The sequence below is a fragment of the Anser anser genome (genome assembly GCF_964211835.1).
Source record: "Anser anser genome assembly, chromosome: 13".
NCBI classification, from domain to species: Eukaryota; Metazoa; Chordata; class Aves; order Anseriformes; family Anatidae; genus Anser; species Anser anser.
Window position 1 is genome coordinate 645669 of NC_139734.1, and position 70613 is coordinate 716281.

The window sequence follows — 70613 nt, forward strand, 5'->3', positions numbered from 1 at the left end:
AGCAGAATCTGCCTTGATGGAGAAAAGTATGTAGGCTTCTGGCTTATAATTTGTCATTCAGCATGCGTGCTACAAATGTGAAGAGCAGCTTTCAGATTTGGTTTTGTGTGTGCATTCGATTGGAGTTCCTGTGGCTTGAGAATCTGAAAAACCTCTCTTGTTCATAGCAGATTGGGTTTACATTTAGTGTTCCCGTTGTAAAATCGGCAGAACTTTCTGGACCCAGTGGTACTCCAGTGACGCCCTTTCTTACCCTAGGTAACTGAAACTTTAGCACTTCAGATCTGAAGTGCTGATTTTCCTTTTTTTCTTTATTAAATCTTCAATCTGTCCTGTCTGCGCATGCTAGCAATTCCAGGCAGTGTTGGACTTCTGCAGTATTTTTCCAGTGACAGATCTGCTTTTATAATTTTTGTTTTGTTTTGTTGCTTTTTGTTTTGCTTGTAATCATAAAGCATTGCAAAGTAAGTAGAATTTGTGAAGATTCTTATGTGAGAAGCATGAAAGCTGGAAATTCTTGTTTCTAACAAAAGTGAGTATAATCTGCTCTAACTAGGTCACATTGTGAAAGCTGTTTTTGTTTTCTTTTGTTTCAAAAGACACCACCACCTCAACCAACATCAACACACAGAAAGAGGAGGTCAAAGATTTTGCTGGTGGTCCCTTCACCACTGCCCACGTATTAAAGGAAGGAAGCGTCTTAGACGTTCTAAAAAATCCTGGTGAGATAATGAACTCCTTTTAAAAAGATGCTGCAAAAAATACGCTAGCATTTTTTATTAAAAAAAAACCAACACACGACTTATGGTTAATAGAGTATCTGCTATAAATATGAATGTAGGAGAGCATTACATTAAGTGCTGCGTTTGTTAGGGTGCATCTGCCCCCTTCTATTCTAAGTGGTGTTTATTGCTGGAAGTAAAACTGCAAGATGAAAAGCAGATGGGTTGCATCTCCTTTACGTGTTAGGATGTAATTGTAAATGAGGTACTAAGAGAATTAGCCAGATAATCGGTGTTTCATTTTAAGTAAATACAATTTGTGGAATTGAAAAGGAAATGTTTGTAAAGCTCAACACTCCTGTCCCACCTTCAGCCCAGGTGAAGAAAGAATAGGAAAGAGCTTCAGTTCCAAATACATGGCGAAAGCTGCGAATCTTTGGGCCTTAGCTTACAATGGCTCCTGTGGATTAAAATTTAAACTGCAAACAGAAGTGGAGTGTTTTACGTTAAAAACCCTTTTCTGAATTTTGTTTTTAAGCAATTGCAATTGTTTTCAACAGTTTCATAAAGTGTGTCTGTGGAAAAGATATCTTTTAAGAAAAAGGGCTTTATTGAATTTGATCTTTTCCCAAAAGTCTTCTTCTAACTTACATACTTGTTAAGAAGGCAGCACATTTCTCTGTTGGAAAGAGCTAAGTGAGAGAAAATACATTGTGCATTTTGTTTAAGGAAAGACCTCTGAGTGAAGTGACATTCACTTTCTTTATCGGTTTAAAAGAAGCAGAATCTAAATCCACATTGTTCAAAGACTTCATTTTTGATTAAAAAAAACCAACAAACAAACCACAAAACAACTATGTTCAAGGTAGATTTACAAGCAACTTGAGCTGCTGTTTAAGATGCATTTCCTTTAGTCTTTCTGTATTAGTAGCTTGTCTTTTCTGTTAAAATTGCCACCTTTTAAATAAGGAGTTGTCCTAATTATAGAAAATTAGACAGTTGTTCAATTGTCTTGAGTTTTTATTATTTAATTAATATTCAGCATCTGTGGGAAAATACCGTATGGATTGCTGCTCCGAGTACAAACTTCTGTACAGTTACTGGAGTAGATTTGAGTCATCTGCTACGGAAGGAGGAGCTTTAGAAATCTGATTCGATTGGGCATCGCGTCTTAATCAAATTGTATTATTTCCATTCCACGTTGGACTGTCAGATTTCAGTCAGCTACTGTCTGTTTGTACTTGTATCGACCAGTGAAAATGTTGATTTAAAGCTTGCTTGGAAACAAAGAGTTAAATGAAGCTTTAACGAAATGTTCTGTTGTGACCCAGTGCAGCAGATGAAATTTCATCCGTTTAGATAAGATTTCTGGGGACTTCCTGTTGCGCTCGGTCTGAATGTCTAGTTGTAACCATTGGCACCTGGGTTGAAATTTTTGCCCTCTAGTAAAGTCACTTAGTTACATGTAGTGAGGTGCTGCGCTAACAGGAAGACTTTTTTTTCTTGCTTCCTAGACTTTGGATTGTTGAAAACACGCTCTTCTACGTCTGCGCAACCTACAACAAGCACAGTGGTTTATACTAGGCCTGCAATAACAACTTTTTCTGCAGGTAAAGAGACTTCTAAACAAGCATCGTACTGGCAATCTGATACATGTGACCCTTTTCTGCAAAACAAAGACATGAAGGACAAATGTGTAACTTGTCAAGCTACTAAAGCGTCAACAGTTGAGAGTATGAAACAGACAGTAAGTTCAAGTCAATGCGACACCTCAAAGCCAGCAGCGCCCCCAGCAGGGATGCTGGGCTTTGGAGACAAATTCAAAACAGTACCTGGAACGTGGGATTGTGATACATGTCTTGTCCAAAACAAACCGGAAGCTACAAAATGTATAGCATGTGAGACACCAAAACCTGGAACGGGAGTAATGCCTGCTCTGACATGACCAGTGGTCACAGACAGCTCGGTGACAGTGACATCCTCCTCGAGCAGCACTGACACAACAGCCACTCTGGGCTTTGGAGACAAATTTAAGAAGGACAAAGGCTCTTGGGACTGTGGAATATGCCTTGTACCAAATAAGACGGAAGATAACAAATGTGTAGCCTGTCAGTCTGAGAAACCAGGTATGGTCCTTTTTTTCCTGTTGTTTCCATCCTAGCCTCTGTGAATCTTGTACAGAATAAAAGTACGTTGCATATATGGAATATTTTAAGCAACACGATTCCCAGGTACGGTTGATGGGTTAGCGGCTGTCTGCAGGATTGGTTTACAGGCACTTCAGAGGTCTCAGCCCAGGTTCCAGCCTGTCGCATAAATTGAACTGATTGTGAAATGTATTAGTACGGAGCTGGATCAATGCAGATACCCCCGGCTTTGCAGCTGGTGAGGGAAGATGGCTGAAGTGGGTGACTTAATTTAAAAACAACATAGTGATTTTTCACTGGCGAAAATGAGAACTCCATAGAAAGAGTTAAAAATTAGTGTTTTTCTCTTTCAAAAAATAAGTAAAAAAAATTACAGAATGTGTCCAAAATGCCTCTACTCACCGTTTGTATGTAATTGAGGGGAGATGTGAAGCCAGATTTCAAGACAGTGTAGTCTTAACTAGTCTTAAGCTAAAGCAGAGAGATGCCTATGAAGGTCAGTGGTAGGCTTCAAGAAAGCGAGTGACCCGCTGGGTAACTTCTTCAGGGCAGTACTGGGTTGTTTCCCATTGTGTGTGACCGTAATTGATTTTGAGCGTGGTTGTATTGTTTTTAAAATACGATTCTAATTCTAACTTTGACTCTAAATGTCATTTAACATGCCATTACATCGAAAAACACCTGTGCAAATATATCGTGGAAGAAACAAATTAAGATGGACTAGACCGGGCTTTTGTAATCATCCTGTGCGGTAAGACTGAAATTTCATGAGGTAAGATAATGGATTTCAGACAGAGTTGATTCTCTTGGACTTCCAACCTCTGAGCGGTCAGTCGGCATCTTTGTCTGAGGCTCTTGCCATTGCAAGGAGGAATTTTGGAAATGAGGGGTTTACTGTGACCATGGTGCAGTGAATTGCACGGTTACGTTGCACTTGTCAAGAGGAAGAGCGATGCAAGTAATACTAGGATAAAAGTTTTCTGCGTGTGCTGTGGAAGGGAAGAGCCATTCTTGTCTTTCCGGTTTTGAATTTGAAGCGTTATCTTCTGCTTCTCTCTTAAAAGGCACCTTTTTTTTAAAAGGCACCTGTCAGGCCTCTTTATGGAGGTTACACTGTGGTCAACAGCAGCAGAAGCTTGTGTGCTGAACAGAGTTGTGTGTTGTTTGGAAGCTTTGAGTTCCACTCTGGTTTTTTTGTTTGTTTGTTTGTTTCTTTGTGGGTTTTTGGTGGCTTTTATTTTTTTCAGGGGCGGGGGGGGGGGGGGAGTTGCGGAGTAGTTTTGAACATTTCTGTGGGATTTGACAAATCAAATTTAAAAGTTAATGTTCATTTTATAGTTCATGTTCAAACAGGATGGTTAACTGTCTTGTTTGTCTCACAGAGGGTCCAACACCTGTGACCAGTAGCAGTGCATCTGCATTTTCTGCTCCTTCTGGAGAATTTCTGGATTTAGACAAATTCAAGAAGCCTGAAGGAAGCTGGGATTGGGAGACCTGCTTGGTTCAAAACAAAGCAGAGGCCACGAAGTGTGTAGCCTGTGAAAGTGCAAAGCCAAGCACCAAAGCAGAGCTCAAAGGTAATCCTTAATGATTAAAACGAGGATGCATATTCTGTGATTTATTTTTTGGTTTGCTCTGATTTTTTTTATTTTCTTACCTGTTAAGCACAATTATTTTTTCCTTTGAGGTGTGGCAAAATTATTCGTTTTTCCTGTAGGAATATTGCCTAGATAACATCTGTTTCCACACTTTTCCCCAAGAATAAGTTTATCCTTTTTAGAGAAAAGCTTTCATTAATGACGTGCTTGTTCTTTACATGCCCTACACGTTGTTCATTTGGAGTTCAGACTAAAAACATGATCTTTCAAAGAAGTTCGTATACTTTTTAAAGCCAGGTGGTGGGCAGAAAACACAATTGTGAAAAGTTTTATGTAGAGAGGAAGCATGGGGTTTTCTTGTTTGTTTTACTGTTTGGTGGGTTGTTTTTTAAACAGTTTTGACTGGAAAGATCAGGACTAGAATGTAGTTCAAACCTTCATGTACTTCAGGTAAACAGAATATCTTTTGTCTTCACTTGTGCGCTTATGTCCATCAAGTAAGACCTCTGAAACCATACTAGAAAAAATCTGCGGGATTTGATATGTTCATGTACTAGAGCTTTAGAAAAAGTTTAATTCCTATATGCAGCATGTCTTCTGTCCTGGTTATTGATACGTACGCAATTAGTAGCAATCCCTTTTTTGATCTCAACACTAGGTTTAGACAAAAAATTGCGACACCTTAAGGAACCTGTCCTGCATCTCATACAAGCACAGAAGTTGCAGTGTCTCAATGCTAGCAGTACAGTTGGTGGTAAAATCTTTAGTAGGGTGAAATAGAGGCCTCACACTTTTCAGAGAAAAAAAGAGATGAGAGAGAGTATCTTATTCCCACGTACTTGCAACTATGCTGCAGAGTGTACTGCTGTTACTCTAGTGCTACAAAGGTCCAAAAATCACTGAACAGTTATTAGCCAGTTTTGTATTCCTTTAATTTGTTGAAAGACTGCAGTAGAGGATTGAAGTTTTTATTGAGGATCACTGTGTGGAAAAATTCTGATTGTTAAATGTCATTTGTATGACTTAAGAACCGCGTTTTGGAGTACAGAATTCAGTATTAATTCCAGAAGGGGTAAGGGGAAGGACATTAGCTAGTAATCCCGAACAAAAGCAGTGTATAGAGCTATACTGATTTTAATCGCAGTATTCTTACAGTTGGTCTGTTACTGAACAGATATGTTTTGGGGAGATATGGTGGCCAGGGAGGCGTGTGTGTTTGTGTGCTTCCTCTTCTAGTTAAGGTTCTGGGGTTTGGTTTTGTCAGGAAAATTCGATGAGGCACCTTGTGTAAAAGGAAATGTTAACCAGCATTTTTCAACACGGTGTAGTCCCTTAAAAGTGTCATAGATGAAAAGAGGCCATAAACGCTGGGGGAAAAAGTTAGTGGGAAACTGAGAGCAGGATCACATTCAGTAGTGAGAGAGCAGCAGCCTAGGGAAAGCTGATGAATGACTGTAACAGATAGTTCTATTTTAAGTGTAAAACAACACTCAGTACTTTATAATGGTGGTCTTACCAGAGGGTTCTTCTCCATGGCTCCTAAAAGCACGTCTTGAAGGCATTCGAGTGCAGTGAACTTAAGCTGTAAGAGTTGGGCTGGTAAGCTTGGCCTGATTTGAAGCTGTAGGCACGGGGCTATAATTTCTGAACAGGCTACAAAAGAAACTGTACCACTGTGCTTTTCAGTGCTCCGTTTAGCAAAGCCATCAAATTGTTGCAGGCAATTGATGTTGTTCTTCTAAGAGCACCTGAAAGATATTTTTGTTTGAAGAGTTCAGAGGTACCGGTTAATACTGGTTCAGATAATTACAGCCAGCTCTTGGTGTTTGTGACCAATAAAGTTTGTGGCTCCAAAAGGAGTGGGTTAGTGCTAACTGATTAACTGCTGTATATGCAGAAATATGGAATCTGATTACTTACGCAGAGAGCACTTAAAATGTATTGTTTTGCTGGCTCTCAGTGAGTTGCATCTTAATGCTACCAAGGAATAAGCTTTTTGCTCCTGGCCCAAGTTTTTTAATTTGGTGAAAGCCTTTTCTGTGCACGTGCACATGCCAGAGAGGTTGCTTAAGTAATAGAAGCTATAGTAGCTGCTATCTTCTGTTTTTTGTAGAAGACAGAAACTGAATTCGTTAGCTTTGTAACTGTTATGCATACCAGAATTGGTTTTCTCCCTTTTGAAAATAGTAGAGGGTATGCCTATGTCAGATTTGGTGAGCAAGGTGATCAGATGAGGGCACTGCAAGACTGCCAGAACGCACCAGGTCTGGGGGGAAAAGGAATCCGGCTGAGCATAGGAATTTCTAAAAGGTAGCCAAGGAGTTGTGCATTGATACAGTTATTCTAAATAATCAGATTCTTGTAGCTCTGCCTTTGGAAAGTCTGTGGCCCTTGCTGTAGTGGCTGCACACACGATGCAGTCTACAAAACCAGAAATGCAGAAGTCCTATGTTTTGACTCCCTGGATTCATCAACCTGCTTCAGGATGGCTGGGGGAATCCAACTGTTAAGTCTAGCCAGACAGCGCAACTTGGGCTTAGCTGCCATTGTAACCAGCCTTGTTTCTCAACAGTAGCAAAGCTGAATGCATTGGTAAATATTTTCAGGTTTGGGCCTGCATAAGGTAGAAGGGACAACAAGTGGTTTTATATGCTAGGGAGTTCTTGTTCTTAGAGCTTTCCCTCTAGTTTGAGAGAAGCACATAACTAGTTTTACAGTGGGTTGACAGGAAAGAAGTGGGGGGGAAAAATGGGAACGCAGGGAGAAAGCCAAAGGCGTTATTACTAGAACAGGTTTAGAATGCTATTCTTTGCTTTTCATGAGCTTAGGGCAATGGGGAGTTTAAAGCTTAGCACTTCCTGAGAGGGTTTCTTACTCTACCGGCTCAGTTCTATCACTTATTTAAGGCAATTCAGGTCTCTGAACGGTTAAAGAATTGATACCAAATTTGATGAACTTTGATCCAGGATACTGACAAAACAGGACTTCATATAAACAATTTCAGTATGTTCATGAGGTTAGCTTGTGCGTTCTGTTAAATAGTAAAAAATGACACTTCTGTTTCTGTTTACCTAGCATAATTCTGCAAATGTTGCCTCCTTCTGCTTTAGAATGGAAATGCTCTTCTCCAAGAGAGCACTGTCCAAACTTCTTTGCCAAAATTTTTTGATTAAATTAATATTGTTTTATTTTGAAAACAAGAATAAGCCACAAACATGTTTTCTTGCTTCGGCTATCCAGAAGAACGTCAACAGTATTTTCAGATTTTCCTTCCCTACACAACTGTATGTAGGAAGAGTGCAGTTGGAAGCAGAAGACCTAAGGTGATGTATCTTCTGTTTGTTTACTACAGTAACAAGACAATGGATTACCTCTTTATTAGAACTTGTGTAGCTTTGCAGTATTGAAACAAATGTAGGTATTAAAATACACATCAGTAATACGTTTCTGAATGGCTGAGTACCGTGCTCTCTTAGCATTGAAATACCCAGCCATTGGATTAGTTTGTCCCTCATGTTTGCTTAGTTTGGAAGCTATTTCAGAATGCCTTCAGCTTGTATTCTTCCCCAAAAGCATAGAACTCACTTCTCTGCATCCCCAATTCAAGTCAGAGAAACTGGACACTGCAAACACAGGAGGTCTGCCTGTACAGAATCAGTGAAGACAAGTCTAAACAGCGGATTTTTTTGAATATGCAGCTGGGTTATCTGAATGTTCTTTATGCAGTGTACCTCAGTTTTAGTACAGATAGCACTTGTCTTGGTTCTTGTCATTAGTCTGAAGCTGCCCCTGAGAAAATCTTGAAAGGGAAAGTAGTGAAAGCTAATCAGCTGGCCCTTTCTTCTTAAGAACCAGCGTATTTTGTAATTCTCCCACTAATAATAAGGCGTCATGCTGGAGAATCGCGATTGTGTTGTTAAGCAAGACTGACTTCACCTGAGTGGTATAGTTGGCAGCTGTTGAATGTTTAATGGACTTTAAACAAACAAAAAAACAGAGCAGGTGGAGGTAGACATGGCAAACTGACAGGCAGTGTCAGATGCTTCTTTGAAATGGATAATCTGACTCCATTCACTTCTTTCTGGAAATAAGATCTAGTAATTAAACAAATAAAAGATAGAAGGGTTAAGACTGCATCTTTAAAGCAGCTGTGCTTGATAAATGTCTCTGGTCTTAAATCAATCTTTAGCAAAGCACAGAGACTTAGCAGCAGCTTGCTTATGCCAACGCTAAAAATACTTGATGTGTACAGGTAACCATGTCAAGGCTCTGGAGTTAATCCATGAGAACAATTCCTTCTGGTATTGGCAAAGGTGAGGATGCTTGCTTCTATAGAAATGAGGTTTTGAGCTGTGACTTAAGCTGTCACTTAGGTGACTGTTTAGGAAAGCTTCCTTTTAAGCTTTGAAGTATGTAAGCTAACAAATTGTTTAAGTTCAGAACTGGGTTTACAGTTTCTTGTTCTCTGACTGTATGCAACTCCTCATGTTTCAGACTGAAAGCAGAATTGCAGCGGTACCAGTCATACAACTATAATGATTATTACCAAGATTACCAGAACTACTACTCGCAGAGGAGTTACGATGCTTACGCTGACTACAACTACAGCTCCTATGCTCCCTATGACAGCATGCAAGCTGTTGGAGACTGCTCTTTAGGAGATTCTTTAATGGCTCCAGCTGTTTTTGAGGTAAAGATAGTGCACGCTTGCTGTAAAGAAAATATTTCACAGATAATATGTTGTACAGATTTGTGTGAATCAGCAAAAAGAATCCGAAGTTGAAAACATGCTTTCTGCTTAGTGTGAAGTTAAAAGAGCAGATTCCATTCAGAGGTGTTTGTATTTAAGTGCTTAAATAGTAAATCCATAGAATTAGTGATTTATACACCATTATTTGTTCACGCATACCAAAGAATGGTTTTGACAGCATAATTGCGTACGCTTCTTCTGTTCCTGTTCTTCTGATTTGCTTTGCTTAAAGCAAATTAAACAGTTGTTGTAAGTGGTCTTATCGTGGTCAATGTATTAGTTGTGACCTCCGGAGGTCCCTTCCAACCTGTACTGTAATATTGGCTTTCTTCTAAAAATAAGTAGATAAAATGCCATCTATCCTTGTAGTTGTAGGAAGAAGGAATGGGTTGAGACTGCAGCACTTTGAATCTGTGATGCTTTCTGAAATGAGTTATGACTAAACTTAGCCTTTTCTGTCTTTCAGGAATCTTCAGTTATGACTGCAATCGGTGATGACCTAATTACTGACGGTAATAAGGGTTCTATCATTGTCACTTGAGTTTAGCCATCCTTGTGCCTTTTAACAATACAAGCCAACCTCTACTGGATGAAGAACATCTTGAAAATTCAGCTGAGGTCAAACCTCTGTGGGGTTGATCTGCAATCAGCTGGGGTTTTAAAGCTGATACAGCATACACTGACCGCATCAAGTAAAACGGGACACTGTCAATGCTTCGCAGCAGGTTTCTTGTACCTGTGCCTTCATTCCCATTTGAAAATGGTCTAAGACAGAATTTTGTTCTTTGTATTGGTTCCGCTAAACAGATTTTATATTAGAAACTCAGTAATATGCAAAAGCTTTGTTCTCCACCCTGAGGTAAAAGCTTATGTTGCAGATTCCAAAAGGAGGATTCAGCTTGCACTTACAAATACGGTACAAAACATATTTGTGTCCTGGAAGGTTTGCAAAGTTCCTCACGTGGAGGCATTTTGTGTTAGTGTTTAGAAACTATCCTATGTAACGTGTATTGCCGTAGAAGTGAATTAAATGACTCTTGGGAGGGTTTCATGGCTGATTATCCTTAACCGTTATCTTTACTATCTTAAACCTTGTCTTTGTCTTTATCTTGAAAGACAATTCTAGTCCCAGCCTTCTAATATACAAATTCCCAAAAGTTGGAGTTGTGAGGCTCAAAATTTTAGAGGACTAAATACCTCACTAAAATTAGTAGATCTAATAGCTTATTACACTTAGCTTAAAATACATTTTGTTAGCCATTTCACATGAAGTTTTTTTGTGCGCATGCCTCAGATTTGATACTTGGACTTACCAGGCTTTTATTTTCAGATCCACAGCTCTACTTGGATGTTGATGAAATGAACAGACAATTCACGGAGACAAGCGAAGAACTCTACGATTCACTCATGAATTGTCACTGGCAACCTCTGGATACGGTCACTTCTGAAATCCCCTCTGCTATTTAAGCGTCTTCTAGAGCATGACCGTTAGGACCAAAGTGCTAAAACTACATTTCTTCTACATTATTCTAGCTCATAAGTTTTAAAGCACAATGATAGGTTGGGTTTTTTTTGCTACGCTTTTGACAGTTTCTGTAATCTTTTTGTTCATCACTCCCTTCTTGGAGCATCATGAAGTCATGTAAATATTCGAGAAATGTAAAGAGGTAAATGGGGTCTTATCTTAAAGATAAGACTTGCCTGTGTAAATAAAAAATTTGTATCTGCAAACCTGCCAGCAAGGGATTTTACTTGTACCTGTGTGCAGCACGTTCTCTTCCGGCTTATGGAATGTAACAAGGTAGTAAGGGTATTTCATCTGTCTTTATTTTTATATGGGCATTAGGACACAAGCGAAATCTAGCTTTCCCTTGTTTTCCTGGTTCCTTAGGTAAGCGACAAGCCAAGCCTTTCATGTGCTTGCTTAGACTGGAAGTATGTATGGGAGACACTCACAGGCCTTGCTATGGAAACACCTGTGCCCACTTTTTCCTGCAGGCTGCTGGCTCTAACTGTACTACTGATACATGCTAGGTCAGCTAAAATTGGCTTATAAATAGGGTATGTTAAGCATATGGAAGTGTAGACTTCAACTGCCATAGCTACAAACATCCCGTGGAATGAGGATGATGTCTGCTGGCACTCTCTGCATCAGCATTCAGTTTTCCCTTGCCCTTCTTACTGTTAGACTTCTCAGCTGACGCTTTACAGCGAAGAAATTGCTACAACATAATCCGTGTTCTTAAACCTAAAAAAAAAAAATCTTGGAGAAAACAACTTGCTGGTTTTCCCTCCTTGCTGGCAAGGAGAAAAATAGTCCACCAGGAACAACAAAAAAATCCTAGTAACAGCTCCTTAAGTTATACCCTCTGCTACCCTCTCTGATTGCTCTGGTCTTCCTTCATTCGTGGTAATGAAGTTTTTAAAGCTCTGGTAGAAGGATGACAGTACTCAAGTCAAAGGAGATGAGAGCCATGAGGAAAGCTTTGCTTTAAGCTAGAGCAGTCTTGCGAGTTGCTGCCTTTATGCTGTTCTTATCTTGAAGGGTACAGAGTCTTTTCCAGTCATAGGGACTCCATAACCCTATGAGTATGGAGAAATAGTTGCTAATTAACAGTGTGTATAATAAGTAAGTGAGGCTGGAAACAAAAGAATATTCCTCCAAGAAAAAAAAGGAAGCAGAAATTACTGTACTTAATAGCTGGGGAAGCTGTTAAAGCTAGTTGACACAGTTCTGGTACTGCCGTGTGTGTTTTGGGGGCAACATAAACCATAATTGCTGTGATGGCAGGTAAGAATCCAATTCTTTTTTATGGCTTAGTGTAGTCAGTGAAAGCAGTGGTCCTAAGCTGCATGCTGTTCTTAAATGTAATGCAAATTCTCTTTTGTGACTCCTCAGTACTTCCAGGTTACTTGTAGCTGATCACCAGCAACTGCTTCTGTTAGCTATTAGCTGTTGGGTTTTTGCTAGGAATACTTTCAGTCCTGAATTGAAATGATGACATCCTGAAACAGAAGAGGCTCTTGGAGTATTGTAGGAAGCACATTCTTCCTGGTTCTAGTGCAGGTGTACACGTAGGAGGAGACAGAAGGCAAAGAACCTCACATAGGTGGAGGGGGTGAGGTGGCATCACAGTTAGAGCTGTTGCAGTTAACTCTTCCCAAAGCATGAAAGCAACGTGGCTGGGAACAGGGATTTGTTGGGTTGCTTCTTTGTGTGAGCCAGGGAGTCTTTTGAGGGGCAGATTAATAAGAATATGACACAAGGTAGAGGTGGAATAGATGAAGCAAAGAATCTGGGTGTGAAAAGGGTTGCTTGTACGTGTCTATGGAATTGTTTCAGGGGACTGAGCTGGGGCAAATTCAAGATAATAGATGCAGCCTCCTTGAATTTGGATGGCAGTGCTGAAGCTTCAGAACCTTACAAGGTTTGATGCCACTGCAATTGTAGTGCATAGCTGTGGTACTTGAGCTCAGAAGTGCAAACTGCACAGGATTTTTTTATCTATTTTCTTCAACGTGAGCAGCAAAACATCTTCCAGGAATGTGCCTGGGTGCTACGCTGCTTTGACACGGCTTGCTTTGCATCACCAAACACAGTAGTTAGGTTGCATCGAGTACTTTGTGGAAACATTCATTGTGTTGTCACCCAGAAATGGGATGCTACAGATATGTGTTGGCCCGGCAGTATCAGTGCTGGTTTTTGGCCTTTGAGAGGTTGGTCCATAACATGTGACCTGTGTAACGAGAGGCCCACATAGATTGGTGACTTCATTAAGTCTGATGCTGTGGTGGTGTGTGACCCAAGGCCCTGAACGTCAGAAAATCAGGCTGTGGCCACCTATTTTATGCAGACTTTGCCTATTAACAAGGTCTCTACACTGTACGTTAGAGACGTGCGCCTCCTTTTCCGGACTAGATAGCGAAAATACCAGTTTTGTAGTTCAGTGAATGAGATTGGTTGGGCTGTTTGTTCTCCAGAGCTGAAAAATGTTGGGAGTGTATTCTCTTGGAGTCCACAGAAATGAAAATGATGAGAGGAAGAGAACGTTGGTTGCAGCCCGCGTGCTGCTGTTATAAAGTAGTTCTCTGATGTCTTTTTCCCTCTGCTGAGACTTATCAGCCTATCGTCCTTTCCTGTTAGGAGCGCATACCTGGCTTGGGATGGTGTGCGCAGGGCAGATTCTTTACCGTAAGAGCACAGTGAATGCCAGACTTCTTCCTGTACTGCCGTGTTAACCGTGAGTCACAAATTCAGGAAGCAGTGATTGCATCGGAACTGCTAGAATGCTTTGCGGAGTCTTTTTACTGGGTAAACTTCACAGCTGCAGTTACAACTTCCAGCCTGTGTTAGCTGAACACATCGTACTGGTGCCCGCCATCAGTTTGACAAAGATGGGATTGCAGTAGGAACTTGCTTTCTTCCTTCTTTTTAATTAAACAAGTCTTTGAAGCAACTTTTCCAACACCGCCATACTTCACTTCTTCCAGTTATTTTCTGTTTTACTTAGCTGAAATGTTTTTTTTTCTTCCAAGCTTGAGGAAGTTTTCTACAAGAATGTCCCGTAATGATTTCATAAACTCTTTTCGTTGTACCTAGCTGCAACAGAGAGTGGGGGGAAGATTGATCAAATGGTGATGATCGCTGTCATTCTGCTGGACACGCAGATACTTGCCTTTTGTTTTGGCTCATTTTTAATACCAATTAACTTCAGTGCCTAGCGTTAATAGACACCGTTTGACTGCATCGGCAAATGTTTCTGAGTCGTGAGTGTCATTAAAGGCCTGTCACCCTATGGAAATCCTTCTAAATAAGAAAAATGGCATTCAAATAAATAAATAAAGCAGCGTTTGAACTTATGAGCAAACCTAGCGTAGCTGCCTTTGACGCTGATCTGGAGGAGAAAAATCACGTTATCACACTACTATGGTTGCCTTAATAGGTTTGGTGTACATGAGGGAGGGAAGTATTATGTGATGTTTGCCTAGCTATTACATGGCCGATGCAGGAGGGGTTTTAGTCAGTTCCCTGAGCACGTATTGTTGCAGAAGTCGGTGATTTCACTGCCCAATGTCTGTTATTAAGGGCACGATTCATGTCCCGTTATCGTTTTTATTCTTTATTTATGTGTTTATTTTCTGGGGCGGCGATCTGTCACGATGCCCATCGTTCCCCTGCCGTGGGGTAGAATTTAGCGTGACGACTGCCTCCCGGACCAACGGGGCCACGAATCCGGCCTAAAACACTGCTTGTGCGTTGGTTGTCGGCGTGGGGGCTGTTGGTTGTCGGTGCGGGGGTATCGGTTGTCGGTGCGGGGCTTTTCTGACGAGCACTGTGGGCTCGGGGCGCCGTCCCACGCCCGGCGCGGTGCTGCGGCACACCAGCGGTCGGCGCCACGGCGCGGGGAGGCTCTGGAGGTGACTCCTAGCCCCGTGCTTACGGTGGCCGGGCCGGGGTTCATTATGGCGGCCGGGTCCTGAGGGCGGGAGCGGGAGGGCGGCGGGACCGGGACGGGACCGGGGCGGGGCGAGGAACGGGAGCGGCAGCGGGAGGGGGGGGCGCGCGTTCCCGTGAGGGGAGGGGGCGCGCGAGGGAGGGAGGGGGAGGGTGTGAGAAACACTCCGTAGCCAATAACTTGGGCTCAGGCGAGGAGCTCGGCGAAGCAGGAATTTATTCGCGATCGCAGTGGCGGGCGTCCCGTCCGTGCGAGGACTACCGCACACCAAATTTCCCTGGTGTATTGCCAAGCACTTCCCCGTGCAAGGGCTTACCATACACCACATTTCCCGAGACTCTTCCTTTCTCTCCCTTATCTCACGCTTCGTCCGTCTCCGGCCGCGCCCCTCGCGGAGCTGCGGAACCGCGGATCAGGACTCCACACTCGCTCCGTACAAAAGTACGTCTCAATCACACGGCACACAGAGTCTCACCCGACCCCCAAGGCAATACTTCCTATTTCTTACCTTGGTCTGTGCACAGAGTTACCGGATCAATTCTCAAAGCCGGAGTGCCTGCCTTCTTCCCTTCCCCACTCCTTCACGGATCCTGCCTCTTTCATCAGTCTCGGGCCCTCTGTCAGCTCTCCGCAGAACCGCCGCCGTCGATGCACAGGACCGCTGAAATCAGCGGGGCATGCCTTCCTGCTGCTGCGGCGGTGGGGCTCCCCAGTAGGCGACTGGCTCCCGGACGAGCCCCCAAATTGTGAGAAACACTCCGTAGCCAATAACTTGGGCTCAGGCGAGGAGCTCAGCGAAGCAGGAATTTATTCGCGATCGCAGTGGCGGGCGTCCCACGAGCAGGAGCGCCCCTGCTGGTTCCAAAACCCAGTTTATATACTTTTTGATGACGGGACCCTCCCCTGTTTCCCCACTGAGGGGGTGATCCAGGCTCACAATCTGTCTGATGCTTCCCAGACAATGCATGGCCTTCAGTTGCCGGCCTGTTAAATTTCGAATTTCTTTCGACTTTTTTACTGGTTGAAGCGGTAATGGTTCTTCACTTACCTGACTTGACTCAACACCGTGATTTTCCCCGAATTGTTCTACGGAGTCTGGTTGTCTGCATTTTACAAGGTCGCCTGCTAAGCGTTCTTATCGCTGCAAGCACACCTCGATACCCCATTCCTTACCTTTAAACAACGTAACTCTGCAAAAACAACATTTTTATTCCCACGAGGGGCAGGGCAGGCCCCGCGGCGCGTGGCGGCGGGGGGCGGGGGGGCCCCGTGACGGCACCGAACGCGGGGGGGGGGCGGTATGGCCTCGGGCGGCGCGACCGGTAGCGGCGCGACCGGCAGCGGCATGGCCGGCGGTGGCAGGGCCGGTGGCGGCGGGGCGCCGGGCGGCAGCCCAGGAGCCCGATCAGGAGGAGGAGGAGCAGGAGGAGGAGGAGGAGGAGGAGGAGCGGCCGGCGGCAAGGTGAAGAGGCGGCGCCACCGTTTGGGCGCCGCGAAGCCCCCCTGTGCCAGGAGCAAGCGGGTGAGGAGCGGCCCCCCCACAGCGGGCCCTTCCCCCTCAGCCCGCCAGTTACCCCCTTACTTACCCCCTTACCTTACCCGCCCCTTTATCCCCTTAGTTACCCCCTACCCACCTCCTTACCCCCTTAGTTACCCCCTCGACCGCTTAGTTACCCCCTTAGTTACCCCCTCAACGGCTTAGTTACCCCCTTAGTTACCCCCTCAACCGTTTAGTTACCCCCTTAGTTACCCCCTCAGCCCCTTCCTAACCCCCTCAGTTACCCCCTCAGCCCCTTCCTAACCCCCTCAGTTACCCCCTCAGCCCCTTACTTACCCCCTTACCCCTCTACCCAGCCCATTACCCCCCTCCTCCCCCTCCCCTTCACCCCCAGCCCGCTGCCCTCAGGACCCCCAGTGCCACCCCCAGGGCTTTCCCCGCTCCCTGCACCCCTCCTCAGCCCATCATCAATTCTCTGAACGTTACCTGCCAGGCTTTGCTTCTCGTTTGTGCTGTAGGGTACAGCAGGTTGATGGTGAAAGCGGTCCGTCAATTCGGGGTGTGAAAATCCCCGTGCTGGAGGGGGGACGCGCCGAGATCCCTCCCAGCAGCTCTTTGCTAAGAAATGTCAGGACGCCCAGAGAGATGCTCTGGAGATGCCCTCTGCACATGTTTGTTCAGCCAAAACCTCTCCGCTATTAAATGAGCAACGTAGCTGAGGGGACTGATTATCATATGCAAAACCAAGGGAGCGCTACGCATGGATAGCTGCTCAATTAGGTTTTTATCACTTGCAGAAATGCCAAGTCCCTTATACCACATATTGACAATCAATCTTGTCCATCTAAAGCTGGCCTGGAAGGGCAATGCAAACATTCCCCACGCTTACAGAGCAACCGTTGAAACCTCTGGCTTGAACAGTGCATTAATGTTGAAAGTGCCATAGCTTGCGTGTGCCGACACTGTGTAGCTAACTGATAAACCTTACACGTGGATTGAAAATAATCAGTGGAGATGGTTTTCTAACTTTTCCATTGTCTGTTATCTCTGCGTGTTTTCCAGTAGGTTTATTTAAAGAGTGTGCCAGAGCAAACACGTGCATGGGGATATCTGGGGGATTCTGCACAGAGAATGGCTGCTGCACATCCAGCGCAGATCAAATTAACAGTAACTTATCGGGGAAGAATTTTAATGATTTGATAAATAGACAAACTGATAGATGTTACATGTGTGCATTTATTATAGCAGTTAGCTTTGTAACCAGACGAATCGTGCAAATGTTCATAACGTAAAAGGACGAGCTTTGAGCAGATAGCTTGCTTAGAGCATTTGTCAATTAATTTCAGTTTATCTTCAATATCATGTCCACTCTGCAGAAGGTTCTGTGGCTTAATGTTAATTGTCTCTCAGTGATGCAGTTGGGGAGGCACGAAAGCGACCGATGCGATTTTGTGAGGTTATACCTCTGGTTCTGATCCCTACCCCGCTGTTTTTCTCATCCTTCCCCCTACAACTTTAGTCGATAAGTCGATTCTTAGAAATACTTAAATAGATGTGTTTTGTGTGCTTGTGATCGTAATTACAGCCCACGAAACCCTCTGTCTCTTACCATTAAGCTCTGAAGGTGCCTGGGCACTGTAGGCAGTATAGTTAGCAGCTTCAAAGTTCCTGGGAACTAGTCCTGGATCTAATTTACCTTTTTTTTTTCCCCCTGCCTGCAGGAGGGATGATTAGCAGGATGCCTAGCTCATGATTGTCAGCTTTCTGGATATTAATTTTTATTATTAATTTTTATTATTAATTATATTCATTTATATTAATGTATCTTTTATTTAACCGTAGTTCCTGGGGCTTTCGGTCAGGTGGGAATTCTCCGATCGTACCCGATGTATGCCGCAGAGTCAGTCTTCTACAAAATACAGCAACAGCTTTAGAAGGCTCTTGCAAGAGGAGGTGCTGGTGCTATAGCTATAGCTGTGTTTCTTCCAGGACATCTTCTGGGTTAGCCTGACTGTTGAGAGCAGAACTGGTTTTTGTGCGTATAGTCACTGCAATTCAGCATTACTAAAATTGAAAATATTTAGATTCACTGATTTTAATGGGTAGTATGGTCCTGACTGTCGCAGTAGATAATTGCTGAACTTCTGGTTTAGTTGGTTTTCACGGGAGGGTGCGAAGAGGAAGAGTCCTGGAACAAGTCTGTAGGTCAGGAGCTGTTCAGGCGTAGAGTTTCCTGATAGCCTTGCAGATTGACGACCTGCTGATGAATTTTGGCAGAGGTTTCAAAACTTTGAACCTTGCCAAGGTCACTTGGAAGTGCAGAAAGTGATAGGTAGTTGTAAATCAATCTTAGGTGAATTTTAGGTTTACCAGAAGTGTAGCGATCCTATGCCAGGGACCAACCTCGTCGTCATCTTCTGAATATTTGCTGTATAATATCTGTCTTCAAGGTCCGTGGAAGGTGGTATCCCAGCATATGCTGTTGACTGTGTTTCTGTAATTAAACAAGTGTTTTTTCTTTCAAGCAGGGAATAATTAGCAGAATGACAGAAACGGTGAAAAATATTGTACCGGCCTGGCTGCAGAAGTATTTCAATAAGCGTGAGGAGGAGTGTGTAGACAGAAATGAATCTGCAAACCAGGAGGAGACTCCGGTAAACTATCATCACGATTATTCAGATGAAGATACCATAATCGATGAGAGTTTCACGCCTGAACCAGCAGGAATTAGTAGACGAGGTATGTGAAAAATCATTTGGAATTCTGGCCATCTGTATTTATTCACAGATTTCTAGTTTTGAATCTGAATTTCAAAAGGAAATTGGAATGAGGGTTTTGACAGAATGAAAAAAAACCAAAAAAAGTCAAAACAACTGTTTGTGAAACCGTCTTAGCTTTAAACTGTATACACAGTTACGAAGCATACATCTTATGCTCTTGGAAGGCATCAGTTAACTTTAGGTACTCTATTAGCCAGGTGCTAAATGCTGAAAATAAGTCATTTGCAAGTGTGCTGGGTTGCATTTTCCATCTTTTAAAAGATATGGAATGAAAATCTGTCTAATTGCCTAAGGCAATTAAAAAAATTAATTTGTTTTGCAGTCTTCGAAACAAAAGACTAGATGCTAGAATGGCAGAGGAAAATTCCGTCTCGTGTCCCGACTTTGTTTGTTTTGTTTTGTTTTTTTTTTTGTTTTGGGCTTTGATCAATTTAGTAAAGTTCCTCGTTAACTTGATGGTGAACTGGGGAACTTGTGCACGGATGTGGTTTATGAGATTATTATCCTTAAAATATTCAATAACTTTAAGGTCTACGCGGGGGGAGGGGGTGTCTTTGAGAAGGTATTTGGACCGTTGGCAACGAGGTTTGCAACTCCTTTACCTCATGAAAGATTAATTTGTCTTATATCCAGTGCCTCTCACTGTTCCTGTAGTCCTGTTGTATAAATTTGCATCTATTCTTATTTGAGTTTCTCTTAAATTAGCTGTTTTGGGGAAGTCAGCTTTTAATAAGTGAAGAAGTTTTGTCTGAGCGTGCGTAGGTAACCATAGATAATGTGGAAAGTCAGTTGCTTCTGTTGTTGGCAGAATCAAAAAATAAGGAGGAAATATCTTTGCCTCCAATCTCATCTAATTGTAAACAAGGAGATTGATGGCTTTCTGTGTAGCTGTAGCTTGGGAATGAGTTTGGAGAAAAGAATAGAGAAGGTCTTCGTGACTGAGGAACACATGTTGGCTTTCCTATGTAACTGCGTGAAAGGAGCTTTCAGTAAGAACAGCTGCACTGCAAGCTTGCTAACTCCAGGAGATCAGGAGCAGGTGGACACCCTGGAACCTTTTGCAGCTTATGTTGCTGTCCGTGGGTGTCGCTTACTATGCTTAAGAATAAGATTTTTTTTTTTAATTATTACTACATTTTGAAACCAATGTGTTTCTTCAGTTCTGAGGTATCAGTGTGCTGGAGCCTATATTGGGTGGCCTTCCGCCTGAAGAACTTTCTGTATCTCAAACGGTGCTGTCCTAAAAATCTGCTCATGGTTTGGAGAGCTAATTAGTGGTACTGCAGTGGTTATGAAGATTGAACTAACTAGTTTAAGCTTCAGTTCAAGTATCAAGAGGATAGTGGCTCAAAGTCATTTGAATTGCCCAGATTCCTGGGAGAGACAGTAGGCTTTCATCAGGCAAAATACCCATGAATAGTTCCATTCATTTAGCAAGATAGACTTCAAGGCCACCTATTCCAGGCCACTGGCATTGTTTGCAGACCCTTTGCTTCAAGAGGGAAAAATGCTCGTCTGGTTACTTGGGTCAACATCCTTGTCCCTTGGGTCAAAATCCCAATAGTTAATGGGTAGGAGATGATGTTTTGCGTCTAACGTGAGCTGATATGGAAGAACTTGGGAAAAAAGTACTGCAAACGTTCATTTTCATGTTGTGTATTCAGATTAATGTAACCTTTGTTCCAATATTATGGAAGCTGCAGTGTTATCTGTAATTTACCGTGTAATCTCAAATTTTGTAAAGCTTATTGCAAGCTGTACATGGGAGAAGGAGTATATATGTTTGATTTAGTGAACGGCCAAGTCAGCGTTAGAGCATTTGAGCACGGGGTCAGAATGTGGTGTTGTAAAACCTCATAGTTAACTACTTCTGGATGCAACATTAATACTGTGTATCGCAAGCAGTGTTGTTGTTGTAGCCAGACAGTTAGATGCAACCGTATCTGGGTGAGGAAGAAGTTAAATTTGGCTTCTCTCTTTTTGCGCTTAGAACTTGGCAATAGCATGGCTGTCGATAGGAAACAGGTTTTGGCTTCTGTGAGCTTGTCTATAGCAAAGCTAATTATCTCCCTGTTCTTGTCTAGAACCATCCACAAGTAGATCAGCACTGAACTTCCCAGTTGTGTTAACAAGGCCCTCTCTTCATCGGAGCCGTCTGAATTATACCATGCTGGATTCTCCTGTCCCACCTTGTCAGCCCTCGACATCTTCTATATTTGGCATTGGCAGTCCTAGGCTGTCCTTCATAAAAGAAATAGAAGATTCTACCTCTCAACAAGACGATGATAACATCTCAACAACCAGTGATTCCTCCTCTAGAGCATCTGATGAAGGTGATTTTTGTGTTCTCTGTTTAATTGACTTTTTTTTTAATGTGAAGTACCTTGCGTTCTTTAATATTCCACATCACCTTAGTAAATAAAATAGGTGAATGTCAACTTTGGATGCGAGAATTAAATTGAATTTTTAGTGTTTTAGAAGTATATAATCCTATCACCTTTTTAATAGAAGCGTGCTTTGGAATACGTTTATGATACCCTGATGTTAGAAAGAGTCAATGCTGAAATATACACGTTCAGCTAGGTTATATGTAAATTTTGAACTGGGACGGTAGGAAATCAGGCTGACTTGCCGTAGCTTGACAACTAGGCTGATTGTCTAGAAGGAAGAGTGACTCAGAATATCTAACAGACAGCTGGTTAAATGTGAATAAGTGCAGGTGACAAATAGGAACACGAGATGTTTTCCTGTGTTTCAGCAAGAGAAGATAAAGAAACTACTCTGACATAAGCTATAGGCTGTTTTTTGACCTTTCTTGGTAGAAGGCTTCAGCTGTCAATACTTTTCATGTCTTTTGCCAAATTCATTGAGGAAAGCACACCATTTTAAAATAAAAAATAAGCATCGTGTCGATGTAGGTTGGTACGTAGGTCTTCTCGCTGAAAGGGCGAACAGCAGGTTTGCAGCTTTTTCTAGTCCCCCATATAGACAGGGACTGACGTGTGCTCAGCAGGTTTTCCAGAGAACTTTTGTACAGCTGAGTAGTAGAGTAGAGTTGCTGGGCTTTAGCAATATAACCTGAGTGCACTAGAACTTTCTGGTGTGTCTTCGTAAAACATACATGGGCAGAAGATCGTTAACTCTTAGAGCAGCCTTTGGGGAATCTTCCAGGTTTAAAACCTGTGCGATTATGATCTGTGCTGGCCTCCAGCCTTTTACCAACACAGAAAAAAGCTTTGTCCGTACAAATGCACTGATGTTTATGCGGTCCTCTTTTATCTTAGCCTGAAGGAAAAAAATATCTGCATTGGAAGCACAGTATTAACTTGGTAAGATTGCTGAAAACTACTTGCAGCTCTGTGAACAGTTTTCAAGTTTGTAGGTGATACTTGGTTTTCAGTCTGTACGTGAAGTTGATCTATTTAAGGAAGCTGAAGTCATGCTTATTTTTCTGTATTGAAGAACTTGAATTAGTGTGATCTTTATTGTTAAAGTTCTGTATGTACGAGAGGCATTTACATCTAGCATACGTCATTTTGGCAGATGTTGCAGTTTTAAAAAATACTTCATCATCACTGCTCTTGCCCGCAGGAGCTGAAAGAACTCATTCCCTCTCGCAGCATTCTGCAGCTAGCTCTAAGAAACCCGCATTCGGTTTATCTGCTTTTGGAGGACTGTGTCCTGTAAGTACTGCACAGTATTTCTTTTAATCAGTTTGAATGTGTACCTGTTTTTCTATCCACCTATCGTACTGTGTTTCCGTAGGCACGTGGAAGCACATCTGTTTTTAAGCAAAACCAGCTTGGGTTTTCTCCATTTTACCCCGGAAAGACGGCCTATGGTGGTGCAGCTGTAAGATCAAGGCAGCGAAGAACGGAACCTTATCGGGTATGACAAAAGTAGTGTAGTATTAGTAGTCAAATGTAGTAGTCAAACCTGGCTAATATTTATCTGTGGATCTTCTTTTCCAAGCATGCCTACATTCATGCTATGGATATGTTGTATAAACCTGCAGTCTTTGAAAATATCTAAAATCAACTTTGCTGATCCTTTGTTCTTCTGGTACACAGAGGCATGCAGGACTAAATGCAGTCTCAAGATAAGCAGTAACATGCTTTCTGTTTTGAACGATTCATATAGTTCTTGGAGAGAGTTATTTGCCCCCAAGTGTTCTTGGAAATAGCAAATAAAAACTGCTGACAACTCTGATTAGCTAGAGCTGAATCGAAAAGGAAAGTCAAGTCAGGTTTGGTAGGAATGTATTTAAATGAAAGTGACTTTTATCGATAAATCAAAAGGAATTTGAAGAAAATGAAAACGCGGGTTTGCTGGCTCTGTTCTGACAGTCCATTTGTGCAACGGAAAAAGGGCAGTACAAGTACCTCACTTACGGGAAACCTTGAAACCTTGTGGTGCAAAGCTGGGAACCCTCTTTGGTCGGCTATTTTTGTTTTTTACAATATTACTGCATTATGGTAAAAAGAGGAACCAAAATACTAGGCTTTTAAAGGAGAGAGTAGCTTGCTTCTTGCTGCTTGCTGTGAATGACAGCAAGGTACTAGAGAGTCCAGCGAAGGGCCACCAAGAAGATCAAGGGACTGGGAGCACCTCTCCTCTGAGGAGAGGCAGGGACTGCTGGGCCTGTTTAGTATGGAGGAGAGGAGGTTCAGGGGGGATCTTATTGGTGTATATAAATACCTGAATGGATGGTGCAAAGAGCATAGAGAGCCATTGTGTTTTCAGCGGTGCCCAGTGCCAGGTCAAGAGGCAACAGGCACAAACTGAAACGTGAGGCTCTGTCTGAGCATCAGGAAATGCTTTTGCACTGTGCGGCTGATGGAGCCCTGGCACAGGTTGCCCGGAGAGGCTGTGGAGTCTCCCTCTTTGGAGGTCTTCAAGAGCTGACTTGACATGGTCCTGGGCAACCTGCTCGGGGTGGCCCTGCTTGAGCGGGGGGGTAGACCAGGCGATCTCTAGAGGTCACTTCCAACCTTAACCATTCTGTGGTTCTGTGAGTCTCACTTGTGTTTTTACATGCTGCGTGGTCTGCTTCCTGTCTTCACATCGTGTGATAAGCACAGTGTGGTTATATGAGGGGTTTAACCTGGGAAGAAAAAAAGTCACACCAAAGGAAGTTTTCGACTGATATTTGAAGTTGGGTGGTGCAAATAAACAGTTTACTTTTTCAGTGTAATGTTTAGATCTGTTACAGTTTAAATCAGATCTTTATCTTTTAAGACAAAGATTTGCAGCCAACTTTAATCTTGGGGGAAGGGAGGAAGCAAGAGAGAAGTAAAACTAGTTCCTGGTTATGATTGTATACACTGATTTTAAGATGGTACACTTAGACCATCGTGAAACTCTGAGGTCTGTGTTGTTACTGAAAATGCTTTCTGTACCACAAGCCTTTTCTTGAGTTCTGTTTCCCTGATTACTGCTTCGGAGGCCTTAGCAGTCCTAGCATCATCCGTCTTGACCTTTTACAAGTACGGAGTTCTTTTATTGCTCGTGCAACAAGCACGTGCAAGATGCACTGAGGCCCAAGGTAAACTTCATTAAACTCCGAATGTATTCTCTTCTTTATGGCTTAAACTCCCAGTGACTGCATTTTTCTCTGTCATCAGAATATATTGATTGTATCATCAGTGTAGCCTTGGGACGTAAAATACATGCCTCTTTAGCTCAGAATTGACCATTGTAACACTTAAAATGCTAATTTTTCAGGCACAAAGGAGAGCGAAAGCTAGACAAGAAACTGTGCGGTCCCGCGCTACGTTAAGTACCTCAGCACGGCGCATCTTGGAGGCAATGGAGAAGCTGTCAAGCCCTTTGTTGGTAAATAGCACTTCTTTTAATCTGTTTTTGCTTCATGTGTTTATAAAACTTAGTAAATGTGCCATCAAAGCATAAAGATAAAACTATTCTTCCTTACGTTGTGGCCGGTTTAATTTATTGCGCTGTTTTTTCAACAGGATGCTAAAAGAATGGCATCTGTTTTGCCGCTGTGTTGTGTAAGTTGACCATGAACCCCCACATTTTTGTTGCAGGGAACCCTCTCTCTCAGGAAAAAAAAAAATGCCCTCTAATATTTATGCTTTGTTTTTTCCCTTAGCCTCCGGACATAGATAAACCGGATATTACTGACTTCCAGTCCAAACGAAGAAAGGTAAGAACCAATAATGTCTTAAGCTGAGGTAGATAACTTTTTCAATGCTTTATCACTATTAGAAAAATTTTCTCAAACCTCAGTGACAACATAGACATCAAATCAAGTTAATATTGGCATGTATCCACAATAGATGATGGGTTGTGAAGATTACTCAGGTTAAGAATTATGTTATCTTTGTAAGTTGAGAGCAACAACTCTAGAACACACCAAGTCGTTTTATCTTGTCCCCCAACTTGGGGTGAAGCTGCATATTAAAATTCCTCTTGAGGCAAGTTTTCTCTTGAAGAAATGATCACAAATAGAAAAATACTGATTGAGTGGTCATATAGACTTTGTACAGACTTCCGTGTTCATTCGGGCACAGAAAACTAGTTTTTGTGCTTTTTATCACCATTCAAAGTAAAGAGGAGGAAAATTGTTAATTTCCGACGCTATAAATCTTACGCTCCTAAATTCCTATTTGGAGGTAGCACAGAACTGGTGAGAATGCTGTGGTAAAGCATGATTTCCTTTCATTTTCTTTAAAAAATGAAAACTAGTCATCTTTTTTTGATGACTTTAGTTAGGGGTATCATTAAACTGCAAAACTGTACCAGGCACAATAGCTCTTGGTGTATTAAATGCCTAACTGGGGGAATTAATATTTTTCATTTTTACCTTTAAAACCAGCGATGAACCATCGTTGGAGTCTGATAAATTTTCCATAAAATTAAATGGGCATCTCTTTCTGCGAAAACATCTGTGTTTCCAGTATCAGTCTGAGTGTACAAATGACCACTTGTTAAGTGTATGGGCTTCTTAGGCTGGAAATCAAAGTGGACAGTAATACTGGTTGCTTATTGCTTTTAACTCTTTCAATCTCTGTATTGTTTAGCCAGCACAATCTCCATTTGGTAAAGTTCTAAAATGAATGTAGCAGCAACTGCTTAGTTTTTAGGGGGGTAGAGGTTTTTTTTTTCTTTTTCTTTTTCGACGCTATAAATCTTAACGCTCCTAAATTCCTATTTGGAGGTAGCACAGAACTGGTGATAATGCTGTGGTAAAGCATGATTTCCTTTCATTTTCTTTAAAAAATGAAAACTAGTCATCTTTTTTTGACGACTTTAGTTAGGGGTATCCTTGGGCTTATTAAATTGCAAAACCCTTAAATGACCACTTGAAGATCAGGTGACTGAAGGAAATAACAAGATGTGCAAACTTTTCATCTTCTGTTCTAATGAGCAAAGGGACAGTGTCTCAAGAAGTTTCTGTGCTAATTCCTTGATTGGATGGATGTATAATTAAGTTTACAATCACTTCAGAGTTTACAAACATCTCAGATTTCCTGGACCATCTTTTCACCATCTGCCAAATTACAAGGGCATGGAGAAGTGAAGTATATCATAAATATTATCCAAATAACTAAAACCAAATCTGGTGTGAATTCTCAGTTATATTATAGCAATATACCTGTGATAAGGCATTAAGAAAGATCTGCCAGATTTGCAACAGAGAGCCTGAAATTGTCAGCCACTAAATGAATGTTGCACGCAGCTGTCAGTGGGTGAAAGGAGATAGATTGTCTATTCATAATACTAGAATTCATAATGGTGGCGGGAGAAGGGTAGCCCGCGATGAGAAGCAATTATTTGCTGAGGAGATGATCGTTTGTTTTCCTGCTAAAGTGAACATGCGGTTGACGGAACACTTGTGCACTCAGGCTAAACTTCTGCAGTGGGTAGCAGTGATGTGGTATTTTTCTTATTTCAAGGAACTGTACCAGGCAGAATAGCTCTTGGTGTATTGAATGCCTAACTGGGGGAATTAATATTTTTCTTTTTTACCTTTAAAACCAGCAATGAACCGTCGTTCACTCGAAGTAGATTTGTGAACTTACATAAAACATGTCTTATTCAAGGTTTCAAACTGAATGTAATATTTTTTAGAAAGATGTATTTTTGTATACTTTAGAGAGAGTGTGAATCCTATTACTAAGAGCTGGGAGATACTGTGAAATTAAAGCTGCAGCGTAAACAATTTCCTGTTGGTATTGATTTGAACAATAGCATGCTTCCTAAGACTGTATTTTCTGATCCTTAAGACCGCAGGCGGAGCCATCGGTAAATCTTGTAGCCTTTAGGGTTTGTTTTCTGTCTGACAGTTCAGTTAAGTCAGTTTTGCAGAACACGCAGTGGTCTGTGTTAAAAATTAACTCTGGTCTGTGAAAATGCTTTGAAAAGGGAAGTCAAACCCACTACTTGAAGTGCATCTAATGCACATGTAAAGCATTGGATCATATTTTAATGAATGAGATTATTGTAAGACTGACAAGTTGGTTTTTTTGAGTGTGTTCTATTGTTTGTGTAACTTTGAAGAGGGAAAATGTAGGGAATGTGAAGCCCAGAAGCCTGTATAATTAGTTGCTTAACACTTCGAATGTTAAATTAATGAATTAAGCTACTGAAAAAAAAAAAATCACAGTGTGGGCAGAGGAAAAGATAGGAGCATATTCTAGGAACATGGGTTATTTTAATTATGGTAGCATGAATTATTTTGTCTATGAAGCTAACTGCCAAATTTTGAAATGGAATTCAGTCAGACTTTGGCTACTTATATATAGCTTTATGGATTTCGTTACTGGTTTTCTGGTGATTTCCCTCTACAAGTTGAACGGTCTTCAGAATTTTCAAATCGTATTCACTGAGTGCCAAGACCGATGGGGGGAGGTTTATAGTTCTGTAATTTGTTTTCATCAATAAATATTGGAATTAATTTGGGTGGACGTAAGGATAAATTGATTGCTGTTTCCCTTTCAAAGCTGGAATCCCAGAATGCATTCCAGCCTCCACCTGTTAAGAGACTTGTGACACCAATGGTAAACCGTCAACCGATGCGTTATACGCGGTATTCTGAACCATCACCGACTTCAACTACTCAGTCCAGCAAAATTTGCCAGAGAGTAGACACAAAGTACCAAGTGAGTACATTTTTGAGTCCTTATGTGCCTGTTTTTTTTTTCCAGTCTTGGAATGTTTCTCAAACCAATTGTTATCCTATCTTTGCAAAAAGTACTGATAGTATGTTTGAGGCGAGCTTTAAGGCAGTGGGAACCATTGTGAAATAGATTGAGCTTTTATGGATTTAATTCTGTTTTTGAAACACTCAGTGTCTTGTGGTTGTTTTCACGATGTCATGATGTGCTATTGAGTCATCCTGTTCTCAGTGAAAGAATATTAAAAGACAGAAATGTTTTCCTTTTATATTCTCATGTACACAAAGCTGTCACTGATGAAACATGCTCGTGTTCTGTGTAAACTATTCCAGGTGAGCTATGTGCTCCAAGTGAGAGTTCTGACAATGTGCTGAGTTATCGGTTTTGATTGCTTTGGAGTAGATGGAGTCTGATAAATTTTCCATAAAATTAAATGGGCATCTCTTTCTGCGAAAACACCTGTGTTTCCAGTATCAGTCTGAGTGTACAAATGACCACGTGTTAAGTGTATGGGCTTTTTAGGCTGGAAATCAAAGTGGACAGTAATACTGGTTGCTTATTGCTTTTAACTCTTTCAATCTCTGTGTTGTTTAGCCAGCACAATCTCCATTTGGTAAAGTTCTAAAATGAATGTAGCAGCAACTGCTTAGTTTTTAGGGGGGTAGAGTTTTTTTTATTCTTGTTTGTTGATAAATGATAGAAAACAGAAAAGTATGTCCCTTTTACGGGGTTGGCAAACACAAGTTTTGATGAAAACTCTCCCCCCCACACACACAATTTTTGTCATTTTGTTTAAAATAATTACTTTCTTTGTTAGAGGATTTGACAAATTTGATTTAGTGTTCTATCAGTTTGTCCTCAATGCTGAGTGAAGCAGTGATGCTTACTTTAGCCCCAAAATTTAACTGAACTGTACCCACAATGCTGAATTACGGAACAACGTTAAGTAGGTGAGGTGTATTCAGTGCTATAAAATTAAAAATAAATAAATAAAATAAAAACCACAAAAAAACCACATGAAGTGGTTGTTGGTACTTTGTGTATGCTGTACATATTCAGCTAAGTCTTGAACTAAACTTAACTTGCAGGGGATGAGAGAGAAGACTTTGCCTGCAGAACAGCGAGCAGAACCATCTGAAAGGTATGACATCTATTAATTTAAAACTTACTTGAAGAAAGAAAGAAATCTCCTTTTTCAGTACGGTCTGCACCTGAAAGGTGGTGACAGTTCTCAGTAAAAGGAATGGGAAATCCAATGAAAATTTTGTATTTTGAGGGAGCTGCAAAGTCTGGATTGTGTTTGAAGATCAATATAACTTTGAGAAAATTGTTGTTTTTATGAAAGGAAGGAAGATGAGCAAGAATAAAAGTACTGATACACCACTTTTTATCCCAAGTTTATCTTCTGAGTAGGATACGAAGATGGGAAACGAGGCACGTTATAATGCTGTATCCACAGAAAGGATCTTTGCTATTGGAGGCCTAATTTTTTCCTTCTACAGGAAATATGGCTCATTTTGTAGTTTAACTAAATCTGTAGCGTTACAAATTTTGCTTTGACAGATATTTCATGGTTTATAACTCAGTTTACTTATAACAAAATAATTTGTCCCTCCTAATGTTCCCTAGGGGAAAAGCTATTAGTTTTAGCTATTTAATTGCTTGCAGTTTGAAAGCTCTGTCCTAATGGGATGATTCTTTCTGAAGTATTCTTTAGAAGGTGAAGTAGGGGAAGTGAGTTACAGTTCAGGAGGATGTTTATTGATGTGTTTTTTTCTTTATTTTTTAAGCAAAAACATGGAGGAAGATTTATGATTTATTATTCTTTTTTTTAATACTCCTTTCATGATGAAGTTAATTGTCTGCTTTGAGTTCACATGAAGACCATGTGTTCTTTAGGATCATTTGAGGCCAAATGCTAACTCATCTCTAAAATAAAAAAAATCCAGCAGAATTAATTGAATTTCTTCTTGAGGAGACTGCTTTGTGTTATACTGCTTTCTTGGTTTAGGTCAAATGAGTTATCCTCCAGATAATATTGATGGCTTTTCCTTCTGGGCAAATGGTGTTTTGGGTAATAATGCTTGAGTTAAGGGACTTTGCACTCGGTTTTTAGGGGGTCGCTCTTTTCAAAGAACAGTAGCAGGGAATTTTGTTGACTCTATGCTCATCTGCCAAGCAATTCTTAGGTGACCATGGGCATTCTTTGGCTTGCAGAAAGAACTCAACACTTTGTTTTGGCATCTAAAAGTTGGACTTCACAACAACCACCTTTTTAGGGGTGGAAGCGACTGGCTTTAAGGTTCTGGTACAGGTGCAATCAGGTGCTGGGTTTTAATTATGTTTTTTTCAAACTGTTCTAAATTGTCTCTGTTAGAACTCCTTTCTACTTCTCCATTTAGGAAGGAGATACAGAAAACTCACACTGCTTTTGATTTCGTTCACAAAGTTTATTGCAGTGCCCTACCTTTTGTTTGTAGAGTAGGTAGTGGTGGTAGTGTTTTTTGTGATGCTGGTCTCTGTTGGGTGCCATGTTCTGGAGCAGGAGCACCACACTGATCTGCTGGCAAGAGTCCCTTTGGACAGTTGAGTTGGAATACTCAGTAAATCTCTGGCCCACCAATGCTATATATCTATGCGTGTGTGTGTATATATATATATATTTTATATCCTGAGTCCAATTGTAGATTAGACTTGCTTGAAGGCTGACAGCTGTCTTTGCCCCCTTGAAGCTCACAGGTGTTAACAGAAAGAGGAATATGGGCTGTTATGGGCAAGCGATAGTTGTCTGAATGAAGATCTATTTTGATGTAAGACTTTTTTCAGAATTCTAATGGATTGACAGTTCGGATTAGAGAAAAGTCTGAGCATATGCCTTAGGGATCTTTCTTCCTCTATGCAGTTACAGTGCTAAGCAGGCTGTTGTCAAGTATTTGACAAGTTTAGACCAGTTCTCCTCCTCAGTATTGTGGGAGTTTGACCTGGTGTCTTCCAGTGCGATCTAATGCACTTCTGTACTGACTGACTGATTGGCTGCAAGATAAGCTTTGATGTCATGGTTTTTCCAGGCATACTTCATTTTCTTGCCATAGTACTTTTGTTAGAGTTATTCCCTATTCCACTTCTGGTTTGGGTTATTTTTTCCCCATTTGCTCTTGGATTAGGATATCTTTCTGGTTTTGAGCTAGGCTTTTTTAAGTACCAGAAAAACGCCTTTGTATGCCTTACAAAAGGGATCTGTATTCATGTCTGAAAAGACTTCTGGAATGTTGGCATACCCAAACACCTCTGCTGTTCCTGCTGATGGCCACATGAAAGCCAGAGCTGCTTCTGAAGCTTAGGCCATATTACCTTGCCACACAAGTCTAAGGCGTCCCTATTCTATCAGAGCTGTTGGCAGTGTTTCCCATGTGTATGTGTGCATATGTGCACTCTTTCTGTATTTTTGTGAGCTGTTCTTTTATATCCCTGCAAAAGATACACGTGCATCGCAGAATCAGAGAACCAGTCCTATTTAAAGGAAGCACTGGAAAATAACAATCTAAATCAGCTCTTCTATTTCAGGTCTTCTGGCTTAGTCATTGTTCCCATGTGAACGGTGCACTTATGTATGTCCTTTTCATTGCTGCTGTTAATAAAGTTTTTCCTATTTAGAACATCAAGTATTTACCAGCGTTTAGCAACTTGTGAGACAGCTTTAGTTTTTTTCTGATCAGCAGGTTTCAATTCTAGGACTAATAACAGCTCTAATATCTTGAAAAAAAAATTTGGCTGGTAATTTTTTTTTCTCTTGTTTCCCCCAACTTCTGTACTGTCGTGTGCTAGCAATGTGACCAGCTACAAATTCAGTACTGCTGCGTCCAATGGTCTGTCTTCAGGAGTGAGTAGCGGAGGTGGCAAAATGAGAAGGGAAAGAGGAATACACTATTTATCAAGAGCTGTACAAGAACAGGTAAGTGACTCTTAAATTAATTGCTGTCACTGAGCTTACTGAAGTAACTAGCTAAGTGTGTCAGTTTTATTGCATCATAGTAAATTATAACAATACCGCTTTATTTTTGCATTGTTTTTGTTTTCTTGTGGGTTTCAGAGCAGGCTCCAATTGATTTCCTGTGTTTGAATACCTGAACTTTGCTTATGTAATTTTGAAATTTTTAATTCTCTTACCTTGGAGATTCTTCAAACTATAACATTTCTCGTTAGCAATTGAATGAATGAGTCCTAAGAAGAGAAGTTTTGGTGAAGGTTTGTATAGTTTTTCTACAGGAATGATACTTGAAACGAGTGCCAAGTATAAAAAGAAAAAAAAAGCTTAATTTTTGGTTTCATATTTAAGTCATACAGAAAGATACAGGCCAAGAGTGTGAAAAAGAGTAGTAGAAGAGAGCATTCTGCATGTCTGCTAACGATGACTCAGTTTTTGATACTCACCAAACTCATTGTGAGAGAGTTTTTTTCTCATTTTAATAGGAAAAATCTATTCCATAAAACTATGACCATGAATATTCAGATTATTTTTTCTTTTATTGGATGTTATATAAGCTGCCTGTAAGTTAATTTAAGTATTTACGTTAACATTAAGTATTTAATTAATATTAAGTTAATATTAAGTATTTAAGTTAATTTAAGTTTCAAATCATTAAATGGGACTTCCAGATGATGCAATATAAAGAAATCATAAACACTGTTGTTTATTCCTGTAACGCAAATAAAATAATGGTCCAAATATCAAAAGTTCCATAAACTTTTCAAATCAAAACTGTGAAACAGATGTAAGCTACAGGATGCACTGAATATCAGTAGTACCAACTTACATCCCTTCCTAGTCATTTCTAAGTAGATCATGATAGTACTGTACAAATTTTGGTCAGATTTCCTATGCCATTTAAAACATAACTCATCCAATCTTAGTAATCAAATAAAGTAAGTGGCAGGGATGAAAATTGAAGTTGTTAAGAGGCTGTTTTCTGATTTTTATATTTGCATCCTGATACATGGTATAGACTGTATTTACCAGAACACAATCTTCAGTGCTGCTAGTCTGACTTTCTTTGGTGCTTTTTGTGTTTAGTTTGGTTGTTGAACCTACCTGCTTCTTTAAACATTACCTTTTTCCACGTTCACTGCTGTAGTGACTTTAGAAACTTTGGCAGCTATCCCGCCTAATTTTGCAAGAGGAACACTTTCTCACTTGTCTTGAGAGTGTACTCTTAATTGAAGCCATGCGAGGGTAGTTAGAAAGGATGATGCTTCTCCAGAGCTTTGATGACTAAAGTATAGAAAAGAAAGAAAAAAAATGTGATCTGTGCGTCTCTGTTCTGCACAGGTTTTGAGTTAACTTTCAGTGTTCTTGCTGTACAGTTGTTGAATAGAGTATAATGTGGAAGCAGGCCTGCCATAAATTAAAATGACGTGGTAGACAGAGGTGGGGAGATCGGGATTTCTTCTGGAAACTTGCTTTCTCTTAATTTGTACGGATTTTTGTTCTATTTAATTTTGTTAATAAATTGGGTGCGATGGGGTGAGAAAGTAGTATGTCTTGTATAAGAAAAATTAAAATTTGCAACTTTAGGAAGTGGAGGAACCAGTGCTACCGAACATACCCCTACCCATCAGTGCTGCATCGCTGCCTCAGTTCAATTCTAGTTTCATTGGTAGTAGCGCTGTCTCAGCGTCACCGAGCGCTGTTTCAACAGCAGCAATGAGCACGGCAACTCCAGCAGCTGCGACGGGCATGGCAAATCCATCAGAGGTGGAGGGCATGACAGATCCATCAGAGGTGGAGGGCATGACAGATCCATCAGAGGTGGAGGACTTGACAGATCTATCAGAGGAGGAGGTGGAGGACATGATTTATACAACGGCGACGTCGGGCATAACGTGTTCAACAGTGCCCTCAGGCTTGACATATCCAATAATGGCGGCGGGCATGCCATATCTGCTGATGACAAAGGACAAGGCAAAGTCAACAGCGGCAACGACAAGCGTGGCAAATTCAACGGAGGCGGCAGGCATGGCAGATGCAGCAGCGACGGCGGCGGGCAAGGTAAATCTTTATGCTATAAATAATGTTTACAATGAGTATACTGCTTTATTGCGAGTTGACTTTTTCTGTGGTGCTCATGAAACTAACAAATATTAGTTTCTACGCAGCTGAATGAATTGGGGTTGTATGCCAGTTTGGGGAAAAAGGCATAAATGTTTTGATTCTGCTTCTCTCAGTCTTAGAGCCTGCCAACTCCCATTTAACGTGATTGTATAACTGCTTCAAATGCTGTGGAAGTCTGCGGGGGAAGGGGGGTGTGGACTTTATGCCAAGTTATTTATAGTGGTTTTGGCAGGGGTAGAGTTAATTTTCTTCGTAGTAGATGATGCTGTGTTGCAGATTTGTGAGCAAAACAGTGTTGGTAAGGCACTGGTGTTTTAGCTGTTGCTGAGCAGTGCTTACACAGTGACAAGTCCTTTTCTGTGTCTCACGCTGCCCTGCCAGCGAGGAGGTCGGGGATGCACAAGAGGCTGGGAGGGCACTCAGCCAGGACAGCGGAGCCCAGAGGACCGAAGGGATATTCCACACCATTTAGCATCGTGCTCAGCAATAAATGCTGGGGGAAAGAAGGGGAAGGAGTGGGGAGTATGTACAGGGTTATGGCATTTGTCTTTCCAGGTAGCCATTACATGCGATGAGTCATTAATGCTACCTCAAATTTAACAACTTTACTTCTTTACTTCCAGTTCTTTTCCCTGTTCCATTTGGAGGGAGTGAGCGAGTGGCTGTGTGGTGCTTAGTTGCCTGCAATGGTTAAACCACAACTTTATTTAAGTTATTAAATTAGAGGTAACGTGGTCATATAAGCCTCACATAGAATGAGCCTAGGGTGCAATAATTGGCATATTATTGCAATAAAATAAACATTAATCTGTTCCAGAGTACTTGAAATATTTTTTGTACGGTTTGAAGTAGACAGCTGCTTTAACATGTTGAGGTGTTTGCTGAAGTTCTTGGAGTATCATTGGGCTGAGTTTGCCGTTCTTCAGCTTCCTGGCTTGCTTTTCCGTGCATTTAGACCTAAGTAGCATCTCCAGCTTTTCCTCTCAGTTTCTGGAATTTGGTTTTGAAGATATTGTCCTATACCCACTTGGAAACTTCCCTGTGTTTTATTATTACTTTTATCTGCAAAATAACTCAAACATCAGGTTTTTCGACGTCACTGCGGGACTTCTGTTGGGTAGTGAATTCAGGTAGTTGTTGCTCTTAAATATAAACCTTTAATTCTTTTGAAAATACAGATACAACCAACAAGTACTGTTAGCAGTCCTGAGTTTGCGTTTTCATCTCCAGTTGTGAAATCTACTGAGGCAGAAGTGCTACCTACGTCTTCTGTAAGTAAAATAATAAAGGAGCTTGACTTTTTTTCTTAGGCATTTAGTAGGCTGTTGCAGAACACTAAAGCAGAATCTGCCTTGATGGAGAAAAGTATGTAGGCTTCTGGCTTATAATTTGTCATTCAGCATGCGTGCTACAAATGTGAAGAGCAGCTTTCAGATTTGGTTTTGTGTGTGCATTCGATTGAAGTTCCTGTGGCTTGAGAATCTGAAAAACCTCTCTTGTTCATAGCAGATTGGGTTTACATTTAGTGTTCCCGTTGTAAAATCGGCAGAACTTTCTGGACCCAGTGGTACTCCAGTGACGCCCTTTCTTACCCTAGGTAACTGAAACTTTAGCACTTCAGATCTGAAGTGCTGATTTTCCTTTTTTTCTTTATTAAATCTTCAATCTGTCCTGTCTGCGCATGCTAGCAATTCCAGGCAGTGTTGGACTTCTGCAGTATTTTTCCAGTGACAGATCTGCTTTTATATTTTTTTTTTGTTTTGTTGCTTTTTGTTTTGCTTGTAATCATAAAGCATTGCAAAGTAAGTAGAATTTGTGAAGATTCTTATGTGAGAAGCATGAAAGCTGGAAATTCTTGTTTCTAACAAAAGTGAGTATAATCTGCTCTAACTAGGTCACATTGTGAAAGCTGTTTTTGTTTTCTTTTGTTTCAAAAGACACCACCACCTCAACCAACATCAACACACAGAAAGAGGAGGTCAAAGATTTTGCTGGTGGTCCCTTCACCACTGCCCACGTCTTAAAGGAAGGAAGCGTCTTAGACGTTCTAAAAAATCCTGGAGAGATAATGAACTCCTTTTAAAAAGATGCTGCAAAAAATACGCTAGCATTTTTTATTAAAAAAAAAACCAACACACGACTTATGGTTAATAGAGTATCTGCTATAAATATGAATGTAGGAGAGCATTACATTAAGCGCTGCGTTTGTTAGGGTGCATCTGCCCCCTTCTATTCTAAGTGGTGTTTGTTGCTGGAAGTAAAACTGCAAGATGAAAAGCAGATGGGTTGCATCTCCTTTACGTGTTAGGATGTAATTGTAAATGAGGTACTAAGAGAATTAGCCAGATAATCGGTGTTTCATTTTAAGTAAATACAATTTGTGGAATTGAAAAGGAAATGTTTGTAAAGCTCAACACTCCTGTCCCACCTTCAGCCCAGGTGAAGAAAGAATAGGAAAGAGCTTCAGTTCCAAATACATGGCGAAAGCTGCGAATCTTTGGGCCTTAGCTTACAATGGCTCCTGTGGATTAAAATTTAAACTGCAAACAGAAGTGGAGTGTTTTACGTTAAAAACCCTTTTCTGAATTTTGTTTTTAAGCAATTGCAATTGTTTTCAACAGTTTCATAAAGTGTGTCTGTGGAAAAGATATCTTTTAAGAAAAAGGGCTTTATTGAATTTGATCTTTTCCCAAAAGTCTTCTTCTAACTTACATACTTGTTAAGAAGGCAGCACATTTCTCTGTTGGAAAGAGCTAAGTGAGAGAAAATACATTGTGCATTTTGTTTAAGGAAAGACCTCTGAGTGAAGTGACATTCACTTTCTTTATCGGTTTAAAAGAAGCAGAATCTAAATCCACATTGTTCAAAGACTTCATTTTTGACTAAAAAAAACCCAACAAACAAACCACAAAACAACTATGTTCAAGGTAGATTTACAAGCAACTTGAGCTGCTGTTTAAGATGCATTTCCTTTAGTCTTTCTGTATTAGTAGCTTGTCTTTTCTGTTAAAATTGCCACCTTTTAAATAAGGAGTTGTCCTGTGTCCGATGCATTTTGAAAAAGATTATAGAAAATTAGACAGTTGTTCAATTGTCTTGAGTTTTTATTATTTAATTAATATTCAGCATCTGTGGGAAAATACCGCATGGATTGCTGCTCCGAGTACAAACTTCTGTACAGTTACTGGAGTAGATTTGAGTCATCTGCTACGGAAGGAGGAGCTTTAGAAATTTGATTCGATTGGGCATCGCGTCTTAATCAAATTGTATTATTTCCATTCCACGTTGGACTGTCAGATTTCAGTCAGCTACTGTCTGTTTGTACTTGTATCGACCAGTGAAAATGTTGATTTAAAGCTTGCTTGGAAACAAAGAGTTAAATGAAGCTTTAACGAAATGTTCTGTTGTGACCCAGTGCAGCAGATGAAATTTCATCCGTTTAGATAAGATTTCTGGGGACTTCCTGTTGCGCTCGGTCTGAATGTCTAGTTGTAACCGTTGGCACCTGAGTTGAAATTTTTGCCCTCTAGTAAAGTCACTTAGTTACATGTAGTGAGGTGCTGCGCTAACAGGAAGACTTTTTTTTCTTGCTTCCTAGACTTTGGATTGTTGAAAACACGCTCTTCTACGTCTGCACAACCTACAACAAGCACAGTGGTTTATACTAGGCCTGCAATAACAACTTTTTCTGCAGGTAAAGAGACTTCTAAACAAGCATCGTACTGGCAATCTGATACATGTGACCCTTTTCTGCAAAACAAAGACATAAAGGACAAATGTGTAACTTGTCAAGCTACTAAAGCCTCAACAGTTGAGAGTATGAAACAGACAGTAAGTTCAAGTCAATGCGACACCTCAAAGCCAGCAGCGCCCCCAGCAGGGATGCTGGGCTTTGGAGACAAATTCAAAACAGTACCTGGAACGTGGGATTGTGATACATGTCTTGTCCAAAACAAACCGGAAGCTACAAAATGTATAGCATGTGAGACACCAAAACCTGGAACGGGAGTAATGCCTGCTCTGACATGACCAGTGGTCACAGACAGCTCGGTGACAGTGACATCCTCCTCGAGCAGCACTGACACAACAGCCACTCTGGGCTTTGAAGACAAATTTAAGAAGGCGAAAGGCTCTTGGGACTGTGGAATATGCCTTGTACCAAATAAGACGGAAGATAACAAATGTGTAGCCTGTCAGTCTGAGAAACCAGGTATGGTCCTTTTTTTCCTGTTGTTTCCATCCTAGCCTCTGTGAATCTTGTACAGAATAAAAGTACGTTGCATATATGGAATATTTTAAGCAACACGATTCCCAGGTACGGTTGATGGGTTAGCGGCTGTCTGCAGGATTGGTTTACAGGCACTTCAGAGGTCTCAGCCCAGGTTCCAGCCTGTCGCATAAATTGAACTGATTGTGAAATGTATTAGTACGGAGCTGGATCAATGCAGATACCCCCGGCTTTGCAGCTGGTGAGGGAAGGTGGCTGAAGTGAGTGACTTAATTTAAAAACAACATAGTGATTTTTCACTGGCGAAAATGAGAACTCCATAGAAAGAGTTAAAAATGACTGCGTTTTTCTCTTTCAAAAAATAAGTAAAAAAAATTACAGAATGTGTCCAAAATGCCTCTACTCACCGTTTGTATGTAATTGAGGGGAGATGTGAAGCCAGATTTCAAGACAGTGTAGTCTTAACTAGTCTTAAGCTAAAGCAGAGAGATGCCTATGAAGGTCAGTGGTAGGCTTCAAGAAAGCGAGTGACCCGCTGGGTAACTTCTTCAGGGCAGTACTGGGTTGTTTCCCATTGTGTGTGACCGTAATTGATTTTGAGCGTGGTTGTATTGTTTTTAAAATACGATTCTAATTCTAACTTTGACTCTAAATGTCATTTAACATGCCATTACATCGAAAAACACCTGTGCAAATATATCGTGGAAGAAACAAATTAAGATGGACTAGACCGGGCTTTTGTAATCATCCTGTGCGGTAAGACTGAAATTTCATGAGGTAAGATAATGGATTTCAGACAGAGTTGATTCTCTTGGACTTCCAACCTCTGAGCGGTCAGTCGGCATCTTTGTCTGAGGCTCTTGCCATTGCAAGGAGGAATTTTGGAAATGAGGGGTTTACTGTGACCATGGTGCAGTGAATTGCACGGTTACGTTGCACTTGTCAGGAGGAAGAGCGATGCAAGTAATACTAGGATAAAAGTTTTCTGCGTGTGCCGTGGAAGGGAAGAGCCATTCTTGTCTTTCCGGTTTTGAATTTGAAGCGTTATCTTCTGCTTCTCTCTTAAAAGGCACCTTTTTTTTTAAAAGGCACCTGTCAGGCCTCTTTATGGAGGTTACACTGTGGTCAACAGCAGCAGAAGCTTGTGTGCTGAACAGAGTTGTGTGTTGTTTGGAAGCTTTGAGTTCCACTCTGGTTTTTTTGTTTGTTTCTTTGTTTCTTTGTGGGTTTTTGGTGGCTTTTATTTTTTTCAGGGGCGGGGGGGGGAGTTGCGGAGTAGTTTTGAACATTTCTGTGGGATTTGACAAATCAAATTTAAAAGTTAATGCTCATTTTATAGTTCATGTTCAAACAGGATGGTTAACTGTCTTGTTTGTCTCACAGAGGGTCCAACACCTGTGACCAGTAGCAGTGCATCTGCATTTTCTGCTCCTTCTGGAGAATTTCTGGATTTAGACAAATTTAAGAAGCCTGAAGGAAGCTGGGATTGGGAGACCTGCTTGGTTCAAAACAAAGCAGAGGCCACGAAGTGTGTAGCCTGTGAAAGTGCAAAGCCAAGCACCAAAGCAGAGCTCAGAGGTAATACTTAATGATTAAAACGAGGATGCATATTCTGTGATTTATTTTTTGGTTTGCTCTGATTTTTTTTATTTTCTTACCTGTTAAGCACAATTATTTTTTCCTTTGAGGTGTGGCAAAATTATTCGTTTTTCCTGTAGGAATATTGCCTAGATAACTTCTGTTTCCACACTTTTCCCCAAGAATAAGTTTATCCTTTTTAGAGAAAAGCTTTCATTAATGACGTGCTTGTTCTTTACATGCCCTACACGTTGTTCATTTGGAGTTCAGACTAAAAACATGATCTTTCAAAGAAGTTCGTATACTTTTTAAAGCCAGGTGGTGGGCAGAAAACACAATTGTGAAAAGTTTTATGTAGAGAGGAAGCATGGGGTTTTCTTGTTTGTTTTACTGTTTGGTTGGTTGTTTGTTAAACAGTTTTGACTGGAAAGATCAGGACTAGAATGTAGTTCAAACCTTCACGTACTGCAGATACACCGTGGGTTACGGACTTGACATTCACTTATTTCTGCAGGTTTTGGTACTGCGACTGCGTCCACAAAATGCTGCCTTGCCATCATTTACATTCGGTGTTCACTCAGAGTGTTCAGGTGCAGAGTCTGCAGCTGCCTCACAGTTTATTTTGGGAAGGACAGAAGAGAAGCAGGATTCTGTCACTACTGCTGCTCCGTTAGTGTTTGGAAAGAAAGCTGACACTGAAGAGTCAAAGACACAGCCTATCTTTTCAGTTGGGAAGTCCGAGCGTACAAAAGAAGAGAGCACAGCAAAACCTATGTTCAACTTCAGTTTCGTTAAACCATCAGAGAAGGAACCTGAGCAAGCAAAGCCAGCTTTTTCATTTGGGGTCCAAACCAGTACTTCAGGTAAACAGAGTATCTTTTGTCTTCACTTGTGCGCTTATGTCCATCAAGTAAGACCTCTGAAACCATACTAGAAAAAATCTGCGGGATTTGATATGTTCATGTACTAGAGCTTTAGAAAAAGTTTAATTCCTATATGCAGCATGTCTTCTGTCCTGGTTATTGATACGTACGAAATTAGTAGCAATCCCTTTTTTGATCTCAACACTAGGTTTAGACAAAAAATTGCGACACCTTAAGGAACCTGTCCTGCATCTCATACAAGCACAGAAGTTGCAGTGTCTCAATGCTAGCAGTACAGTTGGTGGTAAAATCTTTAGTAGGGTGAAATAGAGGCCTCACACCTTTCAGAGAAAAAAAGAGATTATTCCCACATACTTGCAACTATGCTGCAGAGTGTACTGCTGTTACTCTAGTGCTACAAAGGTCCAAAAATCACTGAACAGTTATTAGCCAGTTTTGTATTCCTTTAATTTGTTGAAAGACTGCAGTAGAGGATTGAAGTTTTTATTGAGGATCACTGTGTGGAAAAATTCTGATTGTTAAATGTCATTTGTATGACTTAAGAACCGCGTTTTGGAGTACAGAATTCAGTATTAATTCCAGAAGGGGTAAGGGGAAGGACATTAGCTAGTAATCCCGAACAAAAGCAGTGTATAGAGCTATACTGATTTTAATCGCAGTATTCTTACAGTTGGTCTGTTACTGAACAGATATGTTTTGGGGAGATATGGTGGCCAGGGAGGCGTGTGTGTTTGTGTGCTTCCTCTTCTAGTTAAGGTTCTGGGGTCTGGTTTAGTCAGGAAAATTCGATGAGGCACCTTGTGTAAAAGGAAATGTTAACCAGCATTTTTCAACACGGTGTAGTCCCTTAAAAGTGTCATAGATGAAAAGAGGCCATAACCGCTGGGGGAAAAAGTTAGTGGGAAACTGAGAGCAGGATCACATTCAGTAGTGAGAGAGCAGCAGCCTAGGGAAAGCTGATGAATGACTGTAACAGATAGTTCTATTTTAAGTGTAAAACAACACTCAGTACTTTATAATGGTGGTCTTACCAGAGGGTTCTTCTCCATGGCTCCTAAAAGCACGTCTTGAAGGCATTCGAGTGCAGTGAACTTAAGCTGTAAGAGTTGGGCTGGTAAGCTTGGCCTGATTTGAAGCTGTAGGCATGGGGCTATAATTTCTGAACAGGCTACAAAAGAAACTGTACCACTGTGCTTTTCAGTGCTCCGTTTAGCAAAGCCATCAAATTGTTGCAGGCAATTGATGTTGTTCTTCTAAGAGCACCTGAAAGATATTTTTGTTTGAAGAGTTCAGAGGTACCGGTTAATACTGGTTCAGATAATTACAGCCAGCTCTTGGTGTTTGTGACCAATAAAGTTTGTGGCTCCAAAAGGAGTGGGTTAGTGCTAACTGATTAACTGCTGTATATGCAGAAATATGGAATCTGATTACTTACGCAGAGAGCACTTAAAATGTGTTGTTTTGCTGGCTCTCAGTGAGTTGCATCTTAATGCTACCAAGGAATAAGCTTTTTGCTTCTGGCCCAAGTTTTTTAATTTGGTGAAAGCCTTTTCTGTGCACGTGCACATGCCAGAGAGGTTGCTTAAGTAATAGAAGCTATAGTAGCTGCTATCTTCTGTTTTTTGTAGAAGACAGAAACTGAATTCGTTAGCTTTGTAACTGTTATGCATACTAGAATTGGTTTTCTCCCTTTTGAAAATAGTAGAGGGTATGCCTATGTCAGATTTGGTGAGCAAGGTGATCAGATGAGGGCACTGCAAGACTGCCAGAACGCACCAGGCCTGGGGGGAAAAGGAATCCGGCTGAGCATAGGAATTTCTAAAAGGTAACCAAGGAGTTGTGCATTGATACAGTTATTCTAAATAATCAGATTCTTGTAGCTCTGCCTTTGGAAAGTCTGTGGCCCTTGCTGTAGTGGCTGCACACAGGATGCAGTCTACAAAACCAGAAATGCAGAAGTCTTATGTTTTGACTCCCTGGATTCATCAACCTGCTTCAGGATGGCTGGGGGAATCCAACTGTTAAGTCTAGCCAGACAGCGCAACTTGGGCTTAGCTGCCATTGCAACCAGCCTTGTTTCTCAACAGCAGCAAAGCTGAATGCATTGGTAAATATTTTCAGGTTTGGGCCTGCATAAGGTAGAAGGGACAACAAGTGGTTTTATATGCTAGGGAGTTCTTGTTCTTAGAGCTTTCCCTCTAGTTTGAGAGAAGCACATAACTAGTTTTATAGTGGGTTGACAGGAAAGAAGTGGGGGGGAAAAATGGGAACGCAGGGGGAAAGCCAAAGGCGTTATTACTAGAACAGGTTTAAAATGCTATTCTTTGCTTTTCATGAGCTTAGGGCAATGGGGAGTTTAAAGCTTAGCACTTCCTGAGAGGGTTTCTTACTCTACCGGCTCAGTTCTATCACTTATTTAAGGCAATTCAGGTCTCTGAACGGTTAAAGAATTGATACCAAATTTGATGAACTTTGATTCAGGATACTGACAAAACAGGACTTCATATAAACAATTTCAGTATGTTCATGAGGTTAGCTTGTGTGTTCTGTTAAATAGTAAAAAATGACACTTCTGTTTCTGTTTACCTAGCATAATTCTGCAAATGTTGCCTCCTTCTGCTTTAGAATGGAAATGCTCTTCTCCAAGAGAGCACTGTCCAAACTTCTTTGCCAAAATTTTTTGATTAAATTAATATTGTTTTATTTTGAAAACAAGAATAAGCCACAAACATGTTTTCTTGCTTCGGCTATCCAGAAGAACGTCAACAGTATTTTCAGATTTTCCTTCCCTACACAACTGTATGTAGGAAGAGTGCAGTTGGAAGCAGAAGACCTAAGATGATGTATCTTCTGTTTGTTTACTACAGTAACAAGACAATGGATTACCTCTTTATTAGAACTTGTGTAGCTTTGCAGTATTGAAACAAATGTAGGTATTAAAATACACATCAGTAATACGTTTCTGAATGGCTGAGTACCGTGCTCTCTTAGCATTGAAATACCCAGCCATTGGATTAGTTTGTCCCTCATGTTTGCTGAGTTTGGAAGCTATTTCAGAATGCCTTCAGCTTGTATTCTTCCCCAAAAGCATAGAACTCACTTCTCTGCATCCCCAATTCAAGTGAGAGAAACTGGGCACTGCAGACACAGGAGGTCTGCCTGTACAGAATCAGTGAAGACAAGTCTAAACAGCGGATTTTTTTGAATATGCAGCTGGGTTATCTGAATGTTCTTTATGCAGTGTACCTCAGTTTTAGTACAGATAGCACTTGTCTTGGTTCTTGTCATTAGTCTGAAGCTGCCCCTGAGAAAATCTTGAAAGGGAAAGTAGTGAAAGCTAATCAGCTGGCCCTTTCTTCTTAAGAACCAGCGTATTTTGTAATTCTCCCACTAATAATAAGGCGTCATGCTGGAGAATCGCGATTGTGTTGTTAAGCAAGACTGACTTCACCTGAGCGGTATAGTTGGCAGCTGTTGAATGTTTAATGGACTTTAAACAAACAAAAAAACTGAGCAGGTGGAGGTAGACATGGCAAACTGACAGGCAGCGTCAGATGCTTCTTTGAAATGGATAATCTGACTCCATTCACTTCTTTCTGGAAATAAGATCTAGTAATTAACCAAACAAAAGATAGAAGGGTTAAGACTGCATCTTTAAAGCAGCTGTGCTTGATAAATGTCTCTGGTCTTAAATCAATCTTTAGCAAAGCACAGAGACATAGCAGCAGCTTGCTTATGCCAACGCTAAAAATACTTGATGTGTACAGGTAACCATGTCAAGGCTCTGGAGTTAATCCATGAGAACAATTCCTTCTGGTATTGGCAAAGGTGAGGATGCTTGCTTCTATAGAAATGAGGTTTTGAGCTGTGACTTAAGCTGTCACTTAGGTGACTGTTTAGGAAAGCTTCCTTTTAAGCTTTGAAGTATGTAAGCTGACAAATTGTTTAAGTTCAGAACTGGGTTTACAGTCTCTTGTTCTCTGACTGTATGCAACTTCTCATGTTTCAGACTGAAAGCAGAATTGCAGCGGTACCAGTCATGCAACTATAATGATTATTGCCAAGATTACCAGAACTACCACTCGCAGAGGAGTTACGATGCTTACGCTGACTACAACTACAGCTCCTATGCTCCCTATGACAGCATGCAAGCTGTTGGAGACTGCTCTTTAGGAGATTCTTTAATGGCTCCAGCTGTTTTTGAGGTAAAGATAGTGCACGCTTGCTGTAAAGAAAATATTTCACAGATAATACGTTGTACAGATTTGTGTGAATCAGCAAAAAGAATCCGAAGTTGAAAACATGCTTTCTGCTTAGTGTGAAGTTAAAAGAGCAGATTCCATTCAGAGGTGTTTGTATTTAAGTGCTTAAATAGTAAATCCATAGAATTAGTGATTTATACACCATTATTTGTTCACGCATACCAAAGAATGGTTTTGACAGCATAATTGCGTACGCTTCTTCTGTTCCTGTTCTTCTGATTTGCTTTGCTTAAAGCAAATTAAACAGTTGTTTTAAGTGGTCTTATCGTGGTCAATGTATTAGTTGTGACCTCCGGAGGTCCCTTCCAACCTGTACTGTAATATTGGCTTTCTTCTAAAAATAAGTAGATAAAATGCCATCTATCCTTGTAGTTGTAGGAAGAAGGAATGGGTTGAGACTGCAGCACTTTGAATCTGTGATGCTTTCTGAAATGAGTTATGATTAAACTTAGCCTTTTCTGTCTTTCAGGAATCTTCAGTTATGACTGCAATCGGTGATGACCTAATTACTGACGGTAATAAGGGTTCTATCATTGTCACTTGAGTTTAGCCATCCTTGTGCCTTTTAACAATACAAGCCAACCTCTACTGGATGAAGAACATCTTGAAAATTCAGCTGAGGTCAAACCTCTGTGGGGTTGATCTGCAATCAGCTGGGGTTTTAAAGCTGATACAGCATACACTGACCGCATCAAGTAAAACGGGACACTGTCAATGCTTCGCAGCAGGTTTCTTGTACCTGTGCCTTCATTCCCATTTGAAAATGGTCTAAGACAGAATTTTGTTCTTTGTATTGGTTCCGCTAAACAGATTTTATATTAGAAACTCAGTAATATGCAAAAGCTTTGTTCTCCACCCTGAGGTAAAAGCTTATGTTGCAGATTCCAAAAGGAGGATTCAGCTTGCACTTACAAATACGGTACAAAACATATTTGTGTCCTGGAAGGTTTGCAAAGTTCCTCACGTGGAGGCATTTTGTGTTAGTGTTTAGAAACTATCCTATGTAACGTGTATTGCCGTAGAAGTGAATTAAATGACTCTTGGGAGGGTTTCATGGCTGATTATCCGTAAACGTTATCTTTACTATCTTAAACATTGTCTTTGTCTTTATCTTGAAAGACAGTTCTAGTCCCAGCCTTCTAATATAAAAATTCCCAAAAGTTGGAGCTGTGAGGCTCAAAATTTTAGAGGACTAAATACCTCACTAAAATTAGTAGATCTAATAGCTTATTACACTTAGCTTAAAATACATTTTATTAGCCATTTCACGTGAAGTTTTTTTGTGCGCATGCCTCAGATTTGATACTTGGACTTACCAGGCTTTTATTTTCAGATCCACAGCTCTACTTGGATGTTGATGAAATGAACAGACAATTCACGGAGACAAGCGAAGAACTCTACGATTCACTCATGAATTGTCACTGGCAACCTCTGGATACGGTCACTTCTGAAATCCCCTCTGCTATTTAAGTGTCTTCTAGAGCATGACCGTTATGACCAAAGTGCTAAAACTACATTTCTTCTACATTATTCTAGCTCATAAGTTTTAAAGCACAATGATAGGTTGGGTTTTTTTTGCTATGCTTTTGACAGTTTCTGTAATCTTTTTGTTCATCACTCCCTTCTTGGAGCATCATGAAGTCATGTAAATATTCGAGAAATGTAAAGAGGTAAATGGGGTCTAAAGATAGACTTGCCTGTGTAAATAAAAAATTTGTTTCTGCAAACCTGCCAGCAAGGGATTTTACTTGTACCTGTGTGCAGCATGTTCTCTTCCGGCTTATGGAATTTAACAAGGTAGTAAGGGTATTTCATCTGTCTTTATTTTTATATGGGCATTAGGACACAAGCAAAATCTAGCTTTCCCTTGTTTTCCTGGTTCCTTAGGTAAGCGACAAGCCAAGCCTTTCATGTGCTTGCTTAGACTGGAAGTATGTATGGGAGACACTCACAGGCCTTGCTATGGAAACACCTGTGCCCACTTTTTCCTGCAGGCTGCTGGCTCTAACTGTACTACTGATACATGCTAGGTCAGCTAAAATTGGCTTATAAATAGGGTATGTTAAGCATATGGAAGTGTAGACTTCAACTGCCATAGCTACAAACATCCCGTGGAATGAGGATGATGTCTGCTGGCACTCTCTGCATCAGCATTCAGTTTTCCCTTGCCCTTCTTACTGTTAGACTTCTCAGCTGACGCTTTACAGCGAAGAAATTGCTACAACATAATCCGTGTTCTTAAACCTAAAAAAAAAAAATCTTGGAGAAAACAACTTGCTGGTTTTCCCTCCTTGCTGGCAAGGAGAAAAATAGTCCACCAGGAACAACAAAAAAATCCTAGTAACAGCTCCTTAAGTTATACCCTCTGCTACCCTCTCTGATTGCTCTGGTCTTCCTTCATTCGTGGTAATGAAGTTTTTAAAGCTCTGGTAGAAGGATGACAGCACTCAAGTCAAAGGAGATGAGAGCAATGAGGAAAGCTTTGCTTTAAGCTAGAGCAGTCTTGCGAGTTGCTGCCTTTATGCTGTTCTTATCTTGAAGGGTACAGAGTCTTTTCCAGTCACAGGGACTCCATAACCCTATGAGTATGGAGAAATAGTTGCTAATTAACAGTGTGTATAATAAGTAAGTGAGGCTGGAAACAAAAGAATATTCCTCCAAGAAAAAAAAGGAAGCAGAAATTACTGTACTTAATAGCTGGGGAAGCTGTTAAAGCTAGTTGACACAGTTCTGGTACTGCCGTGTGTGTTTTGGGGGCAACATAAACCATAATTGCTGTGATGGCAGGTAAGAATCCAATTCTTTTTTATGGCTTAGTGTAGTCAGTGAAAGCAGTGGTCCTAAGCTGCATGCTGTTCTTAAATGTAATGCAAATTCTCTTTTGTGACTCCTCAGTACTTCCAGGTTACTTGTAGCTGATCACCAGCAACTGCTTCTGTTAGCTATTAGCTGTTGGGTTTTTGCTAGGAATACTTTCAGTCCTGAATTGAAATGATGACATCCTGAAACAGAAGAGGCTCTTGGAGTATTGTAGGAAGCACATTCTTCCTGGTTCTAGTGCAGGTGTAGACGTAGGAGGAGACAGAAGGCAAAGAACCTCACATAGGTGGAGGGGGTGAGGTGGCATCACAGTTAGAGCTGTTGCAGTTAACTCTTCCCAAAGCATGAAAGCAACGTGGCTGGGAACAGGGATTTGTTGGGTTGCTTCTTTGTGTGAGCCAGGGAGTCTTTTGAGGGGCAGATTAATAAGAATATGACACAAGGTAGAGGTGGAATAGATGAAGCAAAGAATTTGGGTGGGAAAAGGGTTGCTTGTACGTGTCTATGGAATTGTTTCAGGGGACTGAGCTGGGGCAAATTCAAGATAATAGATGCAGCCTCCTTGAATTTGGATGGCAGTGCTGAAGCTTCAAAACCTTACAAGGTTTGATGCCACTGCAATTGTAGTGCATAGCTGTGGTACTTGAGCTCAGAAGTGCAAACTGCACAGGATTTTTTTATCTATTTTCTTCAACGTGAGCAGCAAAACATCTTCCAGGAATGTGCCTGGGTGCTACGCTGCTTTGACACGGCTTGCTTTGCATCACCAAACACAGTAGTTAGGTTGCATCGAGTACTTTGTGGAAACATTCATTGTGTTGTCACCCAGAAATGGGATGCTACAGATATGTGTTGGCCCGGCAGTATCAGTGCTGGTTTTTGGCCTTTGAGAGGTTGGTCCATAACATGTGACCTGTGTAACGAGAGGCCCACATAGATTGGTGACTTCATTAAGTCTGATGCTGTGGTGGTGTGTGACCCAAGGCCCTGAACGTCAGAAAATCAGGCTGTGGCCACCTATTTTATGCAGACTTTGCCTATTAACAAGGTCTCTACACTGTACGTTAGAGACGTGCGCCTCCTTTTCCGGACTAGATAGCGAAAATACCAGTTTTGTAGTTCAGTGAATGAGATTGGTTGGGCTGTTTGTTCTCCAGAGCTGAAAAATGTTGGGAGTGTATTCTCTTGGAGTCCACAGAAATGAAAATGATGAGAGGAAGAGAACGTTGGTTGCAGCCCGCGTGCTGCTGTTATAAAGTAGTTCTCTGATGTCTTTTTCCCTCTGCTGAGACTTATCAGCCTATCGTCCTTTCCTGTTAGGAGCGCATACCTGGCTTGGGATGGTGTGCGCAGGGCAGATTCTTTACCGTAAGAGCACAGTGAATGCCAGACTTCTTCCTGTACTGCCGTGTTAACCGTGAGTCACAAATTCAGGAAGCAGTGATTGCATCGGAACTGCTAGAATGCTTTGCGGAGTCTTTTTACTGGGTAAACTTCACAGCTGCAGTTACAACTTCCAGCCTGTGTTAGCTGAACACATCGTACTGGTGCCCGCCATCAGTTTGACAAAGATGGGATTGCAGTAGGAACTTGCTTTTTTCCTTCTTTTTAATTAAACAAGTCTTTGAAGCAACTTTTCCAACACCGCCATACTTCACTTCTTCCAGTTATTTTCTGTTTTACTTAGCTGAAATGTTTTTTTTTCTTCCAAGCTTGAGGAAGTTTTCTACAAGAATGTCCCGTAATGATTTCATAAACTCTTTTCGTTGTACCTAGCTGCAACAGAGAGTGGGGGGAAGATTGATCAAATGGTGATGATCGCTGTCATTCTGCTGGACACGCAGATACTTGCCTTTCGTTTTGGCTCATTTCTAATACCAATTAACTTCAGTGCCTCGCGTTAATAGACACCGTTTGACTGCATCGGCAAATGTTTCTGAGTCGTGAGTGTCATTAAAGGCCTGTCACCCTATGGAAATCCTTCTAAATAAGAAAAATGGAATTCAAATAAATAAATAAAGCAGCGTTTGAACTTATGAGCAAACCTAGCGTAGCTGCCTTTGACGCTGATCTGGAGGAGAAAAATCACGTTATCACACTACTATGGTTGCCTTAATAGGTTTGGTGTACATGAGGGAGGGAAGTATTATGTGATGTTTGCCTAGCTATTACATGGCCGATGCAGGAGGGGTTTTAGTCAGTTCCCTGAGCACGTATTGTTGCAGAAGTCGGTGATTTCACTGCCCAATGTCTGTTATTAAGGGCACGATTCATGTCCCGTTATCGTTTTTATTCTTTATTTATGTGTTTATTTTCTGGGGCGGCGATCTGTCACGATGCCCATCGTTCCCCTGCCGTGGGGTAGAATTTAGCGTGACGACTGCCTCCCGGACCAACGGGGCCACGAATCCGGCCTAAAACACTGCTTGTGCGTTGGTTGTCGGCGTGGGGGCTGTTGGTTGTCGGTGCGGGGGTATCGGTTGTCGGTGCGGGGCTTTTCTGACGAGCACTGTGGGCTCGGGGCGCCGTCCCACGCCCGGCGCGGTGCTGCGGCACACCAGCGGTCGGCGCCACGGCGCGGGGAGGCTCTGGAGGTGACTCCTAGCCCCGTGCTTACGGTGGCCGGGCCGGGGTTCATTATGGCGGCCGGGTCCTGAGGGCGGGAGCGGGAGGGCGGCGGGACCGGGACGGGACCGGGGCGGGGCGAGGAACGGGAGCGGCAGCGGGAGGGGGGGGCGCGCGTTCCCGTGAGGGGAGGGGGCGCGCGAGGGAGGGAGGGGGAGGGTGTGAGAAACACTCCGTAGCCAATAACTTGGGCTCAGGCGAGGAGCTCGGCGAAGCAGGAATTTATTCGCGATCGCAGTGGCGGGCGTCCCGTCCGTGCGAGGACTACCGCACACCAAATTTCCCTGGTGTATTGCCAAGCACTTCCCCGTGCAAGGGCTTACCATACACCACATTTCCCGAGACTCTTCCTTTCTCTCCCTTATCTCACGCTTCGTCCGTCTCCGGCCGCGCCCCTCGCGGAGCTGCGGAACCGCGGATCAGGACTCCACACTCGCTCCGTACAAAAGTACGTCTCAATCACACGGCACACAGAGTCTCACCCGACCCCCAAGGCAATACTTCCTATTTCTTACCTTGGTCTGTGCACAGAGTTACCGGATCAATTCTCAAAGCCGGAGTGCCTGCCTTCTTCCCTTCCCCACTCCTTCACGGATCCTGCCTCTTTCATCAGTCTCGGGCCCTCTGTCAGCTCTCCGCAGAACCGCCGCCGTCGATGCACAGGACCGCTGAAATCAGCGGGGCATGCCTTCCTGCTGCTGCGGCGGTGGGGCTCCCCAGTAGGCGACTGGCTCCCGGACGAGCCCCCAAATTGTGAGAAACACTCCGTAGCCAATAACTTGGGCTCAGGCGAGGAGCTCAGCGAAGCAGGAATTTATTCGCGATCGCAGTGGCGGGCGTCCCACGAGCAGGAGCGCCCCTGCTGGTTCCAAAACCCAGTTTATATACTTTTTGATGACGGGACCCTCCCCTGTTTCCCCACTGAGGGGGTGATCCAGGCTCACAATCTGTCTGATGCTTCCCAGACAATGCATGGCCTTCAGTTGCCGGCCTGTTAAATTTCGAATTTCTTTCGACTTTTTTACTGGTTGAAGCGGTAATGGTTCTTCACTTACCTGACTTGACTCAACACCGTGATTTTCCCCGAATTGTTCTACGGAGTCTGGTTGTCTGCATTTTACAAGGTCGCCTGCTAAGCGTTCTTATCGCTGCAAGCACACCTCGATACCCCATTCCTTACCTTTAAACAACGTAACTCTGCAAAAACAACATTTTTATTCCCACGAGGGGCAGGGCAGGCCCCGCGGCGCGTGGCGGCGGGGGGCGGGGGGGCCCCGTGACGGCACCGAACGCGGGGGGGGGGCGGTATGGCCTCGGGCGGCGCGACCGGTAGCGGCGCGACCGGCAGCGGCATGGCCGGCGGTGGCAGGGCCGGTGGCGGCGGGGCGCCGGGCGGCAGCCCAGGAGCCCGATCAGGAGGAGGAGGAGCAGGAGGAGGAGGAGGAGGAGGAGGAGCGGCCGGCGGCAAGGTGAAGAGGCGGCGCCACCGTTTGGGCGCCGCGAAGCCCCCCTGTGCCAGGAGCAAGCGGGTGAGGAGCGGCCCCCCCACAGCGGGCCCTTCCCCCTCAGCCCGCCAGTTACCCCCTTACTTACCCCCTTACCTTACCCGCCCCTTTATCCCCTTAGTTACCCCCTACCCACCTCCTTACCCCCTTAGTTACCCCCTCGACCGCTTAGTTACCCCCTTAGTTACCCCCTCAACGGCTTAGTTACCCCCTTAGTTACCCCCTCAGCCCCTTCCTAACCCCCTCAGTTACCCCCTCAGCCCCTTCCTAACCCCCTCAGTTACCCCCTCAGCCCCTTACTTACCCCCTTACCCCTCTACCCAGCCCATTACCCCCCTCCTCCCCCTCCCCTTCACCCCCAGCCCGCTGCCCTCAGGACCCCCAGTGCCACCCCCAGGGCTTTCCCCGCTCCCTGCACCCCTCCTCAGCCCATCATCAATTCTCTGAACGTTACCTGCCAGGCTTTGCTTCTCGTTTGTGCTGTAGGGTACAGCAGGTTGATGGTGAAAGCGGTCCGTCAATTCGGGGTGTGAAAATCCCCGTGCTGGAGGGGGGACGCGCCGAGATCCCTCCCAGCAGCTCTTTGCTAAGAAATGTCAGGACGCCCAGAGAGATGCTCTGGAGATGCCCTCTGCACATGTTTGTTCAGCCAAAACCTCTCCGCTATTAAATGAGCAACGTAGCTGAGGGGATTGATTATCATATGCAAAACCAAGGGAGCGCTACGCATGGATAGCTGCTCATTTAGGTTTTTATCACTTGCAGAAATGCCAAGTCCCTTATACCACATATTGACAATCAATCTTGTCCATCTAAAGCTGGCCTGGAAGGGCAATGCAAACATTCCCCACGCTTACAGAGCAACCGTTGAAACCTCTGGCTTGAACAGTGCATTAATGTTGAAAGTGCCATAGCTTGCGTGTGCCGACACTGTGTAGCTAACTGATAAACCTTACACGTGGATTGAAAATAATCAGTGGAGATGGTTTTCTAACTTTTCCATTGTCTGTTATCTCTGCGTGTTTTCCAGTAGGTTTATTTAAAGAGTGTGCCAGAGCAAACACGTGCATGGGGATATCTGGGGGATTCTGCACAGAGAATGGCTGCTGCACATCCAGCGCAGATCAAATTAACAGTAACTTATCGGGGAAGAGTTTTAATGATTTGATAAATAGACAAACTGATAGGTGTTACATGTGTGCATTTATTATAGCAGTTAGCTTTGTAACCAGACGAATCGTGCAAATGTTCATAACGTAAAAGGACGAGCTTTGAGCAGATAGCTTGCTTAGAGCATTTGTCAATTAATTTCAGTTTATTTTCAATATCATGTCCACTCTGCAGAAGGTTCTGTGGCTTAATGTTAATTGTCTCTCAGTGATGCAGTTGGGGAGGCACGAAAGCGACCGATGCGATTTTGTGAGGTTATACCTCTGGTTCTGATCCCTACCCCGCTGTTTTTCTCATCCTTCCCCCTACAACTTTAGTCGATAAGTCGATTCTTAGAAATACTTAAATAGATGTGTTTTGTGTGCTTGTGATCATAATTACAGCCCACCAAACCCTCTGTCTCTTACCATTAAGCTCTGAAGGTGCCTGGGCACTGTAGGCAGTATAGTTAGCAGCTTCAAAGTTCCTGGGAACTAGTCCTGGATCTAATTTACCTTTTTTTTTTCCCCCTGCCTGCAGGAGGGATGATTAGCAGGATGCCTAGCTCATGATTGTCAGCTTTCTGGATATTAATTTTTATTATTAATTTTTATTATTAATTATATTCATTTATATTAATTTATCTTTTATTTAACCGTAGTTCCTGGGGCTTTCGGTCAGGTGGGAATTCTCCGATCGTACCCGATGTATGCCGCAGAGTCAGTCTTCTACAAAATACAGCAACAGCTTTAGAAGGCTCTTGCAAGAGGAGGTGCTGGTGCTATAGCTATAGCTGTGTTTCTTCCAGGACATCTTCTGGGTTAGCCTGACTGTTGAGAGCAGAACTGGTTTTTGTGCGTATAGTCACTGCAATTCAGCATTACTAAAATTGAAAATATTTAGATTCACTGATTTTAATGGGTAGTATGGTCCTGACTGTCGCAGTAGATAATTGCTGAACTTCTGGTTTAGTTGGTTTTCACGTGAGGGTGCGAAGAGGAAGAGTCCTGGAACAAGTCTGTAGGTCAGGAGCTGTTCAGGCGTAGAGTTTCCTGATAGCCTTGCAGATTGACGACCTGCTGGTGAATTTTGGCAGAGGTTTCAAAACTTTGAACCTTGCCAAGGTCACTTGGAAGTGCAGAAAGTGATAGGTAGTTGTAAATCAATCTTAGGTGAATTTAGGTTTACCAGAAGTGTAGCGATCCTATGCCAGGGATCAACCTCGTCGTCGTCTTCTGAATATTTGCTGTATAATATCTGTCTTCAAGGTCCGTGGAAGGTGGTATCCCAGCATATGCTGTTGACTGCGTTTCTGTAATTAAACAAGTGTTTTTTCTTTCAAGCAGGGATTAATTAGCAGAATGACAGAAACTGTGAAAAATATTGTACCGGCCTGGCTGCAGAAGTATTTCAATAAGCGTGAGGAGGAGTGTGTAGACAGAAATGAATCTGCAAACCAGGAGGAGACTCCGGTAAACTATCACCACGATTATTCAGATGAAGATACCATAATCGATGAGAGATTCACGCCTGAACCAGCAGGAATTAGTAGACGAGGTATGTGAAAAATCATTTGGAATTCTGGCCATCTGTATTTATTCACAGATTTCTAGTTTTGAATCTGAATTTCAAAAGGAAATTGGAATGAGGGTTTTGACAGAATGAAAAAAACCCAAAAAAAGTCAAAACAACTGTTTGTGAAACTGTCTTAGCTTTAAACTGTATACACAGTTACGAAGCATACATCTTATGCTCTTGGAAGGCATCAGTTAACTTTAGGTACTCTATTAGCCAGGTGCTAAATGCTGAAAATAAGTCATTTGCAAGTGTGCTGGGTTGCATTTTCCATCTTTTAAAAGATATGGAATGAAAATCTGTCTAATTGCCTAAGGCAATTAAAAAAATTAATTTGTTTTGCAGTCTTCGAAACAAAAGACTAGATGCTAGAATGGCAGAGGAAAATTCCGTCTCGTGTCCCGACTTTGTTTGTTTTGTTTTGTTTTTTTTTTGTTTTGGGCTTTGATCAATTTAGTAAAGTTCCTCGTTAACTTGATGGTGAACTGGGGAACTTGTGCACGGATGTGGTTTATGAGATTATTATCCTTAAAATATTCAATAACTTTAAGGTCTACACGGGGGGAGGGGGTGTCTTTGAAAAGGTATTTGGACCGTTGGCAACGAGGTTTGCAACTCCTTTACCTCATGAAAGATTAATTTGTCTTATATCCAGTGCCTCTCACTGTTCCTGTAGTCCTGTTGTATAAATTTGCATCTATTCTTATTTGAGTTTCTCTTAAATTAGCTGTTTTGGGGAAGTCAGCTTTTAATAAGTGAAGAAGTTTTGTCTGAGCGTGCGTAGGTAACCATAGATAATGTGGAAAGTCAGTTGCTTCTGTTGTTGGCAGAATCAAAAAATAAGGAGGAAATATCTTTGCCTCCAATCTCATCTAATTGTAAACAAGGAGATTGATGGCTTTCTGTGTAGCTGTAGCTTGGGAATGAGTTTGGAGAAAAGAATAGAGAAGGTCTTCGTGACTGAGGAACACATGTTGGCTTTCCTATGTAACTGCGTGAAAGGAGCTTTCAGTAAGAACAGCTGCACTGCAAGCTTGCTAACTCCAGGAGATCAGGAGCAGGTGGACACCCTGGAACCTTTTGCAGCTTATGTTGCTGTCCGTGGGTGTTGCTTACTATGCTTAAGAATAAGATTATTTTTTTTAATTATTACTACATTTTGAAACCAATGTGTTTCTTCAGTTCTGAGGTATCAGTGTGCTGGAGCCTATATTGGGTGGCCTTCCGCCTGAAGAACTTTCTGTATCTCAAACGGTGCTGTCCTAAAAATCTGCTCATGGTTTGGAGAGCTAATTAGTGGTACTGCAGTGGTTATGAAGATTGAACTAACTAGTTTAAGCTTCAGTTCAAGTATCAAGAGGATAGTGGCTCAAAGTCATTTGAATTGCCCAGATTCCTGGGAGAGACAGTAGGCTTTCATCAGGCAAAATACCCATGAATAGTTCCATTCATTTAGCAAGATAGACTTCAAGGCCACCTATTCCAGGCCACTGGCATTGTTTGCAGACCCTTTGCTTCAAGAGGGAAAAATGCTCATCTGGTTACTTGGGTCAACATCCTTGTCCCTTGGGTCAAAATCCCAATAGTTAATGGGTAGGAGATGATGTTTTGCCTCTAACGTGAGCTGATATGGAAGAACTTGGGAAAAAAGTACTGCAAACGTTCATTTTCATGTTGTGTATTCAGATTAATGTAACCTTTGTTCCAATATTATGGAAGCTGCAGTGTTATCTGTAATTTACCGTGTAATCTCAAATTTTGTAAAGCTTATTGCAAGCTGTACATGGGAGAAGGAGTATATATGTTTGATTTAGTGAACGGCCAAGTCAGCGTTAGAGCATTTGAGCACGGGGTCAGAATGTGGTGTTGTAAATCCTCATAGTTAACTACTTCTGGATGCAACATTAATACTGTGTATCGCAAGCAGTGTTGTTGTTGTAGCCAGACAGTTAGATGCAACCGTATCTGGGTGAGGAAGAAGTTAAATTTGGCTTCTCTCTTTTTGCGCTTAGAACTTGGCAATAGCATGGCTGTCGATAGGAAACAGGTTTTGGCTTCTGTGAGCTTGTCTATAGCAAAGCTAATTATCTCCCTGTTCTTGTCTAGAACCATCCACAAGTAGATCAGCACTGAACTTCCCAGTTGTGTTAACAAGGCCCTCTCTTCATCGGAGCCGTCTGAATTATACCATGCTGGATTCTCCTGTCCCACCTTGTCAGCCCTCGACATCTTCTATATTTGGCATTGGCAGTCCTAGGCTGTCCTTCATAAAAGAAATAGAAGATTCTACCTCTCAACAAGACGATGATAACATCTCAACAACCAGTGATTCCTCCTCTAGAGCATCTGATGAAGGTGATTTTTGTGTTCTCTGTTTAATTGACTTTTTTTTTAATGTGAAGTACCTTGCGTTCTTTAATATTCCACATCACCTTAGTAAATAAAATAGGTGAATGTCAACTTTGGATGCGAGAATTAAATTGAATTTTTAGTGTTTTAGAAGTATATAATTCTATCACCTTTTTAATAGAAGCGTGCTTTGGAATACGTTTATGATACCCTGATGTTAGAAAGAGTCAATGCTGAAATATACACATTCAGCTAGGTTATATGTAAATTTTGAACTGGGACGGTAGGAAATCAGGCTGACTTGCCGTAGCTTGACAACTAGGCTGATTGTCTAGAAGGAAGAGTGACTCAGAATATCTAACAGACAGCTGGTTAAATGTGAATAAGTGCAGGTGACAAATAGGAACACGAGATGTTTTCCTGTGTTTCAGCAAGAGAAGATAAAGAAACTACTCTGACATAAGCTATAGGCTGTTTTTTGACCTTTCTTGGTAGAAGGCTTCAGCTGTCAATACTTTCATGTCTTTTGCCAAATTCATTGAGGAAAGCACACCATTTTAAAATAAAAAATAAGCATCGTGTCGATGTAGGTTGGTACGTAGGTCTTCTCGCTGAAAGGGCGAACAGCAGGTTTGCAGCTTTTTCTAGTCCCCCATATAGACAGGGACTGACGTGTGCTCAGCAGGTTTTCCAGAGAACTTTTGTACAGCTGAGAGTAGAGTTGCTGGGCTTTAGCAATATAACCTGAGTGCACTAGAACTTTCTGGTGTGTCTTCGTAAAACATACATGGGCAGAAGATCGTTAACTCTTAGAGCAGCCTTTGGGGAATCTTCCAGGTTTAAAACCTGTGCGATTATGATCTGTGCTGGCCTCCAGCCTTTTACCAACACAGAAAAAAGCTTTGTCCGTACAAATGCACTGATGTTTATGCGGTCCTCTTTTATCTTAGCCTGAAGGAAAAAAATACCTGCATTGGAAGCACAGTATTAACTTGGTAAGATTGCTGAAAACTACTTGCAGCTCTGTGAACAGTTTTCAAGTTTGTAGGTGATACTTGGTTTTCAGTCTGTACGTGAAGTTGATCTATTTAAAGAAGCTGAAGTCATGCTTATTTTTCTGTATTGAAGAACTTGAATTAGTGTGATCTTTATTGTTAAAGTTCTGTACGTACGAGAGGCATTTACATCTAGCATACGTCATTTTGGCAGATGTTGCAGTTTTAAAAAATACTTCATCGTCACTGCTCTGGCCCACAGAAGCTGAAAGAACTCATTCCCTCTCGCAGCATTCTGCAGCTAGCTCTAAGAAACCTGCATTCAGTTTATTTGTTTTTGGAGGACTGTGTCCTGTAAGTACTGCACAGTATTTCTTTTAATCAGTTTGAATGTGTACCTGTTTTTCTATCCACTTCTCATACTGTGTTTCCGTAGGTACGTGGAAGCACGTCTGTTTTTAAGCAAAACCAGCTTGGGTTTTCTCCATTTTACCCCGGAAAGACGGCCTATGCCGGTGGTGCAGCTGTAAGATCAAGGCAGCCAAAGACGGAACCTTATCAGGTATGAGAAAAGTAGTGTAGTGGGAAATAGTGATGGAAATAAAAAAAGCAGCACTGCCAAAGGAGCTTTGAGCAGGGAGCTGAATATGTGGTAACAGTTGCTCTTCTGCCCTCTTGGTCTACAAAAATAGACGAGATTGATTTCTGTTTAAATTCTTTAATGACAGTTTTTACCACAGGTAATACTTGTCAGAAAGAACAAGAATGACAGTTTGGGCTAGTTGTTGGTAGTTGGGGTTTCCTCTGTTGTTAGGTCTTTCAAAAAATTCCATTCAAGTGCCATTGTCTGCCTCTGACTACATTACGTTAAAATAACTTGATGCAAAAAAACCAATGACAGCATAACTTTGAAAACTTGTGTTTATGGTAGCAAAAGCTACAGTAGTCAAACCTGGCTAATATTTATCTGTGGATCTTCTTTTCCAAGCATGCCTACATTCATGCTATGGATATGTTGTATAAACCTGCAGTCTTTGAAAATATCTAAAATCAACTTTGCTGATCCTTTGTTCTTCTGTTACACAGAGGCATGCAGGACTAAATGCAGTCCCAAGATAAGCAGTAACATGCTTTCTGTTTTGAATGATTCATATAGTTCTTGGAGAGAGTTATTTGCCCCCAAGAGTTCTTGGAAATAGCAAATAAAAACTGCTGACAACTCTGATTAGCTAGAGCTGAATCGAAAAGGAAAGTCAAATCAGGTTTGGTAGGAATGTATTTAAATGAAAGTGACTTTTATCGATAAATCAAAAGGAATTTTAAGAAAATGAAAACGCGGGTTTGCTGGCTCTGTTCTGACAGTCCATTTGTGCAACGGAAAAAGGGCAGTACAAGTACCTCACTTACGGGAAACCTTGAAACCTTGTGGTGCAAAGCTGGGAACCCTCTTTGGTCGGCTATTTTTGTTTTTTACAATATTACTGCATTATGGTAAAAAGAGGAACCAAAATACTAGGCTTTTAAAGGAGAGAGTAGCTTGCTTCTTGCTGCTTGCTGTGAATGACAGCAAGGTACTAGAGAGTCCAGCGAAGGGCCACCAAGAAGATCAAGGGACTGGGAGCACCTCTCCTCTGAGGAGAGGCAGGGACTGCTGGGCCTGTTTAGTATGGAGGAGATGAGGTTCAGGGGGGATCTTATTGGTGTATATAAATACCTGAATGGATGGTGCAAAGAGCATAGAGAGCCATTGTGTTTTCAGCGGTGCCCAGTGCCAGGTCAAGAGGCAACAGGCACAAACTGAAACGTGAGGCTCTGTCTGAGCATCAGGAAATGCTTTTGCACTGTGCGGCTGATGGAGCCCTGGCACGGGTTGCCCGGAGAGGCTGTGGAGTCTCCCTCTTTGGAGGTCTTCAAGAGCTGACTTGACATGGTCCTGGGCAACCTGCTCGGGGTGGCCCTGCTTGAGCGGGGGGGTAGACCAGGCGATCTCTAGAGGTCACTTCCAACCTTAACCATTCTGTGGTTCTGTGAGTCTCACTTGTGTTTTTACATGCTGCGTGGTCTGCTTCCTGTCTTCACATCGTGTGATAAGCACAGTGTGGTTATATGAGGGGTTTAACCTGGGAAGAAAAAAAGTCACACCAAAGGAAGTTTTTGACTGATATTTGAAGTTGGGTGGTGCAAATAAACAGTTTACTTTTTCAGTGTAATGTTTAGATCTGTTACAGTTTAAATCAGATCTTTATCTTTTAAGACAAAGATTTGCAGCCAACTTTAATCTTGGGGGAAGGGAGGAAGCAAGAGAGAAGTAAAACTAGTTCCTGGTTATGATTGTATACACTGATTTTAAGATGGTACACTTAGACCATCGTGAAACTCTGAGGTCTGTGTTGTTACTGAAAATGCTTTCTGTACCACAAGCCTTTTCTTGAGTTCTGTTTCCCTGATTACTGCTTCGGAGGCCTTAGCAGTCCTGGCATCATCCGTCTTGACCTTTTACAAGTACGGAGTTCTTTTATTGCTCGTGCAACAAGCACGTGCAAGATGCACTGAGGCCCAAGGTAAACTTCATTAAACTCCGAATGTATTCTCTTCTTTATGGCTTGAACTCCCAGTGACTGCATTTTTCTCTGTCATCAGAATATATTGATTGTATCATCAGTGTAGCCTTGGGACATAAAATACATGCCTCCTTAGCTGAGAATTGACCATTGTAACACTTAAAATGCTAATTTTTCAGGCACAAAAGAGAGCGAAAGCTAGACAAGAAACTGTGTGGTCCCACGCTACCTTGAGTACCTCAGCGTGGTGCATCTTGGAGGCAGTGGAGAAGCTGTCAACCGCTTTGTTGGTAAATAGCACTTCTTTTAATCTGTTTTTGCTTCATGTGTTTATAAAACTTAGTAAATGTGCCATCAAAGGATAAAGATAAAACTATTCTTCCTTACGCTGTGGCCGGTTTAATTTATTGCGCTATTTTTTCAACAGGATGCTAAAAGAATGACATCTCTTTTGCCGCTGTGTTGTGTAAGTTGACCATGAACCCCCACATTTTTGTTGCAGGGAACCCTCTCTCTCAGGAAAAAAAAATTGCCCTCTAATAGTTATGCTTTGTTTTTTCCCTTAGCCTCCGGACATAGATAAACCGGATATTACTGACTTCCAGTCCAAACGAAGAAAGGTAAGAACCAATAATGTCTTAAGCTGAGGTAGATAACTTTTTCAATGCTTTATCACTATTAGAAAAATTTTCTCAAACCTCAGTGACAACATAGACATCAAATCAAGTTAATATTGGCATGTATCCACAGTAGATGATGGGCTGTGAAGATTACTCAGGTTAAGAATTATGTTATCTTTGTAAGTTGAGAGCAACAACTCTAGAACACACCAAGTCGTTTTATCTTGTCCCCCAACTTGGGGTGAAGCTGCATATTAAAATTCCTGTTGAGGCAAGTTTTCTCTTGAAGAAATGATCACAAATAGAAAAATACTGATTGAGTGGTCATATAGACTTTGTACAGACTTCCGTGTTCATTCGGGCACAGAAAACTATTTTTTGTGCTTTTTATCACCATTCAAAGTAAAGAGGAGGAAAATTGTTAATTTCCGACGCTATAAATCTTACGCTCCTAAATTCCTATTTGGAGGTAGCACAGAACTGGTGAGAATGCTGTGGTAAAGCATGATTTCCTTTCATTTTGTTTAAAAAATGAAAACTAGTCATCTTTTTTTGATGACTTTAGTTAGGGGTATCATTAAATTGCAAAACTGTACCAGGCACAATAGATCTTGGTGTATTAAATGCCTAACTGGGGGAATTAATATTTTTCATTTTTACCTTTAAAACCAGCGATGAACCATCGTTGGAGTCTGATAAATTTTCCATAAAATTAAATGGGCATCTCTTTCTGCGAAAACATCTGTGTTTCCAGTATCAGTCTGAGTGTACGAATGACCACTTGTTAAGTGTATGGGCTTCTTAGGCTGGAAATCAAAGTGGACAGTAATACTGGTTGCTTATTGCTTTTAACTCTTTCAATCTCTGTATTGTTTAGCCAGCACAATCTCCATTTGGTAAAGTTCTAAAATGAATGTAGCAGCAACTGCTTAGTTTTTAGGGGGGTAGAGGTTTTTTTTTTTCTTTTTCTTTTCTGACGCTATAAATCTTAACGCTCCTAAATTCCTATTTGGAGGTAGCACAGAACTGGTGATAATGCTGTGGTAAAGCATGATTTCCTTTCATTTTCTTTAAAAAATGAAAACTAGTCATCTTTTTTTGACGACTTTAGTTAGGGGTATCCTTGGGCTTATTAAATTGCAAAACCCTTAAATGACCACTTGAAGATCAGGTGACTGAAGGAAATAACAAGATGTGCAAACTTTTCATCTTCTGTTCTAATGAGAAAAGGGACAGTGTCTCAAGAAGTTTCTGTGCCAATTCCTTGATTGGATGGATGTATAATTAAGTTTACAATCACTTCAGAGTTTACAAACATCTCAGATTTCCTGGACCATCTTTTCACCATCTGCCAAATTACAAGGGCATGGAGAAGTGAAGTATATCATAAATATTATCCAAATAACTAAAACCAAATCTGGTGTGAATTCTCAGTTATATTATAGCAATACACCTGTGATAAGGCATTAAGAAAGATCTGCCAGATTTGCAACAGAGAGCCTGAAATTGTCAGCCACTAAATGAATGTTGCACGCAGCTGTCAGTGGGTGAAAGGAGATAGATTGTCTATTCATAATACTAGAATTCATAATGGTGGCGGGAGAAGGGTAGCCCGTGATGAGAAGCAATTATTTGCTGAGGAGACGATCGTGTGTTTTCCTGCTAAAGTGAACATGCGGTTGACGGAACACTTGTGCACTCGGGCTAAACTTCTGCAGTGGGTAGCAGTGATGTGGTATTTTTCTTATTTCAAGGAGCTGTACCAGGCAGAATAGCTCTTGGTGTATTGAATGCCTAACTGGGGGAATTAATATTTTTCTTTTTTACCTTTAAAACCAGCAATGAACCGTCGTTCACTCGAAGTAGATTTGTGAACTTACATAAAACATGTCTTATTCAAGGTTTCAAACTGAATGTAATATTTTTTAGAAAGATGTATTTTTATATACTTTAGAGAGAGTGTGAATCCTATTACTAAGAGCTGGGAGATACTGTGAAATTAAAGCTGCAGCGTAAACAAAAATTTCCTGTTGGTATTGATTTGAACAATAGCATGCTTCCTAAGACTGTATTTTCTGATCCTTAAGACCGCAGGCGGAGCCATCGGTAAATCTTGTAGCCTTTAGGGTTTGTTTTCTGTCTGACAGTTCAGTTAAGTCAGTTTTGCAGAACACGCAGTGGTCTGTGTTAAAAATTAACTCTGGTCTGTGAAAATGCTTTGAAAAGGGAAGTCAAACCCACTACTTGAAGTGCATCTAATGCACATGTAAAGCATTGGATCATATTTTAATGAATGAGATTATTGTAAGACTGACAAGTTGGTTTTTTTGAGTGTGTTCTATTGTTTGTGTAACTTTGAAGAGGGAAAATGTAGGGAATGTGAAGCCCAGAAGCCTGTATAATTAGTTGCTTAACACTTCGAATGTTAAATTAATGAATTAAGCTACTGAAAAAAAAAAAATCACAGTGTGGGCAGAGGAAAAGATAGGAGCATATTCTAGGAACATGGGTTATTTTAATTATGGTAGCATGAATTATTTTGTCTATGAAGCTAACTGCCAAATTTTGAAATGGAATTCAGTCAGACTTTGGCTACTTATATATAGCTTTATGGATTTCGTTACTGGTTTTCTGGTGATTTCCCTCTACAAGTTGAACGGTCTTCAGAATTTTCAAATCGTATTCACTGAGTGCCAAGACCGATGGGGGGAGGTTTATAGTTCTGTAATTTGTTTTCATCAATAAATATTGGAATTAATTTGGGTGGACGTAAGGATAAATTGATTGCTGTTTCCCTTTCAAAGCTGGAATCCCAGAATGCATTCCAGCCTCCACCTGTTAAGAGACTTGTGACACCAATGGTAAACCGTCAACCGATGCGTTATACGCGGTATTCTGAACCATCACCGACTTCAACTACTCAGTCCAGCAAAATTTGCCAGAGAGTAGACACAAAGTACCAAGTGAGTACATTTTTGAGTCCTTATGTGCCTGTTTTTTTTTTCCAGTCTTGGAATGTTTCTCAAACCAATTGTTATCCTATCTTTGCAAAAAGTACTGATAGTATGTTTGAGGCGAGCTTTAAGGCAGTGGGAACCATTGTGAAATAGATTGAGCTTTTATGGATTTAATTCTGTTTTTGAAACACTCAGTGTCTTGTGGTTGTTTTCACGATGTCATGATGTGCTATTGAGTCATCCTGTTCTCAGTGAAAGAATATTAAAAGACAGAAATGTTTTCCTTTTATATTCTCATGTACACAAAGCTGTCACTGATGAAACATGCTCGTGTTCTGTGTAAACTATTCCAGGTGAGCTATGTGCTCCAAGTGAGAGTTCTGACAATGTGCTGAGTTATCGGTTTTGATTGCTTTGGAGTAGATGGAGTCTGATAAATTTTCCATAAAATTAAATGGGCATCTCTTTCTGCGAAAACATCTGTGTTTCCAGTATCAGTCTGAGTGTACAAATGACCACGTGTTAAGTGTATGGGCTTTTTAGGCTGGAAATCAAAGTGGACAGTAATACTGGTTGCTTATTGCTTTTAACTCTTTCAATCTCTGTGTTGTTTAGCCAGCACAATCTCCATTTGGTAAAGTTCTAAAATGAATGTAGCAGCAACTGCTTAGTTTTTAGGGGGGTAGAGTTTTTTTTATTCTTGTTTGTTGATAAATGATAGAAAACAGAAAAGTATGTCCCTTTTACGGGGTTGGCAAACACAAGTTTTGATGAAAACTCTCCCCCCCACACACACAATTTTTGTCATTTTGTTTAAAATAATTACTTTCTTTGTTAGAGGATTTGACAAATTTGATTTAGTGTTCTATCAGTTTGTCCTCAATGCTGAGTGAAGCAGTGATGCTTACTTTAGCCCCAAAATTTAACTGAACTGTACCCACAATGCTGAATTAGGGAACAACGTTAAGTAGGTGAGGTGTATTCAGGGCTATAAAATTAAAAATAAATAAATAAAATAAAAACCACAAAAAAACACATGAAGTGGTTGTTGGTACTTTGTGTATTCTGTACATATTCAGCTAAGTCTTGAACTAAATTTAACTTGCAGGGGATGAGAGAGAAGACTTTGCCTGCAGAACAGCGAGCAGAACCATCTGAAAGGTATGACATCTATTAATTTAAAACTTACTTGAAGAAAGAAAGAAATCTCCTTTTTCAGTACGGTCTGCACCTGAAAGGTGGTGACAGTTCTCAGTAAAAGGAATGGGAAATCCAATGAAAATTTTGTATTTTGAGGCAGCTGCAAAGTCTGGATTGTGTTTGAAGATCAATATAACTTTGAGAAAATTGTTGTTTTTATGAAAGGAAGGAAGATGAGCAAGAATAAAAGTACTGATACACCGCTTTTTATCCCAAGTTTATCTTCTGAGAAGGATACGAAGATGGGAAACGAAGCACGTTATAATGCTGTATCCACAGAAAGGATCTTTGCTATTGGAGGCCTTATTTTTTCCTTCTACAGGAAATATGGCTCATTTTGTAGTTTAACTAAATCTGTAGCGTTACAAATTTTGCTTTGACAGATATTTCATGGTTTATAACTCAGTTTACTTATAACAAAATAATTTGTCCCTCTTAATGTTCCCTAGGGGAAAAGCTATTAGTTTTAGCTATTTAATTGCTTGCAGTTTGAAAGCTCTGTCCTAATGGGATGATTCTTTCTGAAGCATTCTTTAGAAGGTGAAGTAGGCGAAGTGAGTTACAGTTCAGGAGGATGTTTATTGATGTGTTTTTTTCTTTATTTTTTAAGCAAAAACATGGAGGAAGATTTATGATTTATTATTCATTTTTTTAATACTCCTTTCATGATGAAGTTAATTGTCTGCTTTGAGTTCACATGAAGACCATGTGTTCTTTAGAATCATTTGAGGCCAAATGCTAACTCATCTCTAAAATAAAAAAAATCCAGCAGAATTAATTGAATTTCTTCTTGAGGAGACTGCTTTGTGTTATACTGCTTTCTTGGTTTAGGTCAAATGAGTTATCCTCCAGATAATATTGATGGCTTTTCCTTCTGGGCAAATGGTGTTTTGGGTAATAATGCTTGAGTTAAGGGACTTTGCACTCGGTTTTTAGGGAGTCGCTCTTTTCAAAGAACAGTAGCAGGGAATTTTGTTGACTCTATGCTCATCTGCCAAGCAATTCTTAGGTGACCATGGGCATTCTTTGGCTTGCAGAAAGAACTCAACACTTTGTTTTGGCATCTAAAAGTTGGACTTCACAACAACCACCTTTTTAGGGGTGGAAGCGACTGGCTTTAAGGTTCTGGTACAGGTGCAATCAGGTGCTGGGTTTTAATTATGTTTTTTTCAAACTGTTCTAAATTGTCTTTGTTAGAACTCCTTTCTACTTCTCCATTTAGGAAGGAGATACAGAAAACTCACACTGCTTTTGATTTCGTTCACAAAGTTTATTGCAGTGCCCTACCTTTTGTTTGTAGAGTAGGTAGTGGTGGTAGTGTTTTTTGTGATGCTGGTCTCTGTTGGGTGCCATGTTCTGGAGCAGGAGCACCACACTGATCTGCTGGCAAGAGTCCCTTTGGACAGTTGAGTTGGAATACTCAGTAAATCTCTGGCCCACCAATGCTATATATCTATGCGTGTGTGTGTATATATATATATATTTTATATCCTGAGTCCAATTGTAGATTAGACTTGCTTGAAGGCTGACAACTGTCTTTGCCCCCTTGAAGCTCACAGGTGTTAACAGAAAGAGGAATATGGGCTGTTATGGGCAAGCGATAGTTGTCTGAATGAAGATCTATTTTGATGTAAGACTTTTTTCAGAATTCTAATGGATTGACAGTTTGGATTAGAGAAAAGTCTGAGCATCTGCCTTAGGGATCTGTCTTCCTCTATGCAGTTACAGTGCTAAGCAGGCTGTTGTCAAGTATTTGACAAGTTTAGACCAGTTCTCCTCCTCAGTATTGTGGGAGTTTGACCTGGTGTCTTCCAGTGCGATCTAATGCACTTTTGTACTGACTGACTGATTGGCTGCAAGATAAGCTTTGAGGTCACGGTTTTTCCAGGCATACTTCATTTTCTTGCCATAGTACTTTTGTTAGAGTTATTCCCTATTCCACTTCTGGTTTGGGTTATTTTTTCCCCATTTGCTCTTGGATTAGGATATCTTTCTGGTTTTGAGCTAGGCTTTTTTAAGTACCAGAAAAACGCCTTTGTATGCCTTACAAAAGGGATCTGTATTCATGTCTGAAAAGACTTCTGGAATGTTGGCATACCCAAACACCTCTGCTGTTCCTGCTGATGGCCACATGAAAGCCAGAGCTGCTTCTGAAGCTTAGGCCATATTACCTTGCCACACAAGTCTAAGGCGTCCCTATTCTATCAGAGCTGTTGGCAGTGTTTCCCATGTGTATGTGTGCATATGTGCACTCTTTCTGTATTTTTGTGAGCTGTTCTTTTATATCCCTGCAAAAGATACACGTGCATCGCAGAATCAGAGAACCAGTCCTATTTAAAGGAAGCACTGGAAAATAACAATCTAAATCAGCTCTTCTATTTCAGGTCTTCTGGCTTAGTCATTGTTCCCATGTGAACGGTGCACTTATGTATGTCCTTTTCATTGCTGCTGTTAATAAAGTTTTTCCTATTTAGAACATCAAGTATTTACCAGCGTTTAGCAACTTGTGAGACAGCTTTAGTTTTTTTCTGATCAGCAGGTTTCAATTCTAGGACTAATAACAGCTCTAATATCTTGAAAAAAAATTTGGCTGGTGATTTTTTTTTCTCTTGTTTCCCCCAACTTCTGTACTGTCGTGTGCTAGCAATGTGACCAGCTACAAATTCAGTACTGCTGCGTCCAATGGTCTGTCTTCAGGAGTGAGTAGCGGAGGTGGCAAAATGAGAAGGGAAAGAGGAATACACTATTTATCAAGAGCTGTACAAGAACAGGTAAGTGACTCTTAAATTAATTGCTGTCACTGAGCTTACTGAAGTAACTAGCTAAGTGTGTCAGTTTTATTGCATCATAGTAAATTATAACAATACCACTTTATTTTTGCATTGTTTTTGTTTTCTTGTGGGTTTCAGAGCAGGCTCCAATTGATTTCCTGTCTTTGAATACCTGAACTTTGCTTATGTAATTTTGAAATTTTTAATTCTCTTACCTTGGAGATTCTTCAAACTATAACATTTCTCGTTAGCAATTGAATGAATGAGTCCTAAGAAGAGAAGTAATGTTTTGGTGAAGGTTTGTATAGTTTTTCTACAGGAATGATACTTGAAACGAGTGCCAAGTATAAAAAGAAAAAAAAAAGCTTAATTTTTGGTTTCATATTTAAGTCATACAGAAAGATACAGGCCAAGAGTTTGAAAGAGTAGTAGAAGACAGCATTCTGCATGTCTGCTAACGATGACTCAGTTTTTGATACTCACCAAACTCATTGTGAGAGAGTTTTTTTCTCATTTTAATAGGAAAAATCTATTCCATAAAACTATGACCATGAATATTCAGATTAATTTTTCTTTTATTGGATGTTATATAAGCTGCCTGTAAGTTAATTTAAGTATTTACGTTAATATTAAGTATTTAATTAATATTAAGTTAATATTAAGTATTTAAGTTAATTTAAGTTTCAAATCATTAAATGGGACTTCAGGATGATGCAATATAAAGAAATCGTAAACACTGTTGTTTATTCCTGTAACACAAATAAAATAATGGTCCAAATATCAAAAGTTCCATAAACTTTTCAAATCAAAACTGTGAAACAGATGTAAGCTACAGGATGCACTGAATATCAGTAGTACCAACTTACATCCCTGCCTAGTCATTTCTAAGTAGATCATGATAGTACTGTACAAATTTTGGTCAGATTTCCTATGCCATTTAAAACATAACTCATCCAATCTTAGTAATCAAATAAAGTAAGTGGCAGGGATGAAAATTGAAGTTGTTAAGAGGCTGTTTTCTGATTTTTATATTTGCATCCTGATACATGGTATAGACTGTATTTACCAGAACACAATCTTCAGTGCTGCTAGTCTGACTTTCTTTGGTGCTTTTTGTGTTTAGTTTGGTTGTTGAACCTACCTGCTTCTTTAAACATTACCTTTTTCCACGTTCACTGCTGTAGTGACTTTAGAAACTTTGGCAGCTATCCTGCCTAATTTTGCAAGAGGAACACTTTCTCACTTGTCTTGAGAGTGTACTCTTAATTGAAGCCATGCGAGGGTAGTTAGAAAGGATGATGCTTCTCTAGAGCTTTGATGACTAAAGTACAGAGAAGAAAGAAAAAAAATGTGATCTGTGCATCTCTGTTCTGCACAGGTTTTGAGTTAACTTTCAGTGTTCTTGCTGTACAGTTGTTGAATAGAGTATAATGTGGAAGCAGGCCTGCCATAAATTAAAATGACGTGGTAGACAGAGGTGGGGAGATCGGGATTTCTTCTGGAAACTTGCTTTCTCTTAATTTGTATGGATTTTTGTTCTATTTAATTTTGTTAATAAATTGGGTGGGATGGGGTGAGAAAGTAGTATGTCTTGTATAAGAAAAATTAAAATTTGCAACTTTAGGAAGTGGAGGAACCAGTGCTACCGAACATACCCCTACCCATCAGTGCTGCATCGCTGCCTCAGTTCAATTCCAGTTTCGTTGGTAGTAGCGCTGTCTCAGCGTCACCGAGCGCTGTTTCAACAGCAGCAATGAGCACGGCAACTCCAGCAGCTGCGACGGGCATGGCAAATCCATCAGAGGTGGAGGGCATGACAGATCCATCGGAGGTGGAGGACTTGACAGATCTATCAGAGGAGGAGGTGGAGGACATGATATATACAACGGCGACGTCAGGCATAACGTGTTCAACAGTGCCCTCAGGCTTGACATATCCAATAATGGCGGCGGGCATGCCATATCTGCTGATGACAAAGGACATATCAAGGTCAACAGCGGCAACGACAAGCGTGGCAAATTCAACGGAGGCGGCAGGCATGGCAGATGCAGCAGCGACGGCGGCGGGCAAGGTAAATCTTTATGCTATAAATAATGTTTACAATGAGTATACTGCTTTATTGCGAGTTGACTTTTTCTGTGGTGCTCATGAAACTAACAAATATTAGTTTCTACGCAGCTGAATGAATTGGGGTTGTATGCCAGTTTGGGGAAAAAGGCATAAATGTTTTGATTCTGCTTCTCTCAGTCTTAGAGCCTGCCAACTCCCATTTAACGTGATTGTATAACTGCTTCAAATGCTGTGGAAGTCTGCGGGGGAAGGGGGGTGTGGACT

The 70613-nt window shown here is 41.3% G+C and overlaps 2 protein-coding genes, 1 long non-coding RNA gene and 1 pseudogene across 6 annotated transcripts; all 4 read left to right on the forward strand.

Annotated features, from left to right (window-relative positions):
• The first annotated feature begins 2620 nt into the window (after window positions 1–2620).
• LOC310880927 (uncharacterized protein C6orf52) lies at window positions 2621–11082 on the forward strand. Of its 3 annotated transcripts, XM_083797466.1 has the most exons (4): window positions 2621–3620; window positions 8962–9157; window positions 9684–9729; window positions 10548–11082. In XM_083797466.1, exons 1-4 carry the CDS (start codon window positions 3517–3519, stop codon window positions 10682–10684), a joined length of 483 nt encoding a protein of 160 aa, XP_083653592.1. In that variant the 5' UTR covers window positions 2621–3516; the 3' UTR covers window positions 10685–11082. The 3 variants fall into 3 exon arrangements, 1 of the variants encoding a protein (XP_083653592.1); XR_014571991.1 differs by lacking the exons at window positions 8962–9157; window positions 9684–9729; window positions 10548–11082 and adding an exon at window positions 4252–4324 and having other exon boundaries at window positions 2621–3641; XR_014571992.1 differs by lacking the exons at window positions 8962–9157; window positions 9684–9729; window positions 10548–11082 and adding an exon at window positions 4252–4317.
• On the forward strand, window positions 7712–46876 carry LOC310880929 (uncharacterized protein C6orf52). The gene is made up of 4 exons (XM_083797467.1): window positions 7712–7790; window positions 44900–45095; window positions 45622–45667; window positions 46486–46876. The coding sequence occupies exons 2-4, from the start codon at window positions 45036–45038 to the stop codon at window positions 46620–46622; spliced, it is 243 nt and encodes an 80-aa protein (XP_083653593.1). The 5' UTR covers window positions 7712–7790; window positions 44900–45035; the 3' UTR covers window positions 46623–46876.
• On the forward strand, window positions 16097–40873 carry LOC310881157 (nuclear pore complex protein Nup153-like; annotated as a pseudogene). Its single transcript has 16 exons — window positions 16097–16195; window positions 18700–18910; window positions 21036–21284; window positions 22495–22634; window positions 22717–22839; window positions 24676–24786; window positions 24924–24962; window positions 25064–25117; window positions 27918–28076; window positions 29180–29232; window positions 31917–32043; window positions 33664–33843; window positions 33898–33930; window positions 37819–38410; window positions 39812–40006; window positions 40521–40873. The product of its transcript is annotated as a nuclear pore complex protein Nup153-like (transcript).
• Window positions 46877–60873: 13997 nt separating the features above from the next.
• On the forward strand, window positions 60874–61439 carry LOC310880930. Its single transcript, XR_014571997.1, has 3 exons — window positions 60874–61021; window positions 61159–61197; window positions 61298–61439. It is a non-coding gene; the product is annotated as an uncharacterized lncRNA (long non-coding RNA).
• Window positions 61440–70613: the final 9174 nt, after the last annotated feature.

Coding starts and splice junctions, on each gene's coding strand:
- LOC310880927 (XM_083797466.1), top strand. CDS start 3,517: ATGTCATTTAACATGCCATTACATCGAAAAACACCTGTGCAAATATAT. Junction 9,158..9,683: donor TGGCTCCAGCTGTTTTTGAG/GTAAAGATAGTG, acceptor TCTGTCTTTCAG/GAATCTTCAGTTATGACTGC. Junction 9,730..10,547: donor TGATGACCTAATTACTGACG/GTAATAAGGGTT, acceptor TTTTATTTTCAG/ATCCACAGCTCTACTTGGAT.
- LOC310880929 (XM_083797467.1), top strand. CDS start 45,036: ATGCAAGCTGTTGGAGACTGCTCTTTAGGAGATTCTTTAATGGCTCCA. Junction 45,096..45,621: donor TGGCTCCAGCTGTTTTTGAG/GTAAAGATAGTG, acceptor TCTGTCTTTCAG/GAATCTTCAGTTATGACTGC. Junction 45,668..46,485: donor TGATGACCTAATTACTGACG/GTAATAAGGGTT, acceptor TTTTATTTTCAG/ATCCACAGCTCTACTTGGAT.